Genomic DNA, 68762 nt, shown 5'->3' on the forward strand with positions numbered 1-68762 from the left:
GCACCATAGCCAGTGTACATGTTATGCGAAACCATTTAACATATATACGTACTTATTAGAATAAGTTATACATGTTAGTTTGAGTAATACTATAAGGTACACGCATGTATGGTCCAGGTTATGGCTAAAATATGCATACAGCCTCTATTTGCTTGTCTTCCTACTCAGGGAGACGAACACCAGTTCATCTGTCTGCAAAGCATGTTTATGCATAAGAAAGCAATTAATTACCGATTGGCAACATTTGAAATAATATTAATATTTAATGGCAATGCCATTGTCAATGTTTGTGGTATTGAAGCAATGTATTAGTTAATCAGTTTGGCAAGAGTGTTGAAGTATACATTTGATAGCATCGTATCAGTTAATTTAAGATAATTATATGAACTACACTTACGTGAAATCCATTAAAGGGCCGCATATATAGTTAAATTGACACTGGATACTCATAGTACAAGTAATTTTATCCTAGTTATGTTTGTTTACAATTATTTCCCTAGAAGTAGAATTCACCAATACGCGTATCAAAAACATCTGCGGTCCACATAGTGACATACTTTAAGAATGTTAACGGACGAACAAGAAAACATTCATTTTACTTTAAATATGCGCTGCAATATTTGTTTTCATAATGTTAGCATTCGCTTGCTCTGTAATTCATAAAATATGGGTGCTGATATAGAAAGGATGCAAAGCATAAACATTAGCTGACTATCTGAAGTTTCGACGAAAGACAGCGTTTCTGTTATTCGAAATTTTTATAACATGTAAGTTTTCATTAGAACACGATAGTTTTTATGTAGTCTAAGGTAACCGCATGTATGGTCCAGGTTGCCACTAAAAGAGCTTGGACATGAACAAGTTTTCTATGAAATAAATATTAAACATTATGTTATACATTGTTACCCATTGGAACATATATTTATTACGTCCTGTAAATCAACGGAAATTATGTAAACGAAATGGCAGAGTCGTCATTTCATATATCTGAGTCGATACTTTTGCGTGTTTTTTGCCGATGGTGTAATATTTGCACACATGCATATGACGGGTCTTGTTTGTGTGGACGTCTTTTGAACTTGGTAAGGCTAAGAGAAACTTCATCTACTAAATATGTCAACAAAACAAGATAAAAAAAAGTAAACAAGAAAATGGTGATGCCGAGCGGACTTGAACTTACACCGAACGATTCAGAGGTACATTACTGGTCCAGCACACTTAACCACTGAGCTATCTATACACAGTGTACGGGATGTGACACAGCGCAAATAATCATTCTCGCAAAGCTGTTCTTTTGTATATAAACAAAGGATTTGGACGATTTCAAATGCAAGGGGAAGAAGCATTTATTACGTCATAAAATTTACGGAACTCGACCTTTTTCTCGACTATACTGGAGGTTTCACTGACACAAAATGCAGCAAGTGTTAGTTGGTGCTACATCTTGATTTTACCAAAAGCTTTTTCTCAACAAGTGCATTTTAATTTTGTAAACAAGAAAAACCTGGTGTTTTGAGCCCTATTTTTAAATGGTTTGGTCATGTTGCTATAAATAGAGACCGGAAAACGCATGCAATACGCATTAAAAACCGTCGTGCACGAAGATTGTTTGTTTGTTTTCGTACAAGTCTGGCACATGTAACACTGTTGATATATAAGGTTTATGTTTGCATGCAGACTCCATATATCTTGTCTTCCTACTCAGGGAGATGAAAACAGATCATCTGCCTGTAAAGCATGCTAATGCATATATAGATATATGTATTTATAAGCAAAACGTTTATATATAGAGAAAGAGAGTGAGAATAAAAAAAGTTTCCAATAGAAAATATTAAAACAAAAATACTCATGTTTCAGAACAGTACTGTTCCATGTTTCTGGAATAAGGCTAACTAGGAGTGCACCAAATTACGTAGTAATTAATCAGTTTGACAAGACCTTTTTGAAATGAATTACATGAATATTACAATATACTGCTTTATGGCGTGTTATTATTGTATAGTCATTTGATGGCAGCACAAACGTTTACTTTAGATAATTATATGATATACGAGTCACATGCCGTTCACTTATTTAAGAATGTTAGCGGACGAACAATGTTTGTTTTTAGAATGCTAGCATTTGCTTGCATCTGTACATCACAAATTTGTAAACATGCATAACGACGAAATGTTAGTATCGCGACTATCTGTCATGCTAACATACTGAAGCAAAGCATAAGTCTTGGATAGAAAGAAAGGTTTATGTTTGCATGCAGACTCCATTTATCTTGTCTTCCTACTCTGGGAGATGAAAACAGATGATCGGCCTGTAACGCATGCTAATGCATATACAGATACATGTATTTATAAGCAAAACGTATATATACAGAGAGAGAGAGTGAGAATAAAAATAAATCCAATTAGATTATGGCTAAAATATGCATATAGCCTCTATTAGGTTGTCTTCCTACTCAGGGATACGAACACCAGTTCATCTGTCTGCAAAGCATGTTAATGCATAAAAAAGCAATTGATTACCGATTGGCAAGATTTGAAATAATATTAATATTTAATGACAATGCTATTGTTCATGTTTGAAGCAAAGTAGTAGTTAATCAGTTTGGCAAGATTGTTGCAGTATACATTTGAAAGCACCGTATCAGTTAGAAGATTGTTTGCATGTTTTGGTACAAGTCTGGCACATGTAACACTGTTGGTATCTAAGGCTTAAGTATGCATGCATCATAAGTCTTGTCTTCCTACTCAGGGAGATAAAAGAAACAGATTCTCAGCCTCAACTCAAGATTTTTGCGGGCTTTTTTTAATAATTATTTGTGTATTTTGTCGTCCACCACGAAAAGGAAAGATATTTGTGCTTTACAAAACAATTTTAACTTTTTTATTAGATAATTTTCCTTCATTTTTGTGAACCAATCAGAAGCAGTTGAACACTTATTAGGTGTACACACCATTCTGAGTTGGGCTCAGTGTAAATTAGTGTATATTATACATTATATACAAACAAAAATCATTAAGTTCCAATCAATAGACAAACATGAAATAAAAACACTGCCAAGTCAATTAATAAAAGCTATATACTGTTTTCACTTAAGTAACAAAGTGGGCTAATGACACCAGGTAAGTTCAGTACATATTTGTGTTGCCGTTCGTCTGTCTAACTGTATATGTGTGAGACCCTGATTCCAATTAAGACGAGGTAAAACAATAGACAGGTTGTCTCTCGTCTAGACTAGACTATTATGCAATTAAAATTAATTTACAATCACTTTAAATATATGTCTGAAATTGAATATTTCATCTTGTATTATAATAAACATGCATTCTGCTGGTATTTAATTATATAAATTTGGATAATATAAGTATGACTTTTAGACAAACAAATACAACTTCATGTTTGACACATAAGTATTTAAGTTTGGATTATCATAATAATTATATATTAATAAGTGCAATACAAGAATTCAATACTGAATTCTGAATTTGGTGTAGATAAATAATAATACAAAGAAAACACAAATAGTAGACAATTCGACCTCATATGTTTAATTAAGTTATTACATACACATAGTAAAATGATTGAACATAAACATGTATTCTCTGTTCTTCTAGGAGAGGGGTTTGTGTTTTAGAAGTAACTGTACAGCGTTTACATGATGTGTTGTTGTATGTGTAGGTTCGTTTTCACCAATTAGTTCGCTTTATGGAGACGAACCAAATAGAAACAACCAACAAAATGAAAAAAAAAAACAGAAAGATTCATTCAAAATGAAACACCCGATAGTCCGTTTTCAATCACAGAACTAAAAAGCAGTATGTTCACAAAATAATTAAAAAAAGTCCAGGGCCTGACCAAATTACTGGAGAAATATTTAAAGACACGTTTGCAATGCTATCACCATTTCTGTTAGAATTATATAATAAATCATTGCGCGAAGGAGAATATCCGCAATCTTGGGGGATAGGCATTAATGTTCCAATTTTTAGAGGATGGAATCCAGACGAAACCAAAAATTATCATGGCATCACGCTTATAAACATAATTGCAAAATTATACCCAATAGTTATGCAAAAAGCTACAGAAACAAGCTCAGTAGCAGAAAGTTTAAACATAAACCCGGTTTAGTGGCAATGGGCAAACGCCAAAGACATAGAACACAAAATCACAAACAAGAAACATAGAAGAACAGCACAAAACTCCACAAACAGCACAGTGCATACATACTATATATATAAAAAAGGTATGTTTATCAAGAATTGTTAGGTACCGCCTTGGAACGGTCAGTAAAATGTAAATTTACCGGGGGTTTGAACCAGTTTGTGTGCACAACCTCACTCTTATCCCAACAATCCCGAATAAAGTAAAAACGTAAATGGATCTTATCAAAGTATAAATTAACGCCAAAGACATAGATTACAAAAACAAACAATCACAAACCAGACACATGTAACAACATAAAACTCCACAAACTCAGTACACATATACTATTTAAAATAAAATAACAAACTAGGGGTGTTTATCAAGGATTGTTAGGTACCGCCTTGGAACGGTCAGTAAAATATAAATTTACTGGGGTCTTAAACCAGTTTATGTGCACAAACCTCACTCTTATCCCAACAATCCTTAATAAAGATAAAACCCAAAAGGTAAATCTTATCAAAGTATGCCAACTCTTTTAGCTAATAGTTTATCTAAATGGGCAAAGGAAACAAACAAGTTTATCGACAATCAATTTGGATTTCAAAAAGGCAAGTCAACAATCGACTGTATCCTTATTCTACACGCATTTATTACTCAAACGCTTGAACAAGAGGAAATTATACGTGGCCTTTTTGGACTGGGAGAAAATGTTCGACAAAATTGATAGAACCTTCTTATGGCAAAAATTACTGAAAGAGAATGTTTGTTCAAAATTAATTAAGGCACTAAAATCAATTTATTCATACATAAAATCGTGCATCAAAATAAACCAAAACGAACATACAACGTATATAACTTCAAATATAGGGGTTAAACAAGGGGATCCTGCATGTAGCTTTGTGTTAATATTTCCTCAATGATATAATATATAGCATAAATGTGGAAAATGAAAACATCATAACATTAGACCAAACATAATTATTTATGTTACTTTTTGCAGATGATGCAGTGGTATTCGCCTACTCTCATCAATCGTTACAGAACATATATACTTACACTAATAAAAGGTTACTGTGATATGTGTGGATTAAAACTGAATACAAGCAAAAATAAAGTAATGATTTTCGAAAATGGACGACACCCAACACATGGTTTTGTCATAAACAACCAAACCATAAAGTCGTTCAGTCCTTTAAGTATATTGGAGTTCACCTTTTTAAAAATAATAATTGGTACAGAACAAAAAAGAATAGCACAACTTGCACGTCAATCTTTTTATAATTTATTATCAAACGGATTTACCAGAAAAAATGTTCTACACATTAGTTACACCAATACTAAACTATGGCGCTGAAATAATTTGATATGACGAATGTAAAGACATCAGACTTATTCATAAAATAATACTGCAGAAAACTTCTATGTGTAAAAAAATCAACACATATAGACGCATTAAATGGAAAACTTGGGATACTTCCAATGTAAATACAAAGGAAAATCATTCTAATTAAATACTGGTCTAAATTACTGTAGAATAGGCCAATTTCAACTATAACTCCACCCCAACTGTCCTGTTTGTTATTGTCACTTGTTTGTCCATGTGATTCTCATGTTTATGTAAATGAGTGTATGAGGTTATGTATGAAAGTGGTCAAACGGGTATATTTATATTTAACTAACAGTTTCATTGGCTCTCCTATTTTTATCCCACCGCCCTTACTAATTTTCTAGGTTTCTCTCATCATTCCCAACCTAAACGCACAACTGCAAAGTTGTCCGTATATAGTTTATACATTCAGTTTCAACATAACTGTCTGAATCTTATTTAAACGATTGTATCGTTTCACAGCCTGGTGAGTTATTATATATAATTACATAGATTACTATTAGTCGTTCGTTTGTATTAATTAATATTTAAATAATAATTTAACCCGTTTTGTATTTGCTTCTATTTTGTTCAAACACGTGGCCATTGTATTGTACCTTGTATAATGCATTTTAAACATTTGCTTATTGTATATTATCATATTTACGTATATATTATATTTATAGGTTCTTTCTACATACTGGTTCTTTCTACATACTGGTTATTTATACATACTGGTAATAAACAGTAGAACCCTGAGAAGTGTTGAGTTTACCACCACCTTCTACATTACTATAAAGTACCCAAACCCTTTTTTAATTAATTCATATAGTATGCTTCAAAAATACATATGGGTGAACCAATCAAGAACTCAAATTAACACTACAGTAATTATTCAAAGAATAACAGATATCTAGAAACAGTCATGGTACTCAAGAATGAACAACTCTAATAAACTTGAAACATATTGTCTATTCAAACACAAATTTGTACTTGAAAATTATCTGGACCGAATTAAATGTCAAAAATACAGAATAGCATTAACAAAATTTAGAACCAGTTCAAACACGCTACAAATAGAAACGGGGAGATATAATGATATTCCAAGAACAGAGAGAATGTGTACAAACTGCAGTCAAAACCAAGTAGAATTGGAATACCATTATCTTTGAGGATGTCCCAAATTCATGGATGTACGTGAACAATTCTTTAAACCATACTATCGCAACTGGCCTAATATACACAAGTTTGCAAAATTGTTATGCGAAAAAAACATTATATATATATATATATATTGACATCTTTATACTTGTGTTAATGGTTTCTTGCATAATTTTGCAAACTTGTGTATATTATATTATATATACCATGCAAATAACCTCAGAACTTGAAATGCATGGCATCATTATTCAATTTCACCAGTTGGACAGTTAACATATGAATTATATTATACAAATTGTTGCAACTTACCATACATTGCTGCAACTAATTCACTATATATCCACGGTTGGAATGTCATTCACAAATTAGTAATACTTTTCATTCATAGAAAATTGGTTGTAGTACTAAATAGCACGTGGGTGTCAAGTCATTCAGTACATACACAAACACGAATTAGCTCATGATATTCAAGACTGGATAAATACTACTCCCTCTAAACAAACATTCGGACTGTGGTGAATTACTTGTTTAAATTTTTGTTCTAGCATATTGTTAATGTTTTTATATAAGCATTCTAGATTTACCTTTAATTGCAAAAAAGTTCAGTACTACTGATAAACAATTATTTATCTTTTTGTTCACATTTGATTATTATGCTTCTCGCTAAATTTTACCTGTTTGCTCGTAAACTGTATGTTGTAGGCATGTTTGCCTGATTGCATTAAAAGTTGTTGTTGTTATTGTTGTTGTTGTTTTTGTTGTTGTTGTTGTTGTTGTTGTTGTTCGTGTTGTTGTTGTTGTTGTTGTTGTTCTTGTTGTTCGTGTTGGTGTTGTTGTTGTTGTTGTTGTAGTAGTTGAAGTAAGTCGTGAGAACGAGATAGCATGAGATGGAACTGAGATATTATTTCGCTGCCACTTTATGCTTAGCCGCGTGAATGCGATTGTAAGTCGTGACCACGTGTGAAATAACATAAGATCATACACTGAAATCAAAAGATGCTCTGTATATTTTATGCTTATACTCGGCGATATATTTCTATTTTAATTCATTTTTCAAAATATCCACTTTTGGAATACCCAGTTGTGTCCCGGCTATACTTGGGACGCCCCTCTCGCACAGTTTTAATCGCTGATGACATAGTCTGTCGTTCCTATTTCGGTTTGGCAAGAAATCGTTTTCAAAGATTTTCAAAGCTTATTATTTTCTTGTGCTTCAGTGCAACCAATTTATATTTTTCAAGTATCAATACTATAAATAATGAATTCATGCATTTATGTTCATAATAATAACAGTTTGGTTAACAAGAAACATGCGGTGTTTGTGTTTTTTCAAGACATGGTTTGTTGGACGCGACATGACCAGGACTAGGTGAATTTGTCGAAGATTTTCAATTAATACATTAGATAATGAAACCATATGCTTTTATTAATTTACAAACTATAAACCTACGATTGGACAAATTGTTGCATGATGGATACCTAGCAGCTTGCCAATTTATTCTTGGTATCAAGTTCTAACTATTTGGAGAAGAGACAAATTCCGCAAAATTTGAGTCCATTTATTAAAATGAGTCGCCTTTTCAAGACGTAATTCTTGTTAGACTAGTTACATGTCCACATTCAACTGATAAACAAAACAAGAATTTGTATATTTATTATAGTTTAGTCAATATCACTCATATAAGAATATGTTAAACATGTAAACAAAACTTAGCATTTATACAATGATGTATCTTAAATAAATATCTTTATAAAAACATTATTTATAGCATTTATCAACTAATCTTTAACAACCTGCAGGTTAATGTTCAACACTGTTTTTAAATAACTATGCATTCAGAGTCAGCTTCAGTATATAGTATGTAGGAGCCTCAATTCAGAGAGAGAGAGAGAGAGAGAGAGAGAGAGAGAGAGAGAGGGTGGGGGGGGATCCTGACAGCAACAGGTCAATATTAGCACATTTAGCTATAAGACAGTGTTATGAACGTAATCACTTCACAATATTGTATTATCGTTACACAATGCGTCGACAAGCTCGTCACTGGGGCTCTACGTCACATGGAGAGGCACTCAGGTCGACGATGTGAACAGCTGCACTGTTACGCTGTAAGGAAAAAAAGTGTAATGATAAAAAACAATCACACTCACATGGATTTGTTGATTATCAAAATCAACGTATGTTCTCAGAATTAATATTGTTATCGTATAGTAAATTAAGTTATTGAAATACCATAAATATTTTTGATTTCTTTAAAAAAATTAAGCGCTATTTTTTATACTGTTTAAATGTCTATTTAAATGTTGTTATTAATCACTTTATTAAGTGTACCTACGATGAATGGTGTGTATTTATTGCATGTGGTATTTAAGTAGGTGATGTTGGCGAAGCTAGTATCGTTGGTGACGGGGGTAGCCACGCTCAATAGCAATTTATCGTTGTCGCTCAGGTTACGTAACATGCTCTTCGACAGCAGGGGGAAGTGCTTCTAAAATATGAAATAAGGTAATGTTTAATAACGCAATCATATTTTATAAATATACAAAACGACTAATGCTACAAGGATGCTAAGTTTACTTGAGTCTTACTGTTTAATTATATTATTTCGTAACTTTGTAAAAACTGTTTTAAATCATAACAGCAAGGGCTTAAATTTTCGTTTATGTTATGTCTAAGTTTTACTTTCAAAACAACCGAATATGTTTTATTCGTTATTACGATTCTGTCTTTATTATGTTTCGTTAACCGTTTAAGCATTATCATATGCCTACCTTTAGTGATTCGCCAAAGGACCTACTGCGCGAATGCTTTCCCTTCTTTGTGTTGCATTGCACGTTGGTGGCACGATTTAACTGTTTAAGAAGTTTCTTCGCAGGCTGGACACGGGCAATCGGTTGAGCCAGGGCGGTCTGTGTTTCCTCGACGAATGTGTATTCCTCGGGTGACTTTCTCTCCGCGAACGTGTTGACAGTTTTCATGGCGCTCGAGCTGCCGTTCTGGATTAAACAACGTTGGTGGTTTACATCATTTATTACATCTGCTCTTTCAACAACTTTATTTTGGTGTATGTTTTAGAGTATTGTTCTACGCTAATACATTTACTTTTAACCATTTGATATTCAATGTATACTATTGGGTGATATTTTTAAACATGACCTGATTCATACTGTTCCTAGAAGTTTCTCAATTTTAACAAAAATATGCTTAATCTGACAGTTGAACCCAATTTTAAATATAAACATCACATGGTAATCAACAGGGTGAATCATTATTCTCACCTTAGCCTTCTTCTCGTTGCAGGCCTGTGCAGTGAGCAGCTCCATGCTCGGGTCTTCCATCTCCTGCCAGAAATTCGCTACGTCGGCTGCAATCTCACAAGGGACTTTGAAGATTGACTCCATATTCTCGATCATCAGTGTGACGACTTTGCTCAGGGTTCCAGAGACGCTTTGGAGGCCCTCAGCGGAAAGCTTTCGGGGACAGATGAGGCTGGGCGCAAATACGACACCGAGGGATGTGGCGGCCATTTTGTTCTCCGGACAGCGTGTGGTTCGGCTCAACAGCTTGAAGAGGGTCTCGAGGAAGGCTGCGTTCTCCCGGGGCAGCATCAACATCAGTAGCTGAAGGGACTTGACCTGCTTCTCTAGTGCGTGCTTCTTCTCTCGCGCCGTAAGACACAACTTGCTCATGTCTGAATGGAAAAAAACAGAAGGGTTATTAACATTGAAATCTTTAGATTATATGCATGTATCTTTAGTATTCTTATGATTATCTTTTTTGTAGATCATGTTCATGAAAACGAATCTATTTATGAATATCTGAATAATCACATCCTCATTAAATAGGCTTTCTTTCTAACATAAACACTATCTAGCTAATCATTACTGCTACTTAATTTACTTTAACAAAAAAAACTTGTTTATTCTACTTCACCCCTCTCCCCCCCCCCCCTCTCTCTCTCTCTCTCTCTCTCTCTCTCTCGCTCTCCCTCTCTCCTTTTCTACATTCTGTTTCTATTTTTACATTAAACTGCACGTACCAGCTATCTTGATGTGAGATTCGTAGTGTTTGTGAGTGAGGAGAGGGTCGGGCAGCTCAGATAGGATCTGCTTGAGGACGGTGGCCACGTCGTGAGGCGAGAACGTTTTGTCGTCCAGGTGGAAGTCCCCGGTACCCCCAAGGACCAACTCCTTGAGAAGCCTCTGTCGCGACACGTTGCCGGTCTTGCGGAAGATGCCCTCGGTCTCGATGAATTCTGGTCGAGAGAGATAGTCTACAAGCTTGCACATGGCAAACACTAGGTTCTTTGACAACGGGGCCAGGGTAGCGCTACGCTCTGCAAGGAGAAATGGCTGTTAGGAATACTGGATTGTTATCTCACAATTCAACTCTCATACAACAAGACGCATGGTTTAGGAGCTATCTCAATTAAAGATTGTAGCGGGAATAACTGTTATTTTTTATTTAAGTATGATCATTCAATGTACTCAATTGTCTCCTTTATCACTTTTGATTAAGACGATTATCAAGAAGCAAGAGCACCCCGAGCATTTCTTTTCTAGATTTTCGGTAATTTCCTCTGATTGATATGGAGATGTTATTGCTCGTGGTATAACCATCAAGGACATTGTTTAAAACGGTGTATCACATGCTAAAAATAATTCTGGTCACATTTTAATTGGCCCAACTTTAACCAAACATTTGTTTAAATTTCTCTTAACACAATTTATTAGCATATGTTACTTGAACATTTGTCGATGTTTGAACATGATTTCAATATGCTTATTTTGAACATGTATTTCATAGGCGTCAACAAAATATCCGTCAGTTTTTCCTGAATGCTATGAACTGTGTTGTACCAGTTATGATAGTTGCCTCTTACCAATACACTACGTATCTCTAGTTATTACCTTTCTTCTTGGAGAATAGTGTGGTGGCCTTCTTCTTGTTGGCGTTAAGGTCGGTGACTGGCTTTCGGACGATCTTGTCGAGCTTGTTGTCGTCCATCTCGAGAAGGATGGATAGGTGTGCATTGCAGAACGTCGTCAGCTTCTCCGGCATAGTGTCACGGAGACGCACTACCTCGCGATCTCCCGCGGTCGACACGGTTCCTCGGGACACCCCCTTACATTCGCACAGGTCATTGGCTGAAATGAGATTATACGTCTTAAACAATGATTTAAGTGCCATTGAAATTTTAATGCTGCAATTATTATCTAATACATTCTCAGTTGATCATATAGCTCAAAATTCTAAACCCAAATGATAAAATACGTTCTTAGACAACTTTTTTTCACAAACTTGCAGAACTATCAGGGCAATACAGAACATATAATAATAGAATTAATACTTATAATACTAATAATATTTATAATTTTAATAATACTTATAATACTAAAACTAGTAATAATAATAATAATAATAATAATAATAATAATAATAATAATAATAACAATGATTATGCGAATAACGTAATAATAATAATAATAATAATAATAATAATAATAATAACAACAACAGTGATTATGCGAATAACTATTATTAAGTACTTACAGATCGACATGGCCTTCAGGTTGCACTTTTTGATTAGATACTTTTGCTTCATTCTTGTGAACTTATCAGAAGAAGATGAGCTCTTATTAGGTGTACACACCATTCTGAACTAGGTTCAGTGTAAATTAGTACGTAAAGTAGAATTAAGCGAAGTCTGTCACTCAGATGATTTATTTAACTCAAACCTAACACTTGCAAAGCAGCTTTAGAAACTTCACACCTCTAACAATCAAACAAGCACTATACCAAGTAACTTTAGCAATATGACATGTATTATTGAAGAGCATTTGTTATCAGCTGGTTTAGTAAAAATGATTGTTTCTTTAAGACTAAAGTAAACTAGAAAACCAAGGAGTTTATATACAATCAAAAATCATTAAATACCAATTGATAGACAAACAGGAAAAGGACACACTTTTGCCAAGTCAATTAATAAAAACAATAGACTTAAGTGCCAAAACTTAATTTACAATGATGGTTATTAACACCAGGTAGGTTAACTACAAAAGTGTTGCCGTTTGCCTGTTTAACTGTATGTGTGAGAGCCTGATGCCAATTAAGACGAGGCTAAACAATAGACAGGTTGTCTCTCGTCTAGACTAGACTATTATGCAATTAAAATAAATTTACAATCACTTAAAACAAATGTCTAAAACTGAATATTTCATATTGTGATATAATAAAATTGTATTCTGCTGGTATTTAATTATGCGATCCTCAATAATTCAAATATGACTTTTAGACACATAAATAAAACTTCATGTTAGAAACATGTTTAATCAATTTTAATCCAAGAATTCAATAATTCGAACTCGTATTTTTAATTAAGGTTCTATATGTACATGATGAAATGATTGAACATAACATTGCATTCTATGTTTTTTATCAACGACTTATGGGTTTGTTTTCAAACTGCCGTTAATCATCTTTATTAGGGACGGGGTAGTGTTATGCATGTTTAAATGTAGTCCTTCGATTTAGTAAGTCCAGAGAACAAGATAGTATGTGAGAGGAATGAAGTTGCTACCAAGTCATGCTAAGTCGCGAGAAAGTGATTGTAAGTCATGGCCACGTGCGAAATAAACACAAGTGTATTGTGCATATATGTTCTTCATACCCACTATTTGGAATAGCCCCTTGCGTACCCGCTACACTTGTGACGCCCCTCTCGCTCAGTTTTAATTGCCAATGACGAAGACTGTCGTTCCTACCCCGGTTTGTCGAGAAGTAGTTCTCCAATATATTTTTTTAGTTTTTTCTTGTGTTTCATTGCAGACAATTTATATACATTTAATAATGAATTTGGATTAATGCGTACATGTTTCTATTAATAACAGTTTTTACACGAACTCTCTTTAAATTGAACAGGGCACAAATGCATTCACCAAATTACACTGTTCGGAAGTATTAGCAAATCAAATGTGGAATAGCATTGGATTAAAAACATTTTCCAAGTTAAAGAGTTTGTTTTTAAGATAGATGTTTGCATACCTTTTTTATTTCCAAGCAATCTGTATACAAACATATGCAATCTATTCTTTAAAAAAACAATGACCCAAATTATTTTCCCAAATGATACAAAGGAACCAGTATGTGAAATTACACTCTTACTCCCAAATAAGATGTACCACAATTAATACAAAAAGTATGAATACATATCGAAACAATTGATTCTTATAAAGGATACCGAGTTTATTTCGAAGGAAAGGTGCAGAAAACACAGTATTTCTACCTTATGAGACAATAGTAGATTGACTAAATATTTTAGCCCTCACCAATCATTTAATATGTTATGCGTTTTCAGCTATTAAATACACGGTTACAATATTGTTATCAGTAACTAATATTTTCCAAAAATACATTATTTTTTAATTAGTTAAAGATTTATCACTCAAAATTTATGTTTGTTATACATGTGTATGTATTGATTTTGAATAAGATTGTCTCTTGTAAGTAAGTTTCCTTGTACCAGTTATTTCATTTAATAGCGGAAATGAGATTTTGGTTACAATTCAGTTGATTTGAGAAAGCTGCGCTTATTGTTTTCTTTAAAAAAAATACTGCTGAGTGCGCACGCCTCTGTGAATTGTATTCGGATTCCATAAGAAATCAAGCAGACATAAATGACAATAATAAACATGACTTCCATTTACATTTTTTGCACAACTACTTGTTATTTATACAGAAATGTTCTCGTGGGAGAGGTCCCGAACTTCTCTTAGCATGTTCAGAGTTCTCCGACCCTTCGACCCCTAGTTTCAAATCCGGGAACCGCAACTCAGGTAACGACGGTTCGGCGGTGTTATTTTTAAAGCGAAACCTGACAACATTGTAATAAATGAAATAATATAAATTAAAAGCCAAATTGAACAGCTTAAACTGCTAGTATACCAGTTTCGTAGATCGTTCAAACTCGAATACCTTAATAAATTAACCAAAATAATAGGTTTTAACTTTTGGTCAAACAATTTTAGTGTTACGTAACCACTGAAATTGGCCATATATTCGTTCAATGTATATATGCTTAACATCATTATCGTCTCCTTGTAACGCTTGGACATCCTGAATGACAAGAAAACTAGTGATGACAGCAGAGTTTGAATTGCTTGGACTTGTCTGATAAAATACAGAAACTCACCGTCCTATATGCGGTACATTGAGTGGTGAGATCTTTGAAGGCAGGCATAGTAAATTAGACTGTTCGGAAAGAGGTTTGCTATGCGGAGGTATCAAGTGAGATAGACCAGAACTTTTAGGCTTGAATGACTGAGCTTCAGTCGGATAACCAGCCATGTTAGATGGCAAATGAGGAGCAGTTTCACTCGGGTTTGTGTTTTTTTGTGGTTTGGTGGACGCGAAATCACGAGGCCTACGCGAATTTGGCGAGGGTGTTCAGTTAGGTAATGAAACCATGTGCTTTGATGAATTAATAATATATAATCCTATGATTGGTCAACTTGTTGCAGGATAGATACCTAGCAGCTGGTCAATTCTTGGTATCCAGTTCTATTAATTTGGAAAAGATACATATTCAGCAATATTTGAGTCCAATACGTTACTTTTTCAAGACGTTATGGTCAAGGATTCTTGTTTGACTATTTACAGTTCTTATTCAAACTGATCAACAAAACAACCATTTGTATATTTCTATATGTATTATGGTCAATATCACTTATATACAAATATATCAAAAATGTAAAAGTACTTAGCATTTGTACCATAATGAAGTATCTTTAATAAGTATCTATATAAAAACATCATTTATAGCACTTTTTACTAATCTTTAACAACCTGCAAGTCAATGTTAAACTCTGTTTGAAAATGACTATGCATTCAGAGTCAGCTTCAGTACATGTATGTAGGAGCCTTAATTCATAATTCATGTGTTATATAAAAACATAAAGTTACAAAAGCACACACAAGGAGCAGGATCAATGAGAGAGAGAGAGAGAGAGAGAGAATACATAGTTCAAGTAAGAAATAGGCTCATTTCTAGAAACCATCGTCTTTACATTTATAAGTGCTTCATTTCACGACGGGTTCTAAGTACATGTAGCACATTTTAACAGTATTAATACACAAACTGAAAAACTCTTTACAACAATGAATTAGTCTTAATATTTCTCGAATCCTGACTGCCATTAACAGGTCAATATGAGCACATTTTAGCAATAAGGCAGTGAAATTAACGCTATCACTTAACAATATAGTGTTGTCGTAACACACTGTGCGAGGGAGCGGATCTCTGCGTTGAAATGCTCGTCACTGGTGCCCCACGTTATATGAAGACACACCCAGGTCGACTATGTGGACAGCTGGACTGCGAAGCTGCAATGAGATGGTAAATAGTTTATTTACTTTATTTACACCAGTCACACTCACATAAATTGTTGATTATCACAATCAAAGTATGAACTCCACCTCTCAATTAATCTTTTTATCGTATAATTAATTTGTTTTTGAAATGTTAATAATATTTTACTTTAGAGCTAATTTTGTTATAACGTTTCAATGACCACTTTAATGTATTTGATCACTTTTACTGTCAAGTGTACTCACCAGGAAGGGTGTGTTTTTATTGCATGGGGTATTTAAGTAGGAGATGTTGGCGAAGCTAGTATCGTTGATGACGGGGGTAGCCACGCTCAACAGCAATTCATCGTTGTCGCTCACGTTATGTAACTTTCCGTACGACAGCAGGGGGAAGTGCTTCTAGAAGAAGAAATAAGGAAATGTTTAATAACGCAAACATATTTTTTTGCAAAAATACAAAACACCTAATGATATACATATGTTAAGATTACTAGAGGCTTTCTGTACAATAATATTATTTCGTAACTTTATTCCATCTGTTTAAATCAAAACAGCCAAAACGTAAATTTTGTTTTCTCTACATATTACTTTCACAGACCTCATGCATGCTTTTATCCGTTTTAATGATTCATTCATTTTTATGTTTCGGTAACAATTTAATCAAAAGCAGGTGCTTACCTTTAGTGATTCGCCGAAGGACCTACTGCGCATATGCTTTCCCTTCTTGGTACTGCATTGCACGTTGGTGGCACGGTTTAACGGTTTAAGGAGTTTCTTTGCAGACTGGACACGGGCAATCAGCTGAGCCAGGGCGGTCTTTGTGTCCTGGACGCATGTGTACTCCTAGAGTGTCTTTCTCTCTGCGAACGTGTGGACGGTGTTCATGGCGCTCGAGCTGCCGTTCTGGAATATACAACATTGGTGGTTTACATCATTAATCACATCTGCCCTTTCAACAACTTTATTTTGGTGCATGTTTTAGAGAATTGTTCAACGCATTTACTTTTAGCCATTTAATATTCAAGGTATACTATTGGGTGATATTTTTCAACATGACCTGATTCATACTGTTCCTAGAAGTTTCCAAAATTTAACAAAAATATGCTAAATCTGACAGTTGAACCTCATTTTGAATATGATCACATGGTTATCAACAGGGTGAATTATTATTCTCACCTTAGCCTTCTGTATATTAGTGCGGTCCTTTTCGTTGCAGGCCTGAGCGGTGAGCAGCTCCATGCTCGGGTTTTCCATCTCCTGCCAGAAATTCGCTACGTCGGCTACAATCTCACAAGGGACTTTGAAGATTGACTCCATATTCTCGATAATCAGTGTGACGACTTTGCTCAGGGTTCCAGAGACGCTTTGGAGGCCCTCAGCGGAAAGCTTTCGGGGACAGATGAGGCTGTGCGCGAATACGACACCGAGGGATGTGGCGGCCATCTTGTTCTCCGGACAGCGTGCGGTTCGGCTCAACAGCTTGAAGAGGGTCTCGAGGAAGGCTGCGTTCTCCCGGGGCAGCATCAATATCAATAGCTGAAAGGACTTGACCTGCTTCTCTAGTGTGTGCTTCTTCTCTCGTTCCGACAGACACAACTTGCTCATGTCTGAAATGGAGAAAAACATAAGGGTCTGTTAAAATTGGATGTTTTATATTATAATCATGTGAATGTATGTATTGTCTCAATTTGAATTCTTTTTTTTTCTATATCATGCTCATTAAAAAGTGAAGCTAATCATGATCTAAAAAATCACGTAAAAATCACCTCTTTAATAGGTTTTCCTTTTAACGTAAACACTATCTAGCTAAACAATACTGCTACCTTATTTCCTTCAACATAGAAAGGGGCAATTCGCATATTATTAATGTTATCGACTTGTGTGTTCTCTCTCTCTCTCTCTCTCTCTCTCTCTCTCTCTCACTCTCTCTCTCTCTCTCTCTCTCTCTCCATTCTGTTTCTATTTTGTCTTTAAACTATACATACCAGCTATCTTGATGTGAGCCTCGTAATGTTTGTGAGTGAGGAGAGGGTCGGAAAGCTCAGATAGGATCTGCTTGAGGACGGTGGCCACGTCGTGAGGCGAGAACGTTTTGTCGTCCAGGTGGAAGTCCCCGGTACCCCCAAGGACCAACTCCTTGAGAAGCCTCTGTCGCGACACGTTGCCAGTCTTGCGGAAGATGCCCTCGGTCTCGATGCTCTCTGGTCGAGAGAGATAGTCCACAAGATTGCACATGGCAAACACTAGGTTCTTCGACAACGGGGCCAGGGTAGCGCTACGCTCTGCAAGGCGAAAGTGGCGGTTATGAATACTGGATTGTTATCTCACAATTCAACTATCATACAACAAGACGCATGGTTTAGAAACTAAAGAATGTCGACTCAAGATTGTGGCGGGCATTATGTTAAATCAACTATTTATGTTTGTTAAACTATAACCATTCATTGTATTCAAGTGTCTTCTTTATCACTTTCAGTTAAGACCAATTTATGGAGCAATAGCGTTTCTTTTATAGATTCTTGGTTATTTCCTTTGATTGATATAAAGTTGTCATTAACACACATCCAAGCTCAAGAACTTATGTTGGTGTTTGTACATGATTTCAATATGCTCATTTTGAACATGTATTTCATAGGCGTCAACAAATAATCCGTCAGTTTTTCCCGAATGCTAGAAACTGAGTAGTATCAATTATGATAGTCTCCTCTTACCAATACACAAACTACATCTAGTAATTACCTTTCTTCTTGGAGAATAGTGTGGTGGCCTTCTTCTTGCAGAACGCCGCCAGCTTATCCGGTATGGCGTCACGGAGACGCCCTACCCCGCGCTCTACCGCGGTCGGTCCGTTACCTCGGGACACACCCTCAGTCTCGCACAGGTCATTGGCTGAAATGAGAGTTTACGTCTTAACCCAGGGGCAGCTTCGACGTAAGTGAGGGTGTAACTTAGGGGCGTAACTTTAGACTTGCTTCCGTCCACCACAACCGAAATTGATTTGGTTTTGGCAGGGGGGTATTCCCAAAAAACAATTTCTAGTCCGAAACGGTGCATTTCCGGCGTATTTGTTTACATTTTGTCTCCTATATTGAAATAAAAAGTAAATTTGGACGGTTTAAGTGGAGGGGCGCCGGGTGCCCCCCCCCCCCCCCCCGGATCCGCTATTGTAAACAATGATTTTAAGGTCATTAACATTTCAGTGCTGCATGTATTTTCCCATACATTCTCAGTTAATCATAAAACACAAAGGTTTAAACCCAAATGCTAAAATACGTTGTTAAACAACTTCGTCCATAAACTTATGTCTGACCTATCGGGGCAACACAGAACATAAGTTACTTAATGTGCAGAAAAAGAATAATAATAATAATAATAATAATAATAATAATAATAATAATAATAATATAATAGTAATAAAAATAAAAATAATAATAATAATAATAATAATAATAACAGTGATTATGCGAATAACTATTATTAAATACTTACAGATCGACATAGCATTCAGGTTTACTGCAAGCAAGTTGCTCTTTTTTATTAGATACTTTTCCTTCATTCTTGTGAACTTATCAGAAGCAGTTGAACACTTATTAGGTGTACACACCATCCTGAACTAGGTTCAGTGTAAATTTGTACGTAAGGTAGAATAAGGCGAAGTATGTCACTCAGTTGATTTATTTTACTCAAACCCAACACTTGCAAAGCAGCTTTAGAAACTTCACACCTCCAACAATCAAACAAGCACTATAACAAGTAACTTTAGCAATACAGCATGTATTATTTAAGAGCATTTGTTATAAGCTGGTTTAGTAAAAAATGATTGTTTCTGTAAGACTAAAGTAAACAAGAAAACCAAGGAGTTTATATACAATCGAAATACCAATTAATAGACAAACAGGAAAAGGCCACACTTTTTCCAAGTTAATTAATGAAAACAATAGACTTAAGTGCCAATAACTTAAGTAACAATGATGGCTATTAACACCAGGTAAGTTTAAGACAAAAGTGTTGCCGTTTGTCTGTCTTACTGTGTGTGTGAGATCCTGATGCTAATTAAGACGAGGCTAAACAATAGACAGGTTGTCTCTCGTCTAGACTAGACTATTACGTAATTAAAATCAATTTACAATCATTTAAAACAAATGTCTGAAATTAAGTAAACATGTATTTTGCTGGTATTCAATCTTAAAAGTTCATAACAAGTATGACTTTTACGCAAACAAATAAACTTTTGATAGAAACAAGTCAAAGTCAAGTCAAGTCAAACACCGTTTATTCGCTCATAACATACACATGGCAAATGAGGTCATATACAAAACATATATACATACATGGCGGCAGATACATTGTAAATTTTTAACTACAATTTATATGATACCCAATACGAGTATCGGAGAGACATTCACATTAGGTCAGAAAACATTTTAGACAATTCTCAATGAATAAGGTTGTATCAATAGTAGAAATATTACCTTTGAATCACTAGTAAATAAGAAAAGGATTATCTTACAAGTGTGTGCCTAATTGAAAATTGATATATTTAATCGAATTTGGCGAACGAAATACTGTAAAAGAAGAGAGAGTCATACAAAAAACCCTTAATATATGAGAAAACCTATCCGAAACAAAATGATAGGAAGTCAAAGGGTTTTTTAATTCAATATTTTGTTTTCCTGACATGTTAATAATACATCACTGCTTGTTTCTAACTAACATCGTATTACGCCAATATGAGAATTTTAATGTTTTACATAATTATAATAATTTAAACTACAGCACATGTCATACATATATGTTTGTGAAAAATCTGAAAAATCGACAATGATTAACATATAACTACAATACATATATTTACATATGTAAAACATACATTCAAAAACTCAAAATAATGAATGGAAATTTTCAAGCAAATCACTATATATAACTATCAATTCACTATATTGTATAAAGTTACTTAATTTTTGAAATAATAATATTAACAAATCTATATAGATTTATCTGTGTTTGTTTACTGCCTGTATTCATTAGTTTTTCTAATTTAAATGTATTGGGATGTCTATAAAAGTAAGGTTTTAGAAACTGTTTTCTTTCATCGTTTAAGAATTGACATTCAAACAAATAATGAAATTCGTCTCCTAGTTTGTTATTGCAGTGATTACATAGTCGTTCGTTGAGTGGTATTCTACGCCAATTGCCTATTTCAATAGGCATTCTATGATTTCTTGTTCTAAATTTGATGAATGAAAATAACTGTCTATTTGGAAATTTGGCGAGATACTTTTCAAAACCAAAGTCCTTTTTAAAAATTCTATAAAATATACTGTTGCTTGCATTTTCCATATTCGACAACCAATCATTTAAAAATAAATCGGTTAGCTTTTGCTTTACATTGTTTTTTAACCACTTATGATTTATTACTTCTTGATTAAGCCATAGGTTATTCAGGCCACATTTGATGAAAATCGTTTTAATGAAATATATCCAGGGATATTTTTTCTTTGTTACTCTGTCATCTAATGAAAGTGCTAAGTTGTATATAACTTTATATATCATTGATGAGAGTTTTTCTTGTGTATTGTTGAATGGTGTTTGTAATCTTCCCCAAAAAACTATATTTCTTTCTTCTATATCGATTGATAAAGGTTTCATGCCTGTTTCGCCATAGACCATGTAGTTTGGTGTTGATCGTTTTAATTTGAGAACATATTTCAAGTATTTAAGTTGGACCCTTTCCAGTATGCTATTGTTACCAAATCCCCAAATTTCTGCACCATATAACAAAATAGGTTTAATTGTTTTATCAAAGAGTTCTATACGTAGGTCAACAGGTAATGATAGGCGATTTGAGTTTCTTATTAGACTATACATTGCATGTGTTGCCTGAGAAGCTATATGTTTTTTGCAGCTAGCAAATGAACCGGTTCTACTAAAATAAATCCCGAGATACTTGTATTCGTTTACTACTTCTAAGTTGTTATTTTTGAATTTAAAATCATAGGGCCGTTGTCGACCTTTACCAAAAACAACTATATTTGATTTTGTGGTGTTGACTGTTAGTTTCCATAGATCACAATAATTGGAATATGTATTAATAGCATTTTGTAGTCCTATTTCTGTCTCTGACATGATTATTGATATACGCAAACAAATAAACTTTTGATAGAAACATGATTATTTAAATTTGCAATATCGAAGTACACTACAAAAATTCAATATCGAGTTTTGTATTTTGTGTAGATATGTAAAAATACAATGAAAGCACCAGCAGTAGACAATTTAAACTCGGATGTTTAAATATGTTACTATATGCAAATGGTGAAATGATAGAAGAACATAACAATGTAGATATTTTTCAGGCACATTTTCTGATATTCTACTTAGTTCTGATACTGGCAAATATTAGATTAAACAATAAAAAGATACAGATACCATCATTTATGGACGAATATAACATTTCACTCCACAACTATTCTCATGCATCAAACAAACCCATGGCGTCACTAACTTGACGTGTTTTATACTGACGTTGACGGTGGCGTTGAAATCACGCTAACTCTATCAATTTTCTTATAATATTTATATCTTTCAGCAATTTACCTCACCGTCAATTTTTTTGTTTTTACATAATTATATTCATTATTCTATTCCATTTCCTATGAAATAATAAAAACATACCCTACCCGAGTTCGTTTTCGAAATAAATACGTCACATTCACCGATGGGTATCTATTTTTGGCGATTCCTTATAAAAGGCTTTTCGTCATAAAACTTAAAATTAATTATTTTTTTCTTAAATACTAGTACTAAAATTATAGGATTATTTATTTAGCATACAATAAATTATATTCCGATTTTTTTTATAAAAAAAGCCGTAAAATTATATTTTTTACGGTTTCATCAACGTTTGCGCCAATTAACACGTGTCCGCTAGGTGGCGCTGTAAATCAACAAATAACGGAATTTTAAAAAATAAATAAATACACCTCGTTAAATTACAGTCATTGACGATTGTTTGTTCCAAGTTTCATGAAAATCGGCCGACATTCATATTTTTCGGAGGAACGTGGTCATGTACCTTAATGTATACATAGCCTGTTTACGCGTTTCCCGCTAGCATTTGTTGGTTATTGTTAAATTGACCGTTACTGTTAAGTATCATTCCTAGCTAAGTGAATTGTTCGTCTATTTCTACTTTGACATTGACTTGTACAACCCCAACACTTGCAATAATCGGATAGTCTGTGCAAACCTCGTTTTAGATCTTCGGCCGTTTTCGCTAAAATAACCATGTCGTCGACATATAAGAATAAAATCAAAGTTATCTGTTCCAACGTAATTCTACTGTTAGGATAAGATTGTAAAAATAATTCTAGATCTTCGATTAACATGGCGCACAACAAAAGTGAGCATATTTCTCCTTGTTTCAAGACGGTAGCTATATCAAAGAAATTGGCGTAACTATCGCATTGCCGTACCTGTCCTCGTACATTTTTATACATGTTTTGGATAATATTATTTAAAACCGATGTGAATAGCTTTAACAGATTTGACATACTGTTACAGCAATGCCTTGCATCCATAACGAAGGGAAGTAACCTGTATTGAATATCGTATTAAAGGTTTGTGCAATTATTATATCCCCTGCTTCGATGACAAACTCATTTATTAGAAATTCGGTTTAAAAAGCCTTTTCCTGTTTCAGTCCCTCAATAGCCCGCATAACCTCGTCAACACTAGTTTCCCTTTCTAGCTCAGTGTGTATCAGTCAGCTGCTCCGTAGAACAAAAGTTCTCCGATCCTCTCTCATACTGTGGTCCGATCTGGAGTGCTTCAAGGTCCGCCTTCTGTCACTCATCTGATACACAATCCATGTTGACCATGTATCAACCAATGAGGTTGGATTCTAAGTCAGTTAAAGAACCTGGAGTAATATCTTAATGATTAAGAAAGGGCTTGTTCGCTCCGCTCCCTCCCCCTTCTTAATCATTAAGAATTGACTCCATGTCATCTAACTATTACTTACCATTGTTAAAATTAGATATCAATAACATAGACATGTACTGGTACACGACTTACATTGTCCCGTACTTATGAGCTACATGTAGTGTTGGGTAATCGGACAAATTTGTTGAACAGTTTTCATAGTCGATAAAGTTATCAAAATAGACAACGATAATAGATCATCAAATCGGAAATAATTAAGTGTATTTTCATTTTGATTATTGGTATCAAGATGTCATTTCCGTTTATTTTAACAACATCTGTGTAATATACTTCGAAATAGGCGTAAAGTATTGAATGACAGAAGAATAAATTGAAACATGAGCTGTCACAGGGACATCGCGATCGGCTTTTCCGTCGTTTTTCAAGTACATCAACTGCCAAGTTTTTGGTGAAAAAGGCATGGATCACAGTAAATTAAGATTACATCCAAAACCTTAACAATAATTTCGAAGTCGAATAATAGTAGGCCATAATTTACCTTATATTTAAAGTATAGATATCCACTTCATGAACGAAGCAGCCGACGCTATGGTGAGTAGAATAACTCTCCAAATTATTCGAATAGTCGAGCTAAAAATGGATTACTTTTTGACATTAATAGAACCCACTTAACCCTTTGCATGCTGGGTAAATTGTCGTCTGCTCAAAAATGTCGTCTGGTTTATTCTAAATTTCTTTTAATTTACTTGAAACTTTGGGGATATATTGACTAAGTGGCAAACAGCTTGGAACCTGACCAGACGCCGAGTTACTCGGCGTCTGGTCTGTTTCCAAGCTGTTTGCAAAGCCTTTAAAATCGCCATCAGCAGCCTAAGGGTTAAATATAAGATGTTACACCCATGATACAATTACAAATGAGATCATTCATGGGTACTTTACAGCTTTTAAGTAAATTCATACATTTCCATGAAAATCTAATATGGATGATCATGAGGTTGGCTACCATTATTGCGCCATCACTAGTCATAAGTTGTTTTTTTAAATATCAATTTTTGCACAAGCAGTAAATTCGAAATGGTTCTAAGTGACAATAAATAAAGAAGCAGAGAGAACCTTTTTGCTTTCACCCCTCGATTTACTGCAGACATACTCTATTATTATCTGTTATATTATATTTGTTCAAAATAAAATCTCAAAAAGTTTTGATGCTAAGGAGTGTGTTCAGAAGTCTAACCAAAAAGCGTTAACATGACATCCAATTTATCGCTTTTTGGACCTTTTCCGCAAAAAAGTACCAGGGAATAAACGATATCATGGAACATACAAAACAACACTTTAATGAAATATGCAAATCGTTAATCTTTTATTGCACTGAGTTTCAATCAAACATGAGGTTATAAATATGCGGATATAATTTATGATACCAATTACACCTTGTTATATTTATTTCTATAAAGTAAAAGTACATAATCTCATCACAAACTTGAGGCACATGAACTAAGACAACATATACTTCAAAAAGACACATTTTCTCATATCACCCTTGAACATCATTCACACTGAACTGATCACTAATTATACTTTTCAAGGGCATGTTTCAAACAAGTATCATAGATAATTATACATGTATAAATTGATACATAACATAACTGAAAGTTTACTTGATATTACAGAAGCCATGAGGGCCTCATTTCAAACAATCTTAGGTCCCTTCTAACAGGATCAAACTAACATCACTATTTTTGTTTTGGCATTAATTTTGTAATTTTCTCATATCAAAATGTTTGAAACATTTACAAAAAGTAATATTAAGACAATCACAATAATATAGTTTTTATGTTGTAAAATCTAATTTAATAATTTCCTTAACTTCAACGTTTAATTTTTACAATTTTCTAATAAACAGTTCGTTAACAATGTGAGACATTAATATCCAAAATGTATGTTAGAATATAAAACTATGAAGCCATTTTGATTGATAAAGCAATATTTGAAGGGATTTGAACTTAAATAAGTTGTCAACAGGTTATTTTTTTATTTTAATATGATTGGTTATTACGGTATTATTGGATGAATATTGACAAATCAATGAGAGAGAGCAATAAGGAATGATGCTTGCACTCAACTGTTTTCTCATTACTCAAGCTGCATACCTGAGGAATTATTTTGCCAATCTCATAGGACTTGCTACACTTGCCCATATAAGAAAGGTGGACACGCGTACCATGTTTCATTTTTAATACTTTCATGGGTGTTACATTATGGTTCACATCACAGATTGGCCCCACTAGTGCTTCTTGGAAAAAACAGATGCGATAGAAAGCGGTCACTTATTGATTGATAGTAAATAGACAATAAATGTGTGAAGAAACATTCTGCACAATCTAAACACTCAAAAACTGACAACACGAAAATTGAATTATTTTTGTGAAGAAATGAAACAGTAAGATTCGCAGTCCAAAAACAAACATTCAAGATAATTTGCTATAAAAAAATCCTTGAAAAATGTATGAAACTAAAAGTAAAAACTGACATATAAACATATAAAGAAATTCACCATAAGAAAAAAATTATAGTTATATATTCAGTATGATTATATGAACAGTGCTAAGTAAAAAAAAATCTTTACCTGTTATGCAATAATGACAGTAATGAAAAAAATTAGAAAGATTTATGTATCTACAAGCATATGGCTACATCCAAAGTCAGTTAATGCTCAAGGTCATTGTGATTTTCTAGAATTTTTACACTTATCTAAAATGAAAAGATGGATTTGAATAATTTAACAACAGCCCTGCAGAGTGAAAGCCAACGGTCGCCTTTTTTATTTATCAGTTGAACAAGGGACATAATTAATTGATCCATGGCCACATGTGTACCAAGTTTCATTTGAACATCTTGAATATGTTTTTCACATTATAGCCAAGGTTCAAGTTTTAGTACAACAATGTTGCCAATAAAAGAAGGGCTATAATACCTTGACTTTCATTCTTCAAAAAACAGATCAATTGAAAATATCAAATTCACTTTAGACCTAATTTTGCTCGCAGCAAAATGTCAATGATAAACATTAAAGATTTCATGTATATATCACAGTTAAAGAAGGAATGGTTTAGAAGATTTTTGGGGTCATAGCTTCGTAAGAACATTTCTAAGTTAATGGAATCGCCCATGGCTGTCCTTCTTAATCCAGATCTTGTCAATAACTGCACCTCCCTGAAAAATAAAACACAATCAAATTGATCAAACATAAAAAGCACAAATAAAATATGCCAGGATGTTATTTATCTGAAGGGATGAATAATATACTTAAGTTATATATTTGCGACAATCGCAGTGCTTTTACACAATTATTAACATATTATTATTGTTTCTTTCATCAGTCATAAGACACCCATACTGACCTTATCATCGGAGACTTGCTCCAGATACAGATGGCTACTGTTGAACACCTTCATCCTCGTGTAGCCATAGTCATCACTGCGGAAAGCTGACCAGGGTCGTGGGTCCGGGATGAAGGGATCATGGTTCTCTTGGCAACCCTGTTGAAAAAAAATGTACAGACATTTACTGTTAATTTGTATTCACCTCAAGAGCTGTAATTGATTTCATATATTTGCATAATTTCTACACACGCAAACAAACGGATGAGCAGTTTGTTTTTGGTGAAGCCTCATGTGACCCTAACGAGATTGACAACACACTTAAATTTATTCACACCTTTGCTTTCATGATTCATCCTTTTAATAGATTGCATACAAATAAATTGAATCAATTGAAAAGTGGGAAAATAAATTTTGCAACATCTGAATTAGAGAATTTAACTAAATTTATTTTAACAAATTAGCTTCTTTATATTGAATCAAGATCAACCAATTTTTAAGACAATAGTTCCTTTCCCAATTTAATATCTACAAAGTCAGGCTTGTAATTTATTCTCATGTATTACTTACAAATACCGTATTGAAATTTGGGCTACCATGAAAACCTGTCTCTCCATGACGGCAAGTCGTAGATCAACTTACCGCAGATCCAGTTATAATATGAACAGGAGCCTTTGGGTTGGTGTAAGGCTCTGTCTTGCTTCCATTGTACACCTTAAATCATACAACATTAATGAAAGAGTGGTATACGGGAAGGCAACTGTAATGAACATATATCATGATATATATACTGGCTATTGTACAAAATTAGTGTGACTCTATAAACTTGCTCTAGACTGTAAAAATTTACTTAATATAAAATTACAGTTGTTAAAATGTTTCATTCAAAACTATAATCACATGTTTAACCTGAAGATCATTAGCTTGGGAAGACATTACATTATCCACCTTCTGTCTTGTTGAAATACTACTTACATACTATAACATGTTTCCGTACACTTTATTATAAGAAAAAAAAAACATTTTGGCTGTGTTTAAAAAATAATAATGCTTTTTGAATAAATTCTCGAAAAGCAAAGCTAATTTCTCAGCAAAAAGAAACTTGTATCAAGATTCAGTTTTTTTTCTATGTGTTCGTCTATACATTTTCTCACACATACAAGAACAGTAACAGGTACAATGATGGTCATCGATGGTCATCATTCTATAACTAGCCTGCTGATAAATAACAATGCTATCCACTTATACCGCACTTACGTTATAACTTGTCCTGAACAATATATTACATAACAGTTATGTCAGCAGCAGCCCTCATGATTGAAATTCTACACTCAAGCTTAAGCTATCATGAAATATCTCAATTACTTGGGCTGAGGGCACTGAAACAATAACTTGTCATATCACTGATTTTATTCCCCAAGTTTAAAGTCTACACTATGAAAACAAACTACTTTTGAAATGAACACAAATGATTTACCTTATCATCAAAGACAGGCCAAAGTCTTTCATACGAGTGTTCGTGAGCCCAGATGGCAAGATCAACGCCATAGTCATAGAACATCTGCTCCAGGCCGTATTTGTGGATTACTGGAATACCGTCTCGCACCTTTACAACAATTGGAGACAAGGTAATTTACTACCCAACTTGTGGATCATTCGAAAAACAAAATGGTCAAGGGACAAACCAAGAATCTCTCGTGTCTCTCAAAATGGACGCCAGCCCTTGTTTTTACCAAGGAAATGGGCTTGAGTGTGGATCGATATCAGCTTTCAGCTGACCTAACAATAATGCTAAAATAATTTTAAGTACAGACATTATTAAGTTATCACTAGCTTACAATGGAATGATGTTTGGTGCAGTCATCTTTGTCCGTATTGGAGCAGTACATCGGGCGATGGCCGTATGCAATGATCCATGGTCGCTGTTTACGATTTTCAGGCTTGTTGGCTTCCTTTTTTAAACAGAAAAACCATCATTAACTTTATGTTGATTAGAATGTCAACATCATATCAATCATAATTGTCATCATTAACATAAACCACCATAATCATCATCATCATTACCATCTGCCCTCATCAACAAAGAGTTCAAATTATAATCCCAACACTGTGAAAACTGGAAAAAGGCTTAAAATTATACAGAGCACAAGCTTCATTGCTAAAAATAAAGAATCTGTATATTCTCCTAACATGTTCAAAAGATCCAGATGATAATCTATTTATTTATTTTTTTGGCCTCATTGATAATAAACAATGATACCTTGAGGTCATCAAGAAGCCAGTAGTACTGCCTTAATGCCTGAACCAGGCCATACTGTATGAAGAAGTAATATTCTGTGGATAGTGAGATGAAGTGTACTGGCCCCATGTTGAAGCTGGAATTGGAAAACAGACATGTTAATGAAATCATTCTAAATTTTCTTGGGCATACCTCTACTATGTTACACACTGTCATGGATTTATGATTCAAACCCCATTATCCCTCCTATTTTGCAAACATAATAAATTTTTGATTGCTATTTCATTTAAAATTTCCAAGTGATAATATGCGTGTGCCTATTTCTTTCCAGCAGGAACCTTAATCATACAATCAGCCAAATAAAGAAATAATGTGATTTTATACCAGTATTATGCCAAGATAAATAGAATTAATGTTACAGCTATTCCATCTTCGGCAACTACAGTACTTTATTCCATTAGACTTCATAAATACTGTGGGACAATTGACATAATCTCTTTTCAATACATGACCCACGAGAGTTTTCTTCCAATAAATTTGCATGTTACAATTAAACCCTTCTCAATAACTCTGTGTTGTTAGCTGTTTCCACAGGCCAGTGGTCTCGACTGTTGTTAACAAATTCAAGTGAAGAGGCAGACTGAGTTTAAATCCAGCTTTCATCAAAAACTTTTTCCAGGGGAAAGGATAAGTTTGAGTGTCCGTGCATATTTCTGCATTGGTACCTTTCGGAACCATTGAAACTTTCTCATTAATTATTCATATTTACGAGATTTTTCTTGCAAAATTGCCCACAGTACACAAGGAAGCATAATATAAAAGTCACCTGGGTTATTTGACCATGCAGCTATTTTTCAAGACCTTAAAATAGATACATCATGAAGATTTGAAAAAAAAAAATTAAAGCTCCTTTTAAAATAATCTTGAGAAAAACATTCCCCCTTTTTTAATACTGTTTTAATAGACAAAATTTCCTCACCTGTAAAACATTAGGTCACCGTTCTCATCGGACGGCATACTGAATCTCCTCTTATAGTGAGTGAAGTTGCTGGAAGGGTAAACAAGGTCAATCACAGAAAAAGTTTCTTGTTTCTGATACAAAAAACGTCTTACTTAGTAATGACTTGACAAGAGTGAAAAAGTATGTTAATTGTCACTTGTTCTGTCTTATATACATGTAACGGTACATGGCAGTTTCTGACTTATGCCAATGAGAAATGGATATACTATATTAATAAAGATGGTACAGTTTTACAGTTTGAAGAAAGGGAACAAATCAAGACAATTAAAGTGAAAAATACTAATGCTTTAGTAACTACACACTATGACATGAAAGAAGAAGTCTTTAACATAGAGATGCTACACTAAATGCTAGTTGTTTACTAAATGCTAATTGTTTACTAAATGCTAATTGTTTACTAAATGCTAGTTGTTTACTAAATGCTAGTTGTTTACTATATGCTAATTGTTTACTAAATGCTAATTGTTTACTAATTGTTTACTAAATGCTAATTGTTTACTAAATGCTAGTTGTTTACTAAATGCTAGTTGTTTACTAAATGCTAGTTGTTTCTTGTCATAAAAAACAGGCCTTCCTAAAATATTATTTAAGCCAGGGTTTTGACTAATTACCCATGTGTTCTAAGTTTTATGTTAATATCTTAAAAGTTTGTTAGTTATCACCAAGATCATAGTTATTACAGGTCAATACTGTTGATGACAACACTAAGGCTATCATAGTAGTTCAACTTTCTTTAAAAAAAGCAGGAGAGATAACACATTCTGCCTGTCCATTCATTCACATTGTGCTTATATATAAACTGTAGATTAACATGAAACATGCATATTATTTCAAGCAATTTTCTTTCTTTAATATAACAGTACAGCATTATATCCTCATTACAAAATAAAGTCGTTCAACATGTGCTCTTCAAACAAAGGAAAAAAGCACTTAAGATTTAGCCTGATCAATAAGGGCAATTCATGAACTCTTCATGATCTGTGTTTAACTTCTGTAAAGTATTGATTTTGTTGATAACAAGATCTTATGTATCTTTAAGCAATGTTATTAATTACTGAAATACATGTATGGTTAATATTGCATATCCCCAGTACTTAATTTACGTGTTGCCTAAAACATTTTAACACTTAAAATTAATAACATAGAGCAATGTAACTTTGCCTCTCAAAATTAAGACATATCCAGTTAACACATGTTAAAAAAGCATACGAGTTAAAAAAAAACACATTAAAAATATGCTTCCATCAAGATATAAGATAAATTGGTTAATATAGTGAATACTGATAAAGCCTTGTGTTCTCCATGAGTACCTCCCGGTCATAATGCCCATGACAAGGAGCTTAAAGAAAGTGTCAAACTCAAAATATGGTTGATGGTAGAAATCACATATACCTTTACATTAAGCCAGAAATGATTTTTTTATTCTCAACACAAACCATCTTTATCTATTCACCCCCCCACCTCTCTCCAACAATCTTCATTTCAGCTTCACTGAGAGAAATTGGAAAACAATGGTTCAAAATTCAAATATACTACCAGGTACACGACTTTTTTATTTGAATAATAAACAAAAAACATAATCGTCTACTAATCCAATGTTTTAACAAGGGTTCCCCAAGGTGAGCATAAAAGGGTATAAGATGTGTTTTTAGTTGATCAACAGGCAAGCGAAAAAGATAATCAACAGCAGAGTTATTGGCCTTACTACAAATGTAAGTATTGTCTATTGCAACACCGGTATTATTTTCAATGGAGTGTCTAGAATACTTTTAATTATAGCCAATGTTGAAGCTTTTGCAACACAGATTTGGACAGTCCCACCAAAGCTATCACCACCAAAACCCACCAAAGCTATCACCACCAAAACCCATCAAAGCTATCACAGAGAAACCCACCAAGCTATCACCGACAATCCCACCAAAGCTATCTCCGACAATCCCGCCAAAGCTATCACCAACAATCCTTCCAAAGCTATCTCCGACAATCCCACCAAAGCTATCAATGACAATCCCATCAAAGCTATCACCGACAATCCTATCAAAGCTATCACCGACAATCCCACCAAAGCTATCACCGACAATCCCACCAAAGCTATCACAGACAAACCCTACAAAGCTATCACCGACAATCCCACCAAACTATCACCAACAATCCTTCCAAAGCTATCACCAACAATCCTTCCAAAGCTATCTCCGACAATCCTTCCAAAGCTATCAACGACAATCCCACCAAAGCTATCACCAACAAATCCCACCAAAGCTATCAATGACAATCCCACCAAACTATCACCAACAATCCTTCCAAAGCTATCACCAACAATCCTTCCAAAGCTATCTCCGACAATCCCACCAAAGCTATCAACGACAATCCTACCAAAGCTATCACAGACAAACCCTACAAAGCTATCACCGACAATCCCACCAAACTATCACCAACAATCCTTCCAAAGCTATCACCAACAATCCTTCCAAAGCTATCTCCGACAATCCCACCAAAGCTATCAACGACAATCCCATCAAAGCTATCAACGACAATCCTACCAAAGCTATCACCGACAATCCCACCAAAGCTATCACAGACAAACCCTACAAAGCTATCACCGACAATCCCACCAAAGCTATCACCGACAATCCCACCAAAGCTATCACCAACAATCGCACCAAAGCTATCACTGAAAATCCCATCAAAGCCATTGCAAAACCATGGATTCTTTCTTAAAACATGAAAAGAAAAGCTATATACCTGGATGAGAATATCAATCAAGAAAGGAGAATATAGTGGTTGCAAAACAGTTCTTGTACAGATATGTTCAGACTTCTATTTCTCCCTTTCATCCAGGTTTCATACTATTGAAATGTTTAAAGGATATATATGTACAAAAAAGCATGAGGAAAGTGGTTGATGCTGGTTTCAGTGATTATACAAGTTTCAGAGAAATTAAGCAAACAAGATAAAACACAACTGTAATGTTAACATGTACATGCAGCTCCACTTACTACTTATTTTCATGGTTTCCTGGACATGTCATGTATGGAAGCTCGGAAGCAAGAGGCTCCACCATGTTCATGAACTTGTCACCAGTGTAGCCATTGTCCTAAAAGATAACATTAAAAGGAAATCTCTTACAGATTCTCTATAAAAAAAAAATCAAAATGTGATCAAATTTATTTCTTATATGAGTATTTAATACAATAATTAAACCCCAAACAGTAGCTGGCAGATACATGTTGGAACAGAAATTTGTAAGCCTAAAATAATCTGACTTTAAAAAGCAGTCAGACACAAGACACCAGATGATACAATTGCAAGAAAAAAAGAATCAAAACCTTTAATATCATTGTGTACAACACATTGAATCTTACTTACTGATGTGTTTTCTTCTGCAGTTTTATGCATTATTTTCCAATTCAAAATCTAGTAACTTTTAAAAATAGCATCAGAATTTCATATCTTGTGTCATACAAATGATTCAGAAGTCAAAGTCGAAATAACTTCTGCATTGAACAAAAAAGGGACAAAAAACCCGAATTTTTTCCCTTTTTTTAAAGCAACAACAATGCATTGAAGTATATATGCATCATCAATTGTGGAACTGTTTATAATTATGTTGGTTGGAATTGTTTTATAAAGGTAAAGATATACATGCACAGTCGAAAATAAATCCACTGTAGAAATACTTACAGAGTCCATATCATATGCAAAATCACCTGTAAAAGAAAACAATGCCTGAGTCAAAAGTATACATTTATCTCTTTTTTCCTAAACATGATAATACTAAACAAAGGTCAGTCAGGCAAATTCAAAAAGAAAGTGAATTTTGTCTAACAAAGCTAAAAGCGCTAAATTTTGATAATCATGTGGCTAAATTTTGATAATCATGTGGACGATTAGATAAAAATGTTTTCAGAAAAAAAATACTTTGCATTCAAAATGTGGTCACAGTTTTGATGAGACTGTAGTCTGTGACCTTGACCTTTCATCAACCGACTACCCGCCCTGAATAGGGGTGAGACTATTAAGACTTGTGAAAAAGTATCAGACCCGGAAAATCCTTCATACTTCTTCTCCGGTTACACCAAGCTTTTCCTAATATTGTTCATTGTGACTCACTGATCTAAAAAACAAAAGAGGGTTCCTGGTCAAGGGCAACCTAACTCTGAAGATTCATTGTCAATTTGTCCAACATCATACTATTTGGAGTTGTCTACCTACACGGCCTGGTCCACAAACCTACCTACCATCCAACCAACATTTGCAAACCTAACCTCTACCTTTTTTTCAAAACAGGGCATAAATTTATATACACAAAAAAATATTTATTTTTAAAAGATTATTGATTTTGAAATTAGTTTACTATACTAATAATCTTTTAAGAAAGATTAGTGTAAAAAATGATGTTTGATAACATGACCATAAAACTTTTAGGCTTACCAACATGCAGGATAGCATCATACATTCCTTTCTCCTTATCCAGGGTAAGTCTTTGTAGAGACTGGTGGTTTGAAAGTCCAAAATCCCCGTATAATGCCACTGAGGGGGACCAGTCACTCCCGCTTCTCATTGCCCTGAATGTGTACACCTGGCTCCACACATCCTCCGTCAAACTTCCAACCTGATAAACTGTAAATTTGGATATCAAGAATCAATCAAATATAAATATATAAAACATTCCTCATCATGATTATCTTCAGATAGCCATGCTAAGGTTCAATGCAAATTTCTAATTACAGAATTAAGTGTGATAGGTATCTAACGATGAATCATACCATGCTCTGTCTCGAAAATAATTCATAAATATCAAATATGCAATCTGAGTCCTTTTGCCTATATATGAATGGGTAATAAGGAAGAATGCGGAAAGTAACATTATAACCATATTTATATTTTGACAATGGCATTTTTCAATAGGGCAGTCATTAAAAATGACCTTGACCTTAAAGGTTCAGACCTGGGTCTTGTGCCCACACACCATTTCATCATGGTGAACCTTCATAGCAATTGTTTTGAAAATCCTATAATGCATGGTCAAAATCCAGCCCAGACAAGGTTCAGTCAGGACAGACTTATGCACGCACAGATGTGCGCACATACACGGAACCCCCATTGTGACAACTATGTCTCACTGCACGTGGGCTTCACAAAAAAGGTCTAAATTGGGACATAACACAATCTGTGCTGTGCCTAAGCAAAAGGTATGCATCACTTCATGATAAAGGGAGATTTATATAGTGGTGAACTACATAGAAGAATAAAATAAACCTTTTACCATATTCACTGCCAGGACTTAGACCAGAAAAGGTAACAGTGTGTATATACTGTGTGTGATGAGCTGTTCCCGGGTCCACAAACTGTTCACTTCTACCTTGCACGGCCTTATTTGGCTTCACACCAGCAGACTTCAAAGCGATCATACCAGTACTGGACATTGATGCATTGCTTGTACTCCATTTTACTACCATATATGTTGGATCCTCTGGAATGGAAATGATAAAACATACAAATTATAATTTTCATCTTAGACTTACTATCTAGGATTAAACTGAGCCAATTACTTCCATGTTGGCCACCTTACAAACAAAGGGAAGACAAAGAAAAATGCTTGGCATTTGAATCTTGAGAAAGAGACCTCACTGAAAAGTATGCTGCCAGTCTGGGAATCACTCCAAGGATTTTCCAACTGAGCTTACAGGCCTGGATATACTCACTAATCTGTGAACTAGTATCATGACATTAAAAAAACCATGACAGTGTTCAGAACAGTTCTGCAGCCCAACTTACTTGTGCAGTGTAATTCGAACAGTTGCCAAGTGCCCTAATAGACATGCAAGAGAACTCTCCTAGATATTTGTTGGGAATTTGGCCCGATGTAATGCGCTGTACGTGAGTGACGTAACGCGCAAAATGTATGACACTTACCTAACATAACTTCCTGTTTGTTGTTATTGTATGTATTACTAAAAATAAAGGAAACGAACCTACACGACGTGTTTTACCGTGATCTCCCCAAACAATATTGTTCTCTTAGTATTTGACCTCAATAGCTCATAACTAAGATTTGGCCAGTAGAGCTTTAAACTATTGCATTTTGTAACATATGATAACTAAGTAAAACAAAAGAGCTGATATATTAAAAAACATTTTTTTCCACTTGTATATTGGACTACCAGAATTGTCTCTAGACTACCTGAATTTAAAATCCAGTCGTATGACAGACTACCTTGTGAATAATTTAGTGAATATGATGCTTTTCTAATCGAAATCATAATAATGAGTGGTCTTTAAAGTGGCGGCACACAAAGCATCCTAGGCATTAGCCAATACAGGTGGGATCCATTTGAGGGAGGGTAAATGGCTTCTGGCTCCTCTGTGACCAACCTCTAAGGTGACAAATTCTCCAAAAGGTTATTTCTATGATGAAAATCCAATTGGGCAGTTTTCTGCAAGATTGTAAAGGCCACTAACTATGCTCTTCTTTTGGAACGGTCTTCCGACTTGAGATTTCTATGTCTTTTTACAACATTTTGAAGGATAATTTGTCCTGAAAGAATGCTAACCTGCTCTAGAATAATCATAAAGACAATTTTCTCATCTCTATCTTTTGTTTAATTACAAACATGTGTACTGTATCTGGTTACAGGAGCCTGAAAGTACAGCTCTTGTGCTCACACACCATTTTATCATGGTGAACCTTCACAGCATTTTTTTGAAAATCCTATAATGCATGGTCAAGATAAAGCCCTGACAAGGTTCAGTCGGGACGGACTTATGCGGGCACAGATGTACGCACATACATGGAACCCCCATTGTGACAAGGAAAATGATAAGAATCATCTACTGTATATGTACCTAATTTTGTGTAAAATTTATTTGAATACTGTTCTTTAATTGTGTTGTTTCAATATTTTTCAGACTCACTTGTTCATACGGTAATATGACACACACAACAATTTGACACAAAAAGACTTAACTGTGTGGATATCAACAGGCAATCAATGAAATTAGTTGAAAGGTAAGTTAATAACCGAACGAGATATAGATGTATAGTTTTATTAATTATGTCTTCTTTTTTTCTTTACAAGAAAGCTAACAAATTTTTTTTAAACGAAAAACTACAAATGTAATTATTTATTTTCAATAGAAGCAAGGTAGTAGCAAAGCATACAACTCTAAGTTTCGCTATGAGGCCAATAAAACAACACGACCACCAGCGATACCAGCAATAAAACCCTCGGCGGAAACTGAGGAAGTCGGCGAAACTCAGCGGATTTTACCGAGAAAAGCGGGTTACGTACTTGGCGGATGTCCGCGATAAATTAAAAACCCTCGGAGTGACGGAGGAAAGAGGTAGTTTCGAGAGAAGTGTACTGTAGACTTAGAATAAAAAAATATCAACCAATATGATGGCTACTGGTTGAGTTTGTAAATCCGAACAGTTAATAAATACCGAACACCTGTTAAATCATGCGTTTGTTTACCTCGATCAATAATTTGATTATATAGATCGATACAGACATTTGTATATAGATCGATACAGACATTTGCCTTAGCAATGAATGCGAATTTTCATCAAGGTTAGGTGAGTATTTTTCTTATAAATCCCTGTCAAACCCTTAAGCAGGTGAAATGTAAATATGCAGCATGCGGGGGAATGACGTCAGATTTTAAATCGCACTGTAATCAATATCATGGGTAAGGAATCAACTCAAACAGAATCTAATCTTAGAAAATTTGAGTTGTGTCCCTTGCTTCGAAAATCTATGATTAGATTCTGTTCGAGTTGATTCCCATTCCCATTGTGTGTTTGATTAGAAATGAAAACAATGACAAAATCACAATCTATTTTTAGATAAAATATAATTTTAAAAGCGATTGGGATTTACAAACTCCATTTCACCGAGTGAATGGTGATTTGCTGTGCTTGAAATTAACGTTTTGCGTTTATGAATCAAACTATTTTGTGAATGTGTACTTCAGCAGAGGCTGAGGTTTGAACCAAACATTATTAATGCCAAGTAAACTGGCAAAGATATTGTTAAAAAAACTGTCAAAACAGCTCAAAACTGTTCGGATTTACAAACTCAACCAGTATGGTCAATTGCTGTTGTCATTTTTCCTCTGCTCTTTCTAGTTTTCAGATCCACTTTCGAAGATTATTTCAAACAAAACATGAACAACATCTTTAAAAAGTCTTTATCCCTTGAAGTGAGCAGGCAAAGTGGGCGTTACTTTAGGTGTAATGTCACTTGATGAATTAAGTCAAGGTGATTGTTGGGAATGCTTTTCTAAAGTTCAGTGCAATCCAGTACACGCAGAATTCCCTTATGTATATTTCTTATACGAGTTATCATGACAACCTTAACAGAAGTTTACTGTTTTTCAAATTAATACTTCTTAAATCATCAAAATTATCAATTATATAATTGTAAACAACATTGTTTTTTATGTGGTTTTTCGTCCTGTAAACAATAAAATTGAAAAACAACTAACCTCCGTATGAAAGATGAATCTGTTCTGGTTTAATATATACACATGTGTAACATTGAAATGCAAAACACATGATAAACGCCAAAATTATAGCACTGTCCATTTTTGTTGAGAAATTTTGACAGTAATCACGCGACTATTTGTACTCGGCTTTGTGTGAAATAAATGGGAACCAAAAAAATATAATAGTCAAAACGGCTATATTATATAGTATATAGGATGACATAGGTTGTTGCAATATGGCGTTCACGGAACTATGAGTATCTATTATATTTAACGGAATACGCTACTTTGTCTATCGACTCCTAGTTACTTGTAACGATGGTCTGGTCAACATACGACGATTCTGGAATGGATAGCACCTGAACACAAGGGTCACAGGATGTGGGTCAGACAGTGACCCGTCTGGAACACAGTCCCCAAACCATATAAACCATCATACTAATCCGAGGACACACTGCACTAAAACTTACAGCAAAAACGTCCACAATATTTCTACTTGACACACCACCTTGCACAAAACTGCCTTGCATGGGCACGGTTACATCCTGAACCATAGAGTCTCGTGGATAGGTTTCACTTCACTCCTGCTAGTATACCCGTTCAGTGTACGTCTTGTCTCTAGATTTGTGAAGGGCTATTACAGGAAAATGTCAACACCAGCTAGATGATCAGCGACGAGTAGAACGCCACACCAACACCATTGCAAACTGCATGGCCATGCTCTTCCGCGTCATCTTCGGAGAGGAGGAGGAGGAGGAGGAGGAGGAGGAGGAGGAGGAGGAAGAAGAAGAACAAAATCCAGTTTACGACCGCATATATATGTATACTAGAGTATGTCAGTTGTATATACATGTATACGCCAAAGAAACTAAAAGTCATATACGTGGAAAATACATATTTTTATTGGATTTTACATGTTATAGCTTCGACTGGGAGTAGAGGTTGTTTTGGGCCCAGGCTGTGAGAAGGATTAAATTGGTCCCAGATTTGAATTATGGTCATTTGGAAAATAAAATGTTATTATTTATATTAAAGTATATATTATCCATCATGTAAATGTTTAACTGATGGTTACGAAATGACCAATCGATTTGTCAACGGTTACGAAATGACTAACACAATGGTTACGAAAGAATCGAGAATGAGCGGCTACGAAATGGTAAGGTTACGAAATGACCAGATCCCCCAGATTTTAGCCACGAGTAAAGTTGAGGAAATGAAAAACTCGAATCGTTATGAGGCCAATCGTTACTACTAGCAGAAAATGTAAAACCAATTCAATTTACCCATAAAAGGGAAACATTTCATAGCATAATTCTGGATATGTTATTTCTTAAGATACAGTATCACGACCTCTAAACGCCAGCTCCACCACTTTACGGTGGTGCAAAGAAAAAGAGCTGTCGACACTTCCGTGGTGGAGCTGTGCCCTGTGTTTACATGAACAAACGTGAGTATTATGTTTTATTTGATAATTTCAAATATGTCCGTTAAAGCTGGACTCTTACAGATTGAGCATTTTGACAACTTTTTTTTATTTTTTGTCTTTGAAGGAGCCAATTTTTGCGAGAATCCATGGAAACCAGTTATATTAGACTGCTAACAAAATATTAGATCGCAGATTTTTATATCTTAGTTAAAAAAAATGATGTTTTGTGCATTTTTACTAAACCGTTAACTACTAGTAACGGTTTAAGCCATAAAACATTAATTTTCGAACGGAAATATGAAAATCTACGATCTAATATTTTGTCAGCAGGCTTTTATCACTGGTTTGCAGATATTTACGCAAAAATTTGCTCATTCCAAGACAAAAAATAAAAAAAGATGTAAAAACAATAAATCTGTTAGGGTGCAGCTTTAAATGAAATTATCAAATAAAATATAAATAATGCTCACGTTTGTTTATGTAAACATAGGGCACAGCTCCACCACGGAATTGTCAACAGTTCTATTTCTTTGCACCACCGTTAAGTGGTGGAGTTGGCGTTTAGAGGCCATGAGTATATCATACTAAATCCGCGCCCTCTGACGTCCTAAGCACGTGATCTTGGAATGTCGCTTTCCAAATAAGGAGAACAGCGCATTTTGAGTCAACGCTATTTTCTGTTTGAGTAGTTCTGAAAAGATGGAAATAACGTTGTTCATTCTTTTATAATTTATCATTATTGTAAATTTAGTTCTGAGTATATTTTGTGAGCAATATAAACTCTTGCAAACATTTTCTGCAATAATATTAACCAATCAGTGAAGTGAGGCCGAAGTTATTCACTGCGAAAGTTGCATTTCCTTGTGAGGAGGGTCCATCATCAAGAATTAACTAAGCTTTGTTCAGATTATCGACGTAGAAGGGCTTCGAAATGGTGAGACAAATAAATAAAAACTGTTTACTTTTTACAAGTAATGATATACACCAATTAAATGTTTGTTTAGTGCTGTAAATATTCCACTTTGGACATGGTAGGAAGCAGGAAATGAAAGTATCGATAGTTTTAACGGCATTAAGTCCAGGAAATACGAGGAAAAAGTCAGAAGCGATACTTTATCCTGGAACAACATAATCGGTGGTTCGCCATCAGTTTCTGCAATAATATCTACTGTAACATGACGGTCAATTAGGTCAAAGATGACCTGTAAAATTGTATATAGTTCGTCACCAATTATAGAGCACTGTTTAAAGTGTTTGTTCACAATACTTTTCATTAACATGTATTCTCTTACAAAAGATTCAAAATAAGATATATTAAAACAGTTAACACGATAACAGTCTGCAATCTATCAATAGCAGTTGAAATTGGCAAATTTAGCACTGAACTGACTTTTTGGACATGTTCCAATTCTGGTCTATATTTTACAAAATGTAGCTAGGCTTTTCTTTTGATATGCGAAACTGTGTAGAATTCAGGATTGATCATCCTAAAGTCTTATTTGATGACGGTGTCCATCAACTTGTTCCAAGATAAATTTACAATTTTATTATTTGTTTCAAGATAACTTCAAATTTATTACAAATTGTATGTACTCTTTATCTTAGGATTTTTAGAGCAGTCGTCTCATATCCATGTATGTGGTACATAGTAAATCATTAGGGAAGCAAAGGATACTGTATTTTACTAGAGTTGAAATACTAATGAGCATTTAGTGTAATAAAGTTCATTAAAAGACTGAAAGTCAAATTTTCTTTGATCTCACCATATGTTACTTTTTCATTCGTAACTCGTACTGAAAAATAGAACATAGATCTTAGCACACACCAAACAATAGAACTAAGAATATACTTCACATGGGATTATCTCCAATCTTAGTGATCGGTGCATGTAACTAACAGTATATTTTTTAAGATTGGTTTCGACTGGTTTACCTCCTTTTATATTAAACATAATTCAAGTTGGTTCATAAAATTTACTAAAACTGTGGAGTGTTCATGTGTAAACTGCATGTTGTTTTTTGTGATGTTGGAAGTTTGTTTGGTTTCTTTTGATTTATTTTATACACCTGTTCATATAGCAGTCATAACAGTTTCACCTGCGGCGTCCACGCGATCAGCATCCAGGTTGTTGTCTGATCAATAGAAGAATTTGTCAAATCATCACCAAATTGGTCAGAGTGTGAATGGGCATATTATCTCAGACATGTTGGATAACTAGCTTTCTGCGAAATAAAAAAAATAAGCATAGGCCATTCATATCATATTTCATAGGCCTAAAAAAAGACTATATTATATTAAAAGACTCGATGAATTTTAGTAACATATGCCGTTCAAGTATATAAGTTAGATCATAATAATTTCCTTACTACTACCTATCGCCTTTTGCTTTGGTACAGCTCCAGGCTTAGCATGTTAACAAATTCCAAAGATAAGACTAAAAGAGCATCTAAGTTATACCGGAAAAAAAGTTTGCCAATCAGTGCACAAGGTAGTGATTGGAATATCTCCGCCATTATCCAAGTATCTGCGAAAATTTGTTGGAGATGGCCGAGTTGTGGTGAGCTTGTAGGTCAATGCACCTCGAGTAATAATAATTATTTGATAAAAGTACAAACATAACATATGATATCTGATTGATGCAACCGAAAGGTGACAATGGAATCACCATGTCAGTTATGTGAAAGTCCTTAAAATTATTGATTGTTTTTTTCACATAAGTTATTTCACTTTGACCATCCATACCCAGTTGTATGACTTACAGGAACACAATAGATTCTGTTTGACTGCAAACAGTAGAAGAAAAATAAAAGCTCTTATAAAGTATGTGATAAATTTCATATTATAACATTAAAATAGGGTCTGCAAACATATATTCGTGACTGGGCTTGATCAATGTTCATTACTAAACAATCAAGAAAGTCGCAAAAATATGTGACAAAAATTTTATTTTATTCAAAGCGCGACTATTTCGGTTAATTAATACGAGATAAGTTTTCAAAGTGAATGAATTTATATATTTTAAAGACACAATCTGTGATATATATGCCTTTAATAGCATTCCATTGCTGAAAAATTTATCAACTCACTCTGTTATTGGCTATCCTCTGGTGACATCATCAAAGGGCCGATAATTTGAGATTCGGATATTCAATTTTGCCGACACGAAAAAAGAAAATCAATTATTTGTGAACTTAAGCAAGTATTTGTCTCAAAAAATCATAGGCCTGTATCATTGAAGTACTGTCTGCCAAATTAGACAGGCTTGACTTTTTATACACTACGGGCATCAGGCATGTGGCTTATTACGCGGACTAAACTAGCCATATGGGTCAAGTCATCATTGAGAGTTATCGCCCTTTTATAGAAATGGCTTAAAGTAGATCTTGTGCAACATGAAGGGCTCTACCACTTGACCCCATGGGACTTGAGAACCCCTGGATTGATAATTATTACCTGTTAGAAACCCTGATTGTGCAAAGACTTGTGCTGTCGCTCAAAAAACATTCAAAGATTATCACATGAACTACATTTATGTGTAGAAAAGCCATTTAAAGTGTTGGCACTCAGTTACACGTACCTGTGTGTAAAAATTACCGCATGATGACGCTCAATTGATGGAATGTTAATTCTACCATTTAATCAGCATGATGACGCCGCACAGTTTTTGGATTGCATGGATGGGGATAGACATAGGTGAGTTTTGCTCCTTTAATGTTTTAACCTGACTGCTAGATAAATTTAACATCTGCATGTGCCACAAGTCCATTTATGTTAAAAAATTGTTCTGAACATATTTGCTGTTCAGGGAATGGAAATTGTTTTGCAAACCTTTATATTGTTGTTGTTCTGTATTTTCTTTGTTATTTAACCTTTGTGGTTTATTTTATTTGTTTGGCACTAAAGATGCTCAGTGAAAGGATCAGTGTTGTATCTGATATTGTTTTCCAGTCTTCTGGAGTGACTGTGGCTGACGAATGTTGCGAAAAGTGGGAGAAGATAAAGATTGGCCACAAGTATAGCTACATAATCTTCAAGATAGCTGACAACCTTAAATCCATTGTTGTTGACTGTGTAGGCAACCCAGGTTTGTTGGTTTTGCTGTTTGAGTTCTTACTGATTTCGCTGGCTCTATTATGACAAAAGCTAATGGCTGGATCTCACTCAAGTTTGTGGTAAATTTGATCAAGAGTCATAGAAGCAAAATTTATAAATGTTAAAAACATTTCTACAAGGAACAAAATTAATCATAGGATTCCTTTTAAGATTCCCTTCTGGGATCCATTTTGAGGGGTCATGGGAAACTTCTCCTTGCTTTTACAAACCTACAATATCATGTGTGAGAGGCCATCAGCTGTTCTTGAATTACTCTCCCTTTTGTTGTTAAACACTTTGAATGTACGTAATATTTCGAGATAAAGAACATTCGATATAACCAAATACAAAAAGTATATGATCAACCTCACAACACATTTGAAAAAAGTTTGTCTTTGACACCACCAACACATTGAGAGAGCAGAGATTGACATAGTGAGTTTCCACTGTAGCAGCACTAATGAAGGGTCTTCTCCAGAAAATATTATTCATACTTCAAAACACAGTTTAGGGAGAGGGGTATAATAAATCATAAAAACAGGCCTTCTATTTATCCGGCCTGGGTCGTTTTTCTGCCTTTTGGGGCTGCCCAGAGCTCTTCCTAAGAATTGCACAGATCTGATGAGGAAAGGCGAGGGGGGCTGGGGGAGGTATCGTATTAAATGCTCCCCTGATAATTCTTGAGATAGACTTTAACTGCCTTGGAATGAACTTTTTTATAACTGAATGGGTATATGACATAATAGTTTTATTTGCTGGCCGGTAGCTCTCCTACCAATCAATGAACCTGTTTTTAAATATCACTATATTGGTGAAGAAATGGATTAAATTAGTCATCACCTCAAATGTTCTATTATCAGAAGAATATATCGATTTCATAAGGATACATTAAGGTAGTTAAGGCAGGGATGCAATCCCCACCCTTTCCTTTCAACTGTCTTTTCCCTGCTTTACTGGCCACACACTAACCGTTGCTGGGGCTGGTCTGTTAAATGTTGGCCTGCCTTTGGCTGGAAACTTATGCTGTCAGTATATGAATTGGACACTATGTTTTGATTAAGTACCTTTGGAGTCTCTGTAAGCTCTACTTAGGAGTTTGAAGGTACTGAAAATTGTTTTGGCTTGTGGCTGGGCCCCTTGCCAGGGGTTGGCCGTGGACCCCAAGGTATCCCAAAACCAACAGCTAAACAAAATTTCATAACTGTTCTTTATGAAGTAATACCAGGCCGGTGAAAAGGTTAATATAAATAATGTTTGGTACAGCATGAAATACAGGTCAAGATTTACTATTGTTACAAACCTCTAATTTTTTACGGAGTTATGGCCTGTTTAAACTGAGATTTGGTTAAAATATACCAGACACTAACTCAGGGTTCTCAATAACTTTCGGTTGAACCGTCTCAAATAGTAAAGTAACCGACTAGCTTCTACTTATTCTACTGAAATTTCATTTAGTTTTCCAAATTTGAACCGGCCCTTTTGCCATTTGAATCGTCCATTTTGGCCGCCAGCCAGTTCTTATTGAGAACACTGCTAACAAGTGAAAGGGCTGATGGATTTTAATAATTTTGTTTGAACACCATAAAATAAAAGGTCAAGTTCAACTTTGGTAACAATCCACCATTGTTTGAGTTATGGCCCCTTTTCATAGAAATAGTTTAATGTGTCCAGGCAGCGTGTGGGCTATTAAATGTTGTACCTCTGTATATAGAAGAGCGACAGGAATTTAGTATTTGAAAAAAAATGGTGTTGCCTATCCCTAAATGTAGAACCAGTGATGAGTGTCGCACATTGTTTCTTGCATCTTTTTTCACACCACTAACATGATCATTATCCATTGAGAGTCAAATGGCCATACTTGAATCTCACTCTGAATACATGGATTGGACATAGCCTAGGTGTTCAATTGAATTCATTTTTAGTTCATCTGTTTTTTGGTGAAAAAAGTTGAGTCATTTAAAAACCTTTTTTTAAATATTTAAAAGATATTGGCATGAAACTAGACACTAATGTTCACTTTGTCATTATGTACATGTATATAAAGTCCTAAAACTTTGTCTAAAATGGTTATGCTTCTTGATGGTATAAAAAAAAACAAGAGGAACAATATTGTGCATAAATTTGCACAATAATAATTTGCTGTTCATTTTATGTCAAATGTTTATGTCACAGGATATATATATATATACAGATAACGTATGTGCTATTTATTTGTGTACAGGAGAATCATATGACAGTCTTGTGCAGAAGTTAATTGAGGCTGGGGAGAAGGGCGAAGGCCGATATGCTGTTGTGGACTGCCAGTATGAAAAGACCAAGGCCAGCAAACTAGTCTTCATAATGTGGTAGGGTGTTGTATTTAATATTTCTTATAAAAAAATATTTATAATAACTTAAGTAACATGCGTAATATTTTCCTTTTATTTGTGTGATTAAATGAATTAAAACCAATGTTTTTTCTGACCAATTAGGGGGCCGCCCCTTATCCATTGCAAAATCATATTCTCATTCCCTGATTGTGAACATAAAATTTTCATTTTTTCTTTTTAATGGACCCCCAAGAAATTATGTATTCTTCAAGAAATAAACGTCTCCTCATTCAAAATCATTTCTATTCTTATTTTATCTTTTATAGCGCTTTTGTTTATTAAGGTGAATTTGAATTCCCAATTTTAGTCGAAATACAGATTTTTCCCAATCAGAATGCTGGCTTTACACCAGATTGGCATCAAAAATGTTTTTTTCTGTAACAAATCTCAGGACAATTATTTGATAAAATGTTTTACTCTTTGATATCATAATTGTAAAAAAATATACCAAAATGTAAAAAAAAAAAATCTCAGTCAGAGCACGGGTTTGAACTATTTGAAACTTAATTCAGTTGTTTTCTGTTTCTTTAATTTTCACAACTTTCATCACTTCTAATTTAATTTTTATTGTGTTTAGCTATTAGCCAAGTTATATCAATTAAGCACAATCTTGTGTAAAAACCATTTCTACCAATTGAAAAGAGTTGTTAAGCAAGAAAAAAGATGAAATTGAGCCCAGGTTCATGTTAAGATTCATAATAAAGCCTCAACTTATAAATAAATGATACCAAATGTTGCACATTAATGAAGCATATAATTAACTTGCAGGTTACCTGACGATAAATTAGGAATCAAACAGAAGATGTTGTACTCTTCATCCAAGAAAGTTATCAAGGATAAACTCAACGGCATTGCAAAGGAACTTCAGTGTAACGATACTGATGACCTGTCATGGTCCAACCTTGTGGAAAAATGTTGCAGCAAATATGACTGAGTGATTCCATTTATGATGCTTGACAATAAAATGTTTTGTTCAGCCTGTTTTATGATTGAAAAAAATATAAGGGATTATAATATTATCAAGTGTTTAATTTGCTCATGATTGGGTTAGAAATTCATATTCATTGGCCATACCAAATTTACTTTATGTTTAGCATCAGATTTCTGTGTCTGAACCTACCTTCCAAGCAGGGAAAAGCAAAGAAACAGTGAAGGAAATATCATAAATACATCTTTGAGAAACATATATAGGCAGAGCAATCTGGCAATCTTAAACATGACCTGAAAATCTATATACATCCACTTTTGTATATCCTAACCACAGATCAGTGTTTTTGGGTTGCGATATTCTTTTAGAATTGTTTCATTGAAATATTATCTTGGTATAAGCTTTTTTCTTGATTTTTGAGAACTTGTTTTATTTCGGTTTTCAAAGACCTCAATCCAATCTACTAGATGAGGCTAAACATAGAATCAATTTTGCATGGCCTTCATGATGGCTTTATGTTCATGTGTATATTCTCTTCTGCTTTTAGTTATACCTTGTAGCAGTAATTTAGTGCTTGAAAAAATACGAGTCCGATTTGCTGTTAAAAGATGACAATTGTGGTATTTTTTGGTCCAATAGCTGTTGGTGACCTGCATTTATAATTTTTCTAGACAAAAATCAGTTCTGGTGGCATTCATTAGGTTAAGTCTTAAGATTCAGTATGTTTAATTTGTAAATCTTTGTTGTTTTGTTTGTTGAGAAACATGTATCAATCATGTATATTTGAATCTTCTGCTATTAAATTCTTTTATTTGTTATATACCTCAGTATTTAAAGATAATTTCAAATGAATACATGTATGAACAAGACTTAATTTTTACATGTATAAGGTTTGTGTTTCGGAAGAATGTAGCATCTTCATCAGATCCATGTTTTGAACAGTAGTCTATTTTTGTAAGACATGCTGTGATAAAACTGGAAGTTGTATTGGTTAAAAAATTGGGTTGTAAAAAGAATTGATATTTGTTAGTAATATACTTGGTCCTGTATGGAAGAAGTGGCTGCTCTTGTTCATTCGATAATTTTTGTATGCCGAAACAGACTGCTATAATATTGATTATGGATTAACATGGTGCATGTTTATTTTTTAGTAAAACGCAAGTTTCTTTGTAAAAAGGTTGCAAAGTCTTTCATTAAGTTGTAAATTGAATCATGTTTAACCAATAACCCCTTTTTAATAGTAGACCATTTTTGTCTTTGTGATTTTGCAAAAAAGTTAAAAAAAAGTTTGAACAAATAACATAAGAAATAACTCTAGTAGACATACCAATTATGGGTAGGAGTCATATATAGAATATAAGAAACTGAACTTTTCTTGCAAGGTCTTAACTGTAAATAATATGAATGAGTTTTAAAATCAAATTACACCAATAAAAATGTGGAAATCATACACAAGATGCTATATTTGAAAACAAATGACTTGTAATGCCATTATACATGTTTATATGCAACACTAAATTGCAATGCTTTATAAAAAAATCATGGTAGTTAACACTTTAGAAATGCAATAAACAATTAAAATATCTGTTTTATGTGGACTTTACTTAAAATAGTATGATCATATAATTTTATTTATGGATACATTCTTATTGTAAGAAATAAGGTAGCTGATATTTTTAAGGATTCTTTGATGAACAGAACAGTTCCTCTACACAAGCCTTTGAAGTGATACAGGTATGTGAACAGTAAACTCAGATAACAATACTCTGGATATAACAAATAAAAAGAATTGGCCCGATTTTCGTCAGTCTTAATTCAATTAAAAAGATCAACAGTTGTTACATACTTTGGAGATAAGGAACAATCTTTTCTGGGCCAAAAGTAAGAAAAAAATGTTCAGTGAAGTTGATGTTTATTGACCATAAAAGTGAAAAATATTTTGTGTTTTGTTGTTTTATTTTTTCAACAAACTCTATAGTCTTGTTGGTAATTGAATTAAGACAATGGTAGATTATTGTTTTTGTTTTTCCATAATGATTCGATTGTCGAGAAAATTGGCTGGAATGACTAAAGGTTGGTTTTATCATTTATTTACATACTTTGCTTAGCTAGAAACTTAAATGAATCATTTTGTTAAGTTCTGGCGATAATCATGTTAGTGTTTGTACATTTGTTCACCAAACAATAACATGCAAGTGTATAATTACACTAGGGAGGTGGGAAAAAATGCTCTATTATTTAACACACATTGATGTTTGATCGAAGCTCTAACACTTCTTTAACAGCGGTCATTGACACCTACTCCTTATCAATTCAATGTGATACATACTAATACTGAATAAATGATATTGCATTTAATGTTCCTTGAAACCATTTAAAAGGTAGTAAAAAAAATAAATCAATCTTAAATGAATAAAAAAGATGAACCGTTGTTGCAAAGTTTCATACCACTAAGTTTATTTGAAGACAAGATAATGCCATGAAATGTGGTTTCATTTATTGAACATTTGACAGGTGCTTACAAGTCTGTCAGTATCTGTTATATTAATAGTTCATTTTACACACTTCGGATAATAGAAATTTAAGGATATAACAAACACAATTGTAAACAGTTTGTTTTATCCGGAGATTACTGTATTTTAGCTCACCAGAGCACGAAGGTGAGCTATTGTGATCGGTCTTTATCCATCTGTCAATCAGTCTGTCCGTCCATCAACAATTGTTTAAAAAACATCTCAAACTACCTGGCCAAATTCAATGAAACTTCACAGAAAGCTTCCTTGGGTGTCCCTCTGTAAAAATACAACAACAACAACAAAATGGCCAACATCTCCTCTAAAACTACCATTCCAAATTCAATGAAACTTAAAGGAAGCTTCCTTGGGTAACCTTGTACAAAAAATACAACAAGGGGTCACGATCGATCAACAACAACAAAATGGCCGACTTCCTGTTTTGTTTTAAAAAAACATCTCTGAAACTACCACTCCAAATTCAATGAAACTTTACAGGAAGCTTCCTTGGGCGACCCTCTTCAAAAAACACCAAGGGGTCACGATTTATCAACAACAACATCAACAAAATGGCCAACTTCCTGTTTTGCTTTAAAAAAAACATCTCCTCTGAAACCACCAGGCCAAATTCACTGAAACTTTACAGGAAGCTTCATTGCATGACCCTCTACAATAATACAAGGCATTGAGATTGATCAACAACAACAAAGTGGCTGACTTGCTGTTTTGCTAAAAAATAATCTCTGAAACTACCAGGCCAAATTCAATAAAATTCACAGATAGCTTCATTACATGAACCTTTACAATTATAAAACAAGGCATTGTCATCAGTAAAGATATGTTTAAATTAGGGATGCAAACGAATATTCGATCGAACGATTGGTATTCGTATGTCAAAATAGGTATTCGAATATTCGATGTTTTTGTTGAATTAATAAATTAATAAACTTTTTGCCTACAACTGTCATCTTCATCTGTCTTGTTTTTACAACGATGGACCCCTAATGCCATAGGTGTGGACTTGATGACACTATACACGCGTCATATCGGATATATCGCCGGGAACTATAAACAGTCCCCGTAATTTTGCTTTTACTGACTGTTAGACAAGTGAAATAAAACACATCCCAATTATTTTGGGTACATTTAAATGAACATGCCAATTAAGGGTTTAAGAGATCGGCCTTTATACTTATGTTTTGTCTTCACTGCTAATCAAGCTTGGCGATATTGCTCAAATCGCCTTGATGATATGAAGGACATGTGCTAGTTATGTGCTTTAAACTGTTTCCATGTTTTTTTAATATAACGCTCTTGTCGTTTTCTATAAATATATTTCGTAAACATCAATCCCAGAACGAGGCTGCAAGTCCCACGTTTGCGCATATCGTTATTTAACCGGGAAACACGCATTTCCCTGATCTTATTTTGCATTGTTTATAAAAATGAACGCAGAGGAATTGGTACAATTCGGGGGTTTTTTGTTGAAGATATATCGCATTTTCTTGGGATATATTTTGAAAATGGGGAAATTCAGAGGCTAATTTGTTGAACTATAATGGTCAGTCGCGTGTATCGAATACGACCAGGAAGGGTAACAGGGCCCCCACTATTACGTTAGTGAATAATAATAGTTTACTACAATTTTTAAAGGTTCATTTTGGTGTTCGAATATTCGAACAGCCTTAAAAGCAATCTCGAACTGATTGTATGCTGAATATCATGCCTTCAAGTTGCACCCTGTTCATGTTTTCCAGGCTTCTGGAATTTCTGTTGATGATGAATGTGCTGCTGCGTGGGTAGCTCTACAGGCTGGACACAAGCACAGCTATGTTATCTTCAAGATTAGTGACGACAAGAAAAAAATAGAAGTTGACTGTAAAGGCGAGCCAGGTTCGTATATTTTGCTGTTGAGTTCATATTAATCACGTATGGCTCTATTATGCCTAAAGCTTAGATAACCCAATCCCACTCAAATCTGTGTGAAACTCTCACAAGGGTCCATTTCATCTAGAATCTTAAATGCAAATTTGTACATCACAAAGATGGCAATTTTTATCTCACTCAAATGCATGAATTGGACATGGAGCTTATTGTTTGATCAAAGAGTTGAGGTATTGTAATAGTGTTTGTGTCATCTGTGGAAGCCCCGTATGCAAACTGTTCAACCTTGGCTGTAAATCAAAAAAATATTGAAAGATATTTGCATGAAACTTCGTACACGTGTTAACTATGTCATAATGCACATGGCAAGTCCTGTAACTTTGGTTAAAATAGTTGTCACTATACCTCTCGATTGTATAAAATAACAATTATAAATTTTTATTGACACTGGATATACTATGTTTTGTTTATTTGTTTACAGGGGAACCATATCAATCTCTAAGGGAAAAATTGAAACAGAAAGGAGCGTGTCGTTATGCTGTGATGGACTTTGAGTATGACCCCGTAAAAAAGGCCAAAAAAACAGTCTTCATTGCATGGTAAGTTGTTGCATTTACAAATCATAAATTAATCAAAACATGACGCTTCCTTCATCTACGGTTCAACTTTTTGAAGCTTAATCCAGTTGTTTGCTTTTTTTATGCTCCTGAAAGGCAGGATATATATAGTAATCGGTCCGTCCAACCGTCTGTCCCCATGGTTTCCAATCAATAACTGAAGAACAATGCATTCGTCATGTTCTCTTGTATGGACAGATTTTAAAATAACTTGCCACATGTGTTCTGCATGTAATTATAAGAAGATGTGCCATGTACAAGACCTGTGCTCCTACCTTTAAGTTTAAGGTTACACTTAGTGTTTGAATACAATGGAATGCTGCATATAAGGACATAGAGTATAGGTGGTCATGTCCGGGCTGTAACTTTCTCATGTATGGACAGATTCAAAAATAACTTGCCACATGTTTTCAACATACCAAAACAGTGTGTCGCATGCAAGACATGTGTCCTAACCTCTATGGTCATTGTCACACTAAGTGTTTGTTTACTATGAAATGCTGCATATAAGGACATAAGAGTGTAGGTTGTCAATTATGGGTAGTATTTTTATTGTACAGAGGCAATTTGAAATAACTTGCCTTATATATTTGACACATTAAGGTATTGATGCATTTGCAAGACCCACGCTTTATTGTTGTCAAACATCGAGGAGTTTCAATCCTATGGCACAGACATTATGCAATGTGAAAATCTTGTCTCAAACCACAAGGCGAAGACCTTTGATATTTGTTATGTAGCATTAAATGATGGCCCTCTACCAAGTTTGTTCAAATTTTAATGCTGCGTCAAAGCTGGCCCCTCCCCTTTTGACCTTCTTTCTTATTTTTAAAGCTACAGCTTTGAAATTTAGACCATGTGTACAGATTTACAAACAAATGTCAATGTTGTCCTCAGATGATCATTACTGTGAGATTTTGACCTACTTTCTTATTTTTGATGCCACAGCTATGAAATGTAGACCAGGTCGACAGTTTTGAAAACAAATCTCAATGTTGTGCTTGGATTATTGTGACTGTTTGACCCACTTTCTTATTTTTGAAGCTACAGCAATGAAATTTAGACCACATGTACAGTTGTGGAAACAAAAATATATTTTGTCATTGGATGACCTTGACTGATCTTTTGACTTACACACATGTATTTTCATTTTTTTTTTGAAGCTACAGCAAAGAAAATTGAGATCAGTTTAGGCTAAAAAATCAATATGGCAGCTGATCTTTTGACCTATTTTCTTATTTTCAAAGCTACAGCAATGAAATTTGGACCATGTTTTGAAAACAAATATAAAGCTGAGATATTTGGTGTGAGGCATTTTCTAATGGTCCTCTACCAAGAGTTTCCAAATTATGCCCCTGGGTTCAAATATGCCCTACTTCTTGGGTCACCTGTGTTACATGGAGACATAAAGAAAAAAAAACTCTTCTTGTCTGAAACCGAAAGGCCTTGAGCTTAGATATGCGATGTGTAAGATTGTCTTGTGGTAACAAAGGTTTGAGGCTTTAACTCAGTTGAGTGATCTAGGGCCATAATGGCCCTCTTGTTTTAGACCTTATGTCTCCCCTTCATATGAAAGGGGAACATACTGTATTTGTCATTCTACTTCTTCTCATTGTTATTTTTATGCCCCCTTTTGAAAAAAGTGGGGTATATTGTTTTGCACATGTCGGTCGGTCGGTCGGTCGGTCGGTCTGTCTGTCTGTCGGTCGGTCGGTCGGAATACCAAATGGTTTCCGATCAATAACTTGAGAACGCTTTGACCGAGGGACCTCATACTTGGTATGTGTATTGGTCATCACCAGCAGATGAACCCTATTGATTTTGAGGTCAGTGGGTCAAAGGTCAAGGTCAGTGTGACCTTTACATGAAAAACGGTTTCCGATCAATAACTTGAGAACGCTTTGACCCAGGAACCTCATACTTGGTAGGTGTATTGGTCATGACCAGCAGATGAACCCTATTGATTTTGAGGTCAGTGGGTCAAAGGTCAAGGTCAGTGTGACCTTAACATGAAAAACGGTTTCCGATCAATAACTTGAGAACGCTTTGACCCAGGGACCTCATACTAGGTAGGCTTATTGGTCATGACCAGCAGATGAACCCTATTGATTTTGAGGTCAGTGGGTCAAAGGTCAAGGTAAGTGTGACCTTTACATGAAAAACGGTTTCCGATCAATAACTTGAGAACGCTTTGACCCAGGAACCTCATACTTGGTAGGTGTATTGGTCATGACCAGCAGATGAACCCTATTGATTTTGAGGTCAAAGGTCAAGGTCAGTGTGACCTTAACATGAAAAACGGTTTCCGATCAATAACTTGAGAACGCTTTGACCCAGGGACCTCATACTAGGTAGGCTTATTGGTCATGACCAGCAGATGAACCCTATTGATTTTGAGGTCAGTGGGTCAAAGGTCAAGGTCAGTGTGACTGTAAGCTGAAAAAAGGTTTTCTGATTGTCCATATTTTATTTTCTTATATAGTAGACAGTAGAAATTTATATGTCACTAAATGCATGAGTTGAAGTATCAGTTTTCAGTGAACATCTAGTTTAATTATGCCCCCCTTCGAAGCAGAGGGGTTATATAATTGCTTTGCACATGTCGGTCGGTCTGTTGGAAGACCAAAGCTTGTCCGAGTGATAACTCAACAATTCCCGGACCTATGGTCATCAAACTTGACATGAAGATTAGGTATGACCAGTAGATGACCTGCCTCATATGCATCCAATGACAAATCAGCTGTCATTTCAGTCCATGCATATTTCATTCAATTGTCCAAATATTTCTGGCAACTTGGCGCTCAGGGGGCATAATGTTTGACAAACATCTCTTGTTGTTTCTCCCCTTACACTGAAATGAAGACATACTGTAATTGTCATTATTTATGTCTCCCCCATTCCACTCAATAATTAAAGAACGATTGCACCCAGGAACTTCATACCTGGTGTGCCAGTTGATCATGACTAGTAGATGACCCCTATTGATTTTCAGGTCAGTAGGTCAAAGGTCAAGGTGACCTTGAGGTAAAATAACGGTTTCTGCTGATTTACTAAACAACACTTTGGCCAAGGAACTTCATACTTAGTTTGCTAGTTGGTCTTGATTATTAAATGACCCCTATTGGTTTTGAGGTCAGTAGATCAAGGTCAAAGTGACCTTCAGGTAAAAAAATAATTTGTTGTTTACCAGTCCGTATGTCACACTTCTTTCCGCTCAATGACTAATGAAAGCTTGGACCCAGGAACTTCATACTTGGACCCAGGATTTTCATACTTTATATGCAGGTTGGTCATGACCAGTAGATTACCCCAATGTTTGTTCATCTCCAGTCCAAAAGTACAAATTTCATGTCCATCATTGATTTTTTCTCACCATCGACCACACAATGGGGGAGACAAGCACTTTTTCAAGAAAGCAATCTCTAGTTTTCTTATGTTATCTCCCCTTGTCTATTTTTATATTGCAAACTTTGTCCAGGCACTTACTCAGAAACTGATTGAAGCAGTTGATTGATACTTGGTACATAGATAGAAATCAAATTGAAATTGTGAACGTTGATTTTTTATTATGTACATATGTCCTGGCATTTACTTAAAAACTAAATGATAATTGCATCATAGTGATGTTAAGTTGTGCATTTTCCAAGAAATATCACTCTGGAACACTTTATTAAAGCTTGGAAAATGTCATTTCAGATTCTCGAAAATAATGTAATAACCATTTTACCCCCTTCTTCACTATTATCTCTCTTCAACTACCAGTTGGCAGTAAGCTTCTGTTTAAGGTTAGATGTATGTATCAGTTTTTGAAGGCAGCTCTTCTTCATATTATTATTATTTTTCTTCAACCAAGTTATGTCAGAACTCAAACACCACTTGAAGGAGTTGATTGAAACTTGAAATAAAGATATAGATGTGCACCTCTCAAGAGTTATGGCACTTTATTGAAGTTATCTCCCCTAGTTCAATTTCTATAATGCCTGTTCATGGGCCGGCATCAGTTTTGTGCGGCAGCACTTTGAAAACAAAATTTCTAGTTAATATTTGTTCTTATTAGCCAAGTGTTTTGGCAAATGTGTTGCAATTAAGTGCGAACTTGAGCAAAAACCAATTCTTCCATTTTAAGAGTCGATGAGTCACTATTTTGATTGCAGCTATAATTGTTACATTATTGTTCATAATAAAGCCTAAACCTAAACATGATACCAGTGTTGCCATTTTATTAAGATGCATACAATTTACTTGCAGGGTACCTGACGACTGTTCAATCAAAGAGAAGATGTTGTATGCTTCAAGCAAACAAGCTATGAAGGATAAACTCACTGGCTTTGGAAAGGAAATCCAGGCTAATGATGATGATGAACTGGACGAGAAACATCTAATGGAAAAATGTTGCAGCAAATATGACTGAGTGATTCAATAAATGACAGTTGACAATGAAATGTTTTGTTTACCGGTATTTTGATCATTGAACAAATATAAGGGATTATAATAATATCAAACTTTTCATTTCCTCATGGAAGTGTTAGAAAATAATATTTTTAGGCCATACTAAATATATTATTTATTAAGCATCAGATTTCAATTTCTTTACCTACCTACCTACCAAGCAGAAAAAAAGAAACAAGTTTAATTTGATAAATGCATCTATGTGAAAAGAGGCGGGAAATGCAATCAGCATGAACAGAAAATCTGTGCACTTGCAGTTTTGTATTTCTTAACTTGAGGTCAATCTTTTTAGGTGAAAATATTCTTCTACAATTGTTTCATAATAAATTTAAAAACATTTTTCTTGAAAACATGAAAAAGTTTGGTTTTCATACCCCAATAATACTCACTAGATGAGACTAAACAAAGAATCAATTTTGCATGGCCTTAATGATGGCTTTATGTTCATGTGTATATTCTCTTCTGCTTTTAGTTATACCTTGTAGCAGTAATTTGGTGCTTGAAAAAAATACCAGCAAGATTTGCTCATACTTAAGGAGCCTCCACAGTGCAAAGGTTGTTTTGAAGGTCCAAAACCTAAATTGTTTCAACCTTGTATATGAGCAAGCATAATGCATAGTAACATCCTAGATGTAGGTCTAATAAGAAGTAAAGAAATTTTCATGAAAGAAAATTTTATTGAATTTTAGTGGAAAAAGAATATGCATTTTTTTTTGGAAAAGTCTGAACACCATATATGTTTTCATGTTATGAAAGTTTGCAACTTAGTACAAGAAGTGGCAATTTAAAAGCTTACACATACATGAAGTAAGGATGCAGTTAAAAGTTATACTATTATTTTACTAAAAAGGGGGAAAAAACATATATTTTTCATTTTTTTTACATTCAATTTTTGGCCTAATTTCAATACCGGTATGTTTCTCAGCCTCAATTATGATATGAAATTATGAATATTCAGTATATGGATAGATATGCTTGCAACATCACTGTAAGACACGGGCACCATCCCAACTTCTTCTTGCCTGTGTTTCACTCTATTTTTATATTCTGCATTGATCTAAACAAATAAAATGTATGCACTATACTGTATGTATGTTGGGTAAATGCATATTTTTTCAATAATTTTATCATTTTGAACATAGATTACTTCAAGTCGCTCTGCAAAATGGGGACAAGCGCACTCCCCGAAACTGGTCTTGCATCTGTTTAAAAGTATAGTAGTGTCAAGTCTTAATGACATCCAGTAGTGTTTGCACCATCTTCTTTTGAGTCTATATTTATAATGGTCTGCCTGCACCTTAAATGGCTGCTTTATGGCCCGACCCTGTCACATCCCCTGCTGTGACTTTATCAAACTTTGAAGCCAAAAGCTGAAATTTAACCGCAGCGGTTGGTGCGATATATGCCATAGAAATAATTTTAAGTCAAATGCTATGAGATCCACGATAAATGACTCAGATTGGTCCCATGCGGTGATAATGTGAACGGCTGCTCTTGCTAGATCCACATCGCTGGCTGGTCAAGTCTCCATCGACTGCCAATTATATATTTAAGAACTCTACCTATTGAGGCCCATACCCACTTCGCGATGTGCATGTGCCAATGGATCAATCAAGAGCGGGGTCACTTGGGTTAGGGTCAGGTAGTGGCACACACCGTTGCCTAATTTAAATAATAATATTGGGCATGCCAGTTTCACCTAGCAGATGTTATATAGACAACACCTTGGAAGTAGATGGACTGACAATCATGTGGCAATGCATGTTACTGTTTGTGAAGCTGGATATTGTCTTTATATTGCTCATATATATATATGTGCGTGTGTGTGTGACGCGTCATGAGATTGTTGGCCCGAAACCGATAGCCTCGATTTCGAGAAAAACGTGCGCATAGTTGAAGCGTAAAAAATAAATTCAAGAAGTATTTATCGTAAAAGCAACCATTCAACCTTGTGTCACCCTAGTTTTTTTCAGTCAAATATACTCTTGAAAATGTATTGTTCATTGAAATAGTATATTATCAAAACTTGTTCAACGGTGGCGAAAGTTTTGGGAGTTCATTCGTTCTGGAGAGAAGTCCAGTGAGCATAGCATCTCGGATAGATATCGGCATCAGTGGTTGGACCGGAAACGGTTTATCATATAACGTACGTACAATAACGCGGTGAAAAAATCAATTCATTTTTAAACTTAAATTTGAAACGCAAATGCAAACACTTCATTTAACATATCATAAATTAACACTTTCTTACGTATAGATTTGAGTGGTGTCCTTACACATGACAAACAATAACAAGATCAACAGTATTCTATTTACATTTACAATTTATATTAATAAGCGATAATTCGTGATCCGAAGATGTTCTGAAAATATTCGCAATTGTCACAAGGCAGTTTATGTAAGGAGTGGAAGTTGAGGTGTAAATGCATAAACAAATCATGTTTTTCTCGCGTGTGTACGAGTTATATCCCTAGTCCAGCAAAAGGCAGGGTTTAGGGCCTTCTATATAGTGCACGACTGGATAGGGAAGGCCAAAGAAATCAAATATGAAAACATGTATGATGTTGTGAAGTCAGTTTTAGATTCAATGCATTTTGTATACAATAAGTTTTTATGTTATGCAACAATTAAATGTCGCCCACTTTAGATAATGATTACAATACCTATAGTAATGAACTAAAGACACACATTTAAACAAACATCACCGTGACGGGTTAATTTTTCAAAATTATTTTTTTGCGCCTGTAAAATCAGAAATCGTATGTTAAACATAAACTAATCCAATAAATTTACATATCTATTCTCTAAATGTCACATTTAGTCTACACCAGACACCAATGTCACAAAAATACTCCAGTCTACTAATTTTCATATCCTCCGGGGGGGGGGGGGGGGGCGAATCCCCCGGAATTTGGATCCACCACCCGGTCGCCCGGCGGGGGACGAATACCCCCCATAATCTGGGACCAATAACGCATCAACAGTTCAACCCATACGTGCTTATTGGTATAAGTAACGACAGTGGTCAAGAAGGGCTCGAGGACTTTCTGGAATATGATATGGAATTACTATGTAACTCGTTAAATTTATGGCAATATCTCGTACTGAGTCAAGTTGCACAATTCATAGTTAACGACGAGCAGGCCGTGTACATCGACAACGAGGCTAAATGGCCGCCCGGCATCTCATGCCGCCCTTGGCTGAAAAGGAGAAACTACTTACAGCGATACGAGCGTCACGACGACGACAACATTGTAGACTAGTTACAGCCGTTCTCATTTTATCTGTTCAAAATGGACGTACGCTTCATGTCCTACAATGCAACGAGTGTAACAACGGCAATAACTTGCATCATATCCGAACTGCGTGAAAAGAACGTATCCGTCTTTGATGTATCAGAACATTGCGGTTGGTTACTTGACCATAATTCAGACACTTTAAATTACATCGACAGTCACTCACACATTAGTATGTTCAACTATCTTATTCAATGGCCGCTACATTGGGAAAAGCGGAGTGGCCTTTCTATGGAAGCGACAGATTGGCCGCTATTAGGCTCTGTTTCCATGATAGTTAAATTGTAATTATACAAGTCTACCTACCCTCAGCGAACCACCCCCTAAAAACGTTTAAAACAGAAGTCGACGCTCTATTAGACCTCTGCTCAATAAATTGTGGCAGTAACCATGCACATTGTAGTGCTAGGAGACTTTAATGCTAGGTTCCCCAACTGTGACGTCATCTCTGACATACGTCCAAGAGACGCCTACGTTATCAACATGACCTGTGTATTCCACCTCGTAGCAGTAACAGAAACTGCTATCTGTTCCGGCGCACATTTTACCCTCCACCCATACACCGGTGGACGGCAATGGTCACGTACCGACCATGTGCTTCTTGACGAAAGTCTGTTGCACCACGTTATCTCATACTTTCTTGTATACAAGAAATTCCTGAAACCATACTGGTCCTCGTTCGGGTGCGAACTTTTGAACGGACTCACGCGGGGAGACATCCACCAACTTCAAGTGGCCCATCACTTTTGCCTAAAGAGAGCACAGAACATTCCTCATCTAACAAGGTCAGATATGTATCCGCTTTTGTAGGTGTCACCTCATTAGAGTCATACATCGACAAGCAGAAACTCGCGTTCTTTTGGATAGTTTGTAGGTTCTCAGCACAAAGCATCGTGAGACATTTACTGTTACACAGACACTCAGTAAAATAATTGTGCCACACAAAAACTAGGCTTTTGCCAGATATAACGCAAATTCTTGATAAATATGGTCTTTCGCCGTACGTGTTGAACCTAGTCGAAGCGTCATTCCCAGTTTGGAAACGTACCTTCAACCACGAAGTGAAGGCGTGTAATGCAAGAATGGACACAAGCTCTAACGTTGGTCTGTTTAAATAAATCCATCCACATTTGCGCCTATCTGCAGTGTTTGGTCTGTCGCTAGAGCGCGTCCCGAGGGTGTCTCCCTCATGTAGCTGCTAGCATGTCTGTGCTGCCAGCGTCCCCCAGACCAGGCGATTGATTGCGGCAGATGTCACCGACCAGCCACGAGCTCGGGCACCTGGTGTTCGAGTGTTGTTCAAGTAACAATAGCTATTCGCGACTTTTATTCCTGGATGCGATTAAAAGTTCGAGTGGACCCATGTATGCCTTAATTACTTAATACGAAATCGAGGTAGTCATTCATTTTGTACACAATCGACGAACATTTGATAAAGATACTCGATGTACTACCCGGACTCCCTTATCAAGTGTGCTAAATTATGCAATGATTTATTTAACTTAAACGCATTTTAAAAAGATGCGTGCAGTTAACCAATGCCAATGCTGCTCGACAACCGTGATAAGCTAATCCTTTAACAGTTATTTAAAGTTCGATTTCGAAGAAGTATTGTTTAAATTAATAGGAAACAACTGTCTATTGATTTTAACCGATGAGCACATTATCATTGTTCTTCATCGTTTGTAAGATTAGACTAATATGCATCCCAAATTATAAATGTGACAAACGTTATGTGTATAAACAAGTTGTTATAATGACTGTTACTGTGACTTCCTACAATCTCGTTTCATTACTATGTGCAGTCGAACCCCTTTGGCTCGAACTCGCTTGGCCCGAATTCCTTGTTGGCTCGAACTAGGTAAACACTCCCGCTTGGCTCCAATTTTTCGAGGATCGAGGTATTTTCGCTGGTCCCTGGGAGTTCGAGCCATCGTTGTACTATCAAATTTATTCTAATTTATGCATTAACGTATTTCATTTGTTTCACGTGATATATATGATTTCGATGGCATATTTGTACATTTAAATTTAAATTGAGTTCCTTCATTTTCTTGATAGATCTATACTGCCAATTTCTATCTTAACAATCTATCATAATTATTAGAACAAAAAATAAATAGTTTGTAATTTACTCTATTCTTACTCATAAATCTATACCACTGTTAATCAACCTATCTCCGTTGTTCTACATTTGTAGGTTTCCAGGACAGTTCATTGAATTATTTGGTGTATATCAACCAATATCCAAAAAGAAATTCAGTTACACGCATATGATCTAGTACCCCATAGTGAGGAACCATAATTAAGTTATTACTTGCCAAACTGTACAGTAAGTATCATATACTTTATTGAATACATTATATGGGATACCACGAACTGATTTGCGTTTTTGCTATCAATAAAGCGAGTGTATGACATAATGAACTTAACTTCTAACACAACACTTGAAGTTTTGCATCGTTTTTATATTTATTGTTGCTGAATTTAAATGCGGTAGGGCCAGTCCTTCTTTTATACACAACCGTAGGTTACGTCTACATTCGGATTTGAGTAGTTCGGTATAAATTGTTTTAGCATACTATCATTATGTGGGAACGGACACCGGATACAGCTCAAAAGTGATAAGTAAACAGACAATTATGCAGTTGTTTTTCTTGACCAGAGGTAAGATCTTGGTGTGTTAACGCTTATCTACTGTATCCACAAATGAAGTAAGTGTTTGAACTAAAAGCTGATTGCTAAATTTGGCCTATGGTATACTTTAAAGTGCTTACGATTTAGCAGACCTCGAAAAATGTTTCTTCAAATCTGAGATGATCACTTCGAAACTTACAGAATTTCGACAAGTGTTGTTATTTTTAGGAAATATATCGAATAAATAAAAAATCTGAATCGAAGGATTTCACAAGCATAAGCTCAACTATTGTTATTGTAAGAAATTGCAATGTAACTTGTAAACTGTTAAAGATATGCCCTAAGAAATGTTTACAGTACTGTAGTGGGGATTTAGTATTATGTTATGGGGATAGTTTCAAAGTTGAGAAATGTGTCCTGGTGATAACATGTAAAATGGGACAAAAATTGATAGTAACACTGTTAATATACAATATACATGTATGTCTATTTCGAACTTTCAAATAATCTGCAAAAAGTGAGAGTACAATTTGATAAGAAATTATTGAGCAAACTTTAGCTAACAATGAGTTTGATCCATGCTGGTGGTGGTGTTAGTAGTTTATACTCCGGGTCCCGGCGTTAGCACATTGAAGGGTCCCAGAGTGACAGTTCAACCACCGTACACCTATCCTGGGTAGAACCAGTACTAGGTGCCTTCACCTCTGCAAGGAACCGACAACTTCCGTACATGCCAGGGGCAGTGGTACAGTGCGAATGGTCGTAGAAAGGATTTCATAACCAATCACAACAGAGGTGACCTGGTCCGCCCGGGAATCGAACCCGGGTTGTCCGATTTAGAGTCCAACGCTCTACCGATTGAGCTAACCGGGCGGACATTTGATCCATGCTCTCCTAAATGAACGTATATATGCAAGCTGCTTAAATATCAGGGTTGGTCACAATACATACTTTCTCACTGAAGTGAACGAGCAGAGACCATTGTTCTGTTCTTAGTAATAGCAACATCGGCCCAAGCTTAGAAAACAGCTTCACGTGTTCCACATCTCATTCCCTACTGATGACTTTCTGTGTGCAAAAATGTACCTACTTGATTTACAAAGCATTACTATATATATGAATAGCAAACACCACATAATTTTACGGCCATATGTTTTGTGTTCCTCAATAAATCAGATTACCGGCGTATTTCAAATATTTAGATATTTGCGACTCGAACGTTGATGCTTGTGAAAAACACATCATGGTTAACTAATCTGTATGAATGAAACAGTTTTAAGTGCATACAGATACAAAAAACAGCAACATTTTTTTGCTCTCATCCCTCGATATGGACAACATCAAACAATTTCCCTCGAGCTCGCGTAAAGGTAAATGGCCGTAATCATTATCACAGTCTCGTTATTCTAAATACATCGTTTATATACTCAGTCGACTTAATAGCTATCCCCTGTGCAGTTATTTATTTGCTTCACCTATCTCCAGTACACCGCCAGGGCATCAAAAGTTATAAATATCTCCGTAACAACAAAACATATCGTATTGATATTTCACACATTACTAGATAATGTAATTACGATGAAATCGCTCGATTCAGTTTTTATTCTTATTTTTAATTTGTTGATTTATGTTTGAAATCGTACCACATAAATGAACATGTGAGCGATCATGCAACTTTCGGCGAGAATTGGGCTATTATACAAAAGAGGAGATACATTTCCATTAAAGTCGTATATTGCACAGGATCAAGTTATTCACAACTCTTCAATTTTGATAAATATATCACCATAAAATACAAAAAAATGATAGAAAACTTTCCATGTGTCAAAATCAAACGCTTATCGATTTATCAATTTTTTAGCTATATCCGGTGTCCGTTCCCCCACAATGCCTATAGTTATAGTTTATGATTATTATTTAGTTGACCATGCCACTTTAGTGCCAACATTGATGACACGAACGAACCCGGTTCACGAAAACACTATTCAAAGTTGTATTCAGAATGGCCGTTCAGGTAGACACGTGTCAAAGTACCATCAACAATTATATTCCAAGTCTGCATGCAACTTATGATTGTGGTTAAAAATGACTACAGTTTGCGTGGGTGGTACGAGATACAAGATGAAATACTCTTTATTTTAAGTCGGACATATGATAACAAGAAACATTGGCCGTGCTCAATGAACTATTTTCTGACATGAATAACAAAAAAAACAACAACAACAGAACATACATATTTCAAAATAAAACAATGAGCCGGTGGCCTGAAAATAAAAGCATATAGTTTAATTGGGTACAATATTGGAACAATATTTTATCAAGTCGTTTCTCATTATATGCATGCATACAAAAACAAAAAGTAAGATGGATGAGCCTGGCACTGTATATAATGATAACATCAACTGTACAGCCAGTCCACACGCGCACGGTTCCTCTAGTGGCATGCCACGGTAAAATGGTAAGTTATCTTCTAAAGTATAAAAATTAATTTTAATCGTATACATTTTAATCAGCAAAATTGTGGTGATTATTTTTTGTCTTCATTGGACTGAGATTCATGCAGCAGTTATGTGAATGCATGATATAAATATCGAAAATATACAATTAGTAATTTATTTCTACCCGCACTTGATATATATATATATATATATATATATATATATATATATATATATATATATATATATATATATATATATATATATATATTATATATTTCTATATCATCTCATGTAAATATAACTCGGTTCAACTCTTCATCTAAACTGGTAAAATTAGCTAAACCTGTCATCGCCAATCACATTACTTCTATTGTAAACAAGTCATTAGTTACTGCTTTACATAAAAAGAACAGTAATCTCGAGAAGGGCAACTATTGTCCAGTCAGTATTCTTCCAGCAATGTCAAAACATTTTAAACGCGCCATGAACACTCAAATAGTTGAATTCTTTGAACAACATTTTAATATATTCTTGTCTGCTTTTAGACCAAAATTCGGATGCCAAACAACACTCTTAAAATCATTGATGACTGGAAACAGGCACTAGATGAAAACAAATATGTAGCATCAGTACTGATGGACCTTTCTAAAGCGTTTGACTGCCGTACTCATGACTTGCTTATCCTTAGATTAAAATACTACGGTGGAAGTGAAAATGCACTTAACTTAATCAAATGCTTTTTCAGCAATAGGAATCAATGCGTTAAACTAGGTGAATTTACAAGTGACTTTAAACATATTTATAAGGGAGTGCCCCAAGGCTCTATCCTGGGGCCTGTATTGTTTAATATTTTCATAAATGATATTTTCCATTTTCTCAACAAAAGTAAATTATATAACTATGCTGATGATAACACTCTGTCACATTCTGATCACAATATAAATGATGTTAAAAACACCCTAGAACAGGACAGTATCTCTTTGATAAACTGGTTTTCAGATAACAAAATGCAAGCAAACCCAGACAAATTTCAGGCCATAGCTATAGGTCCTAAATCTAAAAAGTGCAATTTAACCATCCAACTTGAGAATAGTATCATCCCATGCGTAGAAGAAGTAAAATTATAAGTTGTTACAATAGATTTTAGATTAAATTTCAATACTCATTTTTCAAACACCTGTAAGAAAGCATCAAGGCAATTAAATGTGTTAAAACGCATTGGGAAAAATCTCTGCAAATTAGGTAAACTTATCATCTACTACTCTTTTATTATGTCAAATTTTAATTTCTGTCCCTTAACCTGGCATTTCCGTTGAGAAGTAAATACTAATAAGATTGAAAAGATTTAAGAGAGAGCATTACGGTTTATCTACAATGACCATACATCAACTTCTTCTTTATTAATTAAGTCACATCTACCATCATAAAAAATTAAAAGACTAAGAACTATTGCCATAGAAACCTTTAAGATCATAAACAAACAAACACCAGTTTATCTTCACGATTTAGTTAAAATAAAAAACAACTCTTATTCTTTTAATTAGGTATAGCAAAACCGCAGAGATACCCCAGGTAAGGACCACAAAGTATGGCCTCAACTCTTTCCGGTCAGCAGCACCCAAACTACGAATTCACTCCCTCAGCACTTTCGTGACGAAACAAACCTCTTGTCAATTTCGGAGTTTGGTCAACGCATGGAACGGACAGAGTTTTAGGTGTTCTTGTTGCGCTTTTCATAGTTAAACCTTCCCTTCTTTTTGTTTCAAGTTTACCCTGACTGTTTGTTGTCATTATGCCATGCTTTGATTTTGTTATGCTTTGCTTTTGCCATACTTTGCTTTTGCCATGCTTTTTAGTTTAGTTATGCTTAGTGCTTACCTAGCCTGTATTGCATCAATCATATCTATTTATGTATTGTTCAACGTCAAGGTACTAAGTGACAGGCCGGGTCGAACTCGTATGGATGAAGGGAAAACGTAACACAAGCTTTAAATGAAAATGGGGCATTTGTTATTGCCATAAAAGTGTTTTTACGAAATATCGTAAAATAAAACATAAGTGTCAATTGCATGTGTCTAATAACATTTCCCGAAATACATAGCTGGGTGGAAAAAACGCCAAGAAAATAGGGCATTTATTAATGCCATAAAAGTGTTTTTACGAAGTATCCTTAAATATAACATAAGTGTCAATAGCATGTGCCTGACAAAACTGGTGAAGAGAAACAAAAAACTAACAAGACATATGGTAAGAAAATATGAAGAAAAACATGGGGTTAAATGATGTGTTCACAATTAAATGTGATATGAAAAACAGTTAGATAAGCTCATTTCCCGACCTTGTAAACTGACAGATATTTAAACGGAACGTGGTGGGGATGGTGGTGTTGTATTATATGAAAACTAAAATAAAATGCCGAGGCTTTCGCCCACGCTAAAATTATATCAGTAATGGCTACAACGTATCGCGATTGGCTGTTCAGAGCCACATGAGATAAAATTCAAAGGTGATTAGCTGAGGCAATAATTTATGCAGGATGCTGACATGGTTAAATACCACTAAATTAACAATTCCTTAAATAATTTTATGTTTGCATAAAATTTCATTTCTAATCAGTGCTTTTGTCATAGATATCCTTTTCCTTTACATTTGCTTTAAATTATATTTATGTGCCTGCATGTTCACTACATAAATGTTTGCTGCAACTTCTGAGAGGCTGGTGCTAATCAGGTCATCTTGAATCTGATTCAAGCTGATATGTGTTTTAGTATATATATCCTTTTAAGAAATGCACACTTGTGCTATTTTTTCTTTTCAGTTTTTTTTATATAAATTTCATCTTTCTTAGACTACGGTCAAGATTAGTGCCAGCATCCCAGTTTTTAAATGTGTATACTGTAAAAGTAAAAGTAAAGTGTTTGTTTATTATAGTGTCACCCCTCTTAGTTAAGGGCCAGTCCGTTGGGGTTATGAGACACCTATATTCGTGAAAATCTTAACCC

General features: G+C 34.8%; 3 protein-coding genes and 1 pseudogene across 4 annotated transcripts; 1 reads left to right on the top strand and 3 right to left on the bottom strand.

The window, feature by feature from the left end:
- Window positions 1–8705: 8705 nt before the first annotated feature.
- On the bottom strand, window positions 8706–12321 carry LOC128208450 (rho GTPase-activating protein 19-like). Its single transcript, XM_052912012.1, has 7 exons — window positions 12219–12321; window positions 11576–11812; window positions 10705–11001; window positions 9944–10356; window positions 9437–9661; window positions 9001–9153; window positions 8706–8771 (listed from the first exon to the last, which is right to left on the bottom strand). The coding sequence occupies exons 1-7, from the start codon at window positions 12319–12321 to the stop codon at window positions 8706–8708; spliced, it is 1494 nt and encodes a 497-aa protein (XP_052767972.1).
- Window positions 12322–15980: 3659 nt separating this feature from the next.
- LOC128208451 (rho GTPase-activating protein 19-like) lies at window positions 15981–19530 on the bottom strand (annotated as a pseudogene).
- Window positions 19531–25309: 5779 nt separating this feature from the next.
- On the bottom strand, window positions 25310–39255 carry LOC128208216 (acid phosphatase type 7-like). The gene is made up of 12 exons (XM_052911685.1): window positions 39106–39255; window positions 35885–36091; window positions 35050–35238; window positions 34300–34325; window positions 33615–33712; window positions 30577–30645; window positions 29619–29733; window positions 29197–29310; window positions 28836–28964; window positions 28001–28072; window positions 27380–27517; window positions 25310–27191 (listed from the first exon to the last, which is right to left on the bottom strand). Exons 1-12 carry the CDS (start codon window positions 39203–39205, stop codon window positions 27132–27134), a joined length of 1317 nt encoding a protein of 438 aa, XP_052767645.1. The 5' UTR covers window positions 39206–39255; the 3' UTR covers window positions 25310–27131.
- A 1912-nt stretch (window positions 39256–41167) lies between these two features.
- On the top strand, window positions 41168–58470 carry LOC128208228 (actophorin-like). 2 transcript variants are annotated; one of them, XM_052911705.1, is made up of 4 exons: window positions 41168–41468; window positions 44483–44618; window positions 46848–46971; window positions 47764–49508. In XM_052911705.1, exons 1-4 carry the CDS (start codon window positions 41466–41468, stop codon window positions 47927–47929), a joined length of 429 nt encoding a protein of 142 aa, XP_052767665.1. In that variant the 5' UTR covers window positions 41168–41465; the 3' UTR covers window positions 47930–49508. The 2 variants fall into 2 exon arrangements, with proteins under 2 accessions (XP_052767665.1, XP_052767666.1); XM_052911706.1 differs by lacking the exons at window positions 44483–44618; window positions 46848–46971; window positions 47764–49508 and adding exons at window positions 52194–52329; window positions 52802–52919; window positions 57186–58470 and having other exon boundaries at window positions 41200–41468.
- The last annotated feature ends 10292 nt before the right edge of the window (window positions 58471–68762 follow it).

The sequence above is a fragment of the Mya arenaria genome, chromosome 11, assembly GCF_026914265.1.
Source record: "Mya arenaria isolate MELC-2E11 chromosome 11, ASM2691426v1".
Taxonomy (NCBI): domain Eukaryota; kingdom Metazoa; phylum Mollusca; class Bivalvia; order Myida; family Myidae; genus Mya; species Mya arenaria.

Bases quoted from the DNA above. Each gene is read 5' to 3' on its own strand.
- LOC128208450 (XM_052912012.1), bottom strand. From the start codon at position 12,321: ATGGTGTGTACACCTAATAAGAGCTCATCTTCTTCTGATAAGTTCACA. The intron at 10,357-10,704 runs GTACGTGCAGTT...TTTTCCATTCAG, and splicing joins ATCTCACATCAAGATAGCTG to ACATGAGCAAGTTGTGTCTT. The intron at 9,662-9,943 runs GTGAGAATAATG...TGTTTAATCCAG, and splicing joins GCAACGAGAAGAAGGCTAAG to AACGGCAGCTCGAGCGCCAT.
- LOC128208216 (XM_052911685.1), bottom strand. From the start codon at position 39,205: ATGGACAGTGCTATAATTTTGGCGTTTATCATGTGTTTTGCATTTCAA. The intron at 29,734-30,576 runs GTGAGGAAATTT...TTCCAATTCCAG, and splicing joins GGTGACCTAATGTTTTACAG to CTTCAACATGGGGCCAGTAC. The intron at 28,965-29,196 runs GTAAGCTAGTGA...ATTGTTGTAAAG, and splicing joins GCACCAAACATCATTCCATT to GTGCGAGACGGTATTCCAGT.
- LOC128208228 (XM_052911705.1), top strand. The intron at 44,619-46,847 runs GTTTGTTGGTTT...ATTTGTGTACAG, and splicing joins TGACTGTGTAGGCAACCCAG to GAGAATCATATGACAGTCTT. The intron at 46,972-47,763 runs GTAGGGTGTTGT...ATTAACTTGCAG, and splicing joins AAACTAGTCTTCATAATGTG to GTTACCTGACGATAAATTAG.